Raw genomic sequence first — 72,089 nt, 5'->3', positions numbered from 1 at the left:
AAAGCTTATCCGGGATAGGCTTTCCAAGGTCAATGAAGGTGTTTCCACTCAACGTGGCTCTAGAGTTGATGTTCTTCGCAATCTCTTCAACCGCTTCAAGAGGCTTGACAATAAAAATGTTCCTCAAAACTTTGACCACCTCACCAATATCCAATGGGCTTCAGGCTCTCGGTGCTGCTGACATCACTGACCACAAGGTCGTGAAGAAATTGTTGAGGACCCTTGACAGTTCCTTTGACACCTTGGCCCTGATGATGCAAGAGCTGTCACGCACAATATGTGATCCTATCCTCGAGGAACTTGGAGGTATCTCCAAGGATAGCAGAGCATATTGAAGACAGTTTTCAAGGTGGATATCATTACATCTTATGATGTACAACGCAAATGGGGATACATACAAAGGCAAACAATCGCCACATGAAGATTAGAATCCGACTATGGATGAAATCAAACGAAAACACAAATGACATGCACCCTGCTAGCCCAGGCTGCTGTCCGGGAACCTATCCCTTGATCAAAAAAGAAGAAGTAGAAGAAAAACTCCAAAAATAAGAAAGCATTGCTCTCACATCGGATCATCACATTACCTATACCTGCAACTATTGTTGTAGTAATCTGTGAGCCACGAGGACTCAACAATCCCATTATCATGGGTACCAGGACTAGCAAAGCTTAATGGTTGGAATGGTTAAGTGGTGAGGTTTGCAGCAAGCACTAAGCATTTTTATGGTGGCTAACTTACGATTACAAGAATAAGAAGAGTAAACTACGCATAACGGTCGCAAACTAGTAATGATCAAGAAGTCACCGAGAACTACTTATGAGTCAAATATAACCCCATCGTCTTTTGTACCCGAACTCCATCGAAAAGAGATGGTCAAAGTTACGCACATGGTTGGTGTATTTTATGTGAAGTTTAGTGTCAAGTTCTCCAAAGCCGGGTATTATAAATTTCCAATAGTGTCCACATAACCGCAGGCATAGCTTCCAAAAGGATTTAACCTTGCAGGGGTGCTCCAAGTAGTCCATTATAAATTACCACACACATTCGATGGAACATCCTCACACCGTGATAACATGATGCTTACGATAAGGTATCCCGGTGGAAAAGCCACTAGTCAAAGGTAAAACTAAACCCGCAAGACCGCCTAGTGTGTCGAGGAGCCTGATAGGGACCACACGTATCTCATTCTCAAGACACGACCAGACATGTCAGCCTATGAGTGAAACCAATCCTCGAGTGGCCCCATAGTCTGCACATTTTGGACTAACACCATTGGCACTAGCCCACCTACTTATGTGGGATTAAGAATCCTCGGGTAGCGTTGGCTCCCTATGCATTAATTTAATTAATCAGGATTATTCTGTTGGCAAATTTTAAAATCAAAGTTGGGCCTTGCTAGAAGTGTTTTATCCCAAGCGAATGGTCAGGAGGTCCCCATAAAATCCCATACATGTTAGGAGCGCTCACTAAGGAATGTAACATCGATCGGACGGAAACTAGGGTGACAAGATTGGAAAAAACACCAGGGAAAAGGCCAAGCCTTCCACCCTTTATCAAGTATATAGATGCATCAATTAAATAAGAGATATTGTGATATCCCATGATATCCATGTCCCAACATGGAACAACCCGCAATGCACCTGCAACTAGCAAGGCTATAAGAGGGGCTGAGCAAAGCGGTAGCAAAGCCATACAATAGTTTCCTAGGATGGTGGAGGGTTACAGGTTGTTTCAGGGAAATTTTGGAGGCTGACAAACAAGTGGTAGATAGTGATACATAGCGATACCATCAAGACAACTAGCAAAGGAAAGAGAGTAATGATATCCAAGGTAATGGTCAACTTCCCTAAAATCCCGCTAGGAAGAAGATTGAGTCCATGAAGTGGACGAACCAACATAGTCGAACAGATCCTCACAATCATAATATAACCGGAACTATAAAGAAGAAGCACAACCGGAAAGAAGCAAAGAACATGGAAACAAACAAGCATAAACATGACATGATGCACAATAAAGTATGATGCATGCCCATTTTAATGAGGCATGGCATGGCAAAACGCAACGAAAAATACTACAATTTAAGTGGAGTCAAATATGCAATGATTTGTATATTGACGAAACACCACATTCAATTATTTAGTTCACTCTTGTTTATGCTACTTATCAATATTAAGTGTTGGTTACCATGGCAAGAGTTGAAGCATACATGAACTGCCTAGCTAGGCAAGTTTAAATGATCCCGAAAACAACGAACAAAAACTCCAGAAAATCCTCATATGCCATTTTCGAATTTGCTACCGTTTTGATTAAACACAATGTTACATTTGATAAACAGCATGTTAAAGTGCAACATGACGACCTACACATTTTTCTAGTTAGGTTACATATGTAGAACATTTAATCCGGAGCTACGGTCTAGGAGATATAAGCTAAACAAATTTAACATGGAATAGATGCAAAAGGCATGGAAACATCGACCACAAAGACTCAAACACATGGATTCAAGATGACAATATGAAAGTACACACAATTCTAAGCAAGTTTCATATAGGACATAATCAAAATGGGGCAACGGTTCAACAATTACAATCAACACAAATTATGATGACAATCTGCCCAAAATAGTATGATGCCTCCTTGGGAGCAACAAAACATGATGCTACATGAACAATAGGACACAAACTTGATATGCGCTTGAAGTAGAGATAACATACTTTAATTTCTGTTTAAGATTCAAGTTCATAAGCATCATGGTTAATTGACTATAATCCATGCGAAATGCAATGTTCTATTACAGATTTGGACTTGGAGAAGAACTGAGCATATATGACATCGGGGTTAAAATGATGGCATGTTGGAGGCATGAAAAAAGATGTTACATTACTAGAACATGGCGTCAAATGGCATGGCATGCTAGTCCCTATCATGAGCTTGTCGGTGTCAAAACCGGCGGATCTCGGGTAGGGGGTCCCGAACTGTGCGTCTAAGGCGGATGGTAACAGGAGGCAGGGGACACGATGTTTTACCCAGGTTCGGGCCCTCTTGATGGAGGTAAAACCCTACGTCCTGCTTGATTTATTCTTGATGATATGGGTATTACAAGAGTTGATCTACCACGAGATCGGAGAGGCTAAACCCTAGAAGCTAGCCTATGGTATGATTGTATGTTGTCCTACGGACTAAAACCCTCTAGTTTATATAGACACCGGAAAGGGCTAGGGTTACACAAGGTCGGTTACAAAGGAGGAGATATACATATCTGTATTGCCTAGCTTGCCTTCCACGCCAAGTAGAGTCCCATCCGGACACGACATGAAGTCTTCAATCTTGTATCTTCATAGTCCAATAGTCCAGCCAAAGGATATAGTCCCGGTTGTCCGGAGACCCCCTAATCCAGGGCTCCCTCAGTAGCCCCTGATCCAGGCTTCAATGACGATGAGTCCGGTGCACAGTATTGTCTTCGGCATTGCAAGGCGGCTTCCTCCTCCGAATACACCACGGAAGAATTTGAATACAAGGATAGTGTCCGACCCTGCAAAATAAGTTCCACATACCACCGTAGAGAGAATAATATTTCCACAGATCTAATTTGCTGACTTGTTTTGGCAACACGATAGTATGCCATGGGCCGGTGATTATTCGAACCGTTTCCTTTAACTAGCCCCGCACATAACGCGAGGCAGTTTTTTGACACGTCTTGTCAAAGCAGAGATCGTGTCCCCCTTATTACGGGATTCTCATCAATACGGGCGTGGGTAACCCAACCGCGCCATCGATTACAGCGCTTGGGGGATAAGCGAGTTTTACCAGGCTAGTGGGGGCGCATAGTTTTGGCCGCCCTTATAAAGGGACAAGGTTTAACCTTTTTCTACCCACGCCTTCTTCCTCCTTGCTCATCCACTCTTGCGCACTCGAGATCCAACGCCCAAGTCCACATCCTTCCCCTCAACCTTCTCCAATCATATCCGGAGCGGGAGGCAAATGGATGGCTTCCTCCGTTACGGAGGGACATATCAAGAAGCTGCGCGGAGCCGGATACTTGGCCGCGAATGTCGCGCATCGGCTGCCCGCTGCGGGGCAGATCGTCCCTACCCTGGAACCTCACGAGAGGGTAGTTTTCCTCCACCACTTCCTCCGCGGACTGGGGTTTCCCCTCCATCCATTCGTCTGTGGTCTCATGTTCTACTACGGGCTGGACTTCCATGATCTGGACCCGAACTTCGTCCTCAACATTTCAGCGTTCATCGTTGTGTGTGAGGCTTTCCTGCGCATCCGGCCCCACTTCAGCCTGTGGTTAAAGACCTTCAATATCAACCCGAAGGTGGTGGGCGGCAAACAAGTAGAATGCGGCAGAGCCATGGTGGGAAAGATGCCCAACGCTATATGGCTTGAACGCTCATTCGTGGAGACCATAAAGGGGTGGCAATCGGCGTGGTTCTACATCACCGAGTCGCGCGACGCCAAATGGGTGGCCGCCCCTAAGTTTCGATCCGGAGTCCCCACGCGGCTCACTTCCTGGAAAGAGAAGGGCCTGTCCTGGGGCCCATCGGTGGAGCTAAACAGACTCCAGAAATGTATCTGGAATATGGCAGGCAATAACCTTAAGCTTGTCAACATAGTCCAGGTCATGCTCATCCGCCAGATCCTCCCGTGCCAACAATGGGACTTCAACTTGTGGGAGTTCGGCCTGGCCCAGCACCAGAATCTAAGGGAGCTCTTCGACATGATGCACAAGGACGACTGGAAGGTGCTGTTCAAGGGCGCCGAGGTCCCTCCCTCCCTCACCGAGGACCGCGGGCTAAGCGCGAAGCGCCGAGCGCATTCGGTGAGTTCTATACATCCGGTAGGATATTTTATTTCCCCTAGCTTAATCATGTGCGGGGTCTAATCACCATGCCTTTGACAGGAGTGGGTGGAGACGTCGGGGCAGAGTAACTATCCGGCCCCTCTGCCCGAAGATACTACAGACGCTCTCCTTACGGAGATGCTGACTCCGGCCCCTTATAAGGTGCCGGAGAAGACCAAGAAGACCAAGGGAACCCGAAAGAGTTCCTGACGCCAGGTGTTATCAGACTCATTATTGGTGTCAAAATCGGAGGATCTCGGGTAGGGGGTCCCAAACTGTGCGTCTAGGCGGATGGTAACAGGAGACAAGGGACACGATGTTTTTACCCAGGTTCGGGCCCTCTCGATGGAGGTAAAACCCTACTCCTGCTTGATTAATATTGATGATATGGGTAGTACAAGAGTAGATCTACCACGAGATCAAGGAGGCTAAACCCTAGAAGCTAGCCTATGGTATGATTGTTGTATGATGGAGTTGTCCTACGGACTAGAACCCTCCGGTTTATATAGACACCGGATAGGGTTAGGGTTACACAGAGTTGGTTACAATGGTAGGAGATCTTGAATATCCGCATCGCCAAGCTTGCTTTCCACGCCAAGGAAAGTCCCATCCGGACACAGGACGAAGTCTTCAATCTTGTATCTTCATAGTCCCGGAGTCCGGCTGAAGGTATAGTCCGGCTATCCGAACACCCCCTAATCCAGGACTCCCTCAGTAGCCCCTAAACCAGGCTTCAATGACGACGAGTCCGGCACGCAGATTGTCTTCGGCATTGCTAGGCGGGTTCCTCCTCCAAGTCCTTCAAGAAGATTTTAAACAAGGATAGTGTCCGGCTCTGCAAAATAAGTTTCCACATATTGCCATAGAGAGAATAATATTAACACAAATCTAATCTGCTGATGTATTCCGCAGCGTGACATCACACTACGGCCAAGTCCTTTACTTGAATCGCTTTTACTTTTCCACCTCAACACGTTTTGCGAGGCGGTGTCCTTGGCACGTCTTGTCAAAGCAGAGATCGTGTCCCCCCTTTTATGGGATTCTCATCAATACGGACGTGGGTAACCCAATCGTGCCCGTTAGCACATTTCCTCGATTAAAGGCGAGTCCCAAACGGTTACGGGAGGGGCTCTTGGTATTCAACCTCTTATAAAGAGATCAAGGCCTTACTCCTTTTTCCAATCTCAAACGAGTTCGCCCGTCACCTCGAGTTCCAACACCCTAGGCTCCAGATTCCAAGCGCTTCGGACCTTCGACAATGTCCGGCTCTGACCCTCAAGGCCGATGGACGCCCTCCTCCGTCACGGAGGAGGACGTGCTAAAGTTGAGAGAGGCTAAGTTCCTGACTGGTGAAATTTCGCATAGGTTGCCTGCTCAAGGGCAGGCCATTCCCAGTCCCCAGCCCGGTGAGAGCGTGGTGTTCATGTCTCACTTCCTTCGGGGGTTAGGCTTCCCAATGGATCCCTTTGTGAGGGGGCTGCTGTTTTATTACGGGCTGGAATTCCATGACTTAGCTCCGGAGTCCATCCTCCATATTTCCTCATTCATCGTCGTGTGTGAGGCATTCCTCCATGTTACCCCTCACTTCGGATTATGGCTCAAGACTTTTAAAGTGGAGCCAAAAATGATCGAGGGACGGCACGCAGAGTGCGGAGGCGCTGTTATAAGCAAGAATGATGATGCTCCATGGCCCGAGGGCTCTTTTCACGAGGAGCTTGGCTTGTGGCAACGAGAGTGGTTCTATATCACCGCTCCGAGGGGCACCAAGTGGGTGGCGCTTCCTGCCTTTCGCTCGGGTCCCCCACCACGGCTAACGTCATGGGTCAGCAAAGGGTTAGATTGGGGGTTACCCAAAGACGTGCCCTTGTTGCAAGGCCGCATTAGGGATCTCTTAGAAGGAGACCTCAGCCTGGTCAAGGTGACGCAGGTCATGTTGATTCACCGGATACTGCCCGGCAAACGTCGCTCCCTTCGCCTGTGGGAGTTTAATCCGGAGGGACCGCGCGCTCTCCAGAATTTCATGGGCGCAACGCCCATGGAGATGTATAAACTGTTCTTCGGATCACAAATGATGTGTCCGGATTTGACCGAGGACGCAGGCCTAATCTGCAATCGCTCGGATACCCAAGTAAGTAACCTTGTGCCCGGACCTACTATCCATATAATCGTCATAAACTTGCCCCTAAAAGAGTTATCCTTTTAAACAGGAGTGGATAGCGAAGGCAAAGCTGATCAGGTGTCCGGCTCCCTTTCTCGAAACTAAGCCGGATCCTGGTCTTGTCAGGATGTTGAAGATAATGCCTTTGGAGGGAAGTAAGTGGAAGGACAAGGGAACTATGGCCTCCTCGAAGGAGGCTGCTCCGAAGGGAGGAACCGACAATTCCTCTCGTAAGGGGAAGAAGAGGGCCGCCACTGACGACCCGGAGACCATGGCCTCGAAGCGGGGGAGAAAATCCACGTCAAACGGTCCGACGCCGGGGAGTTCCTCGGCCGAACTACGCCCTCAAAGGGATCAGCCCTCCAGCGAGCCATAAGTAGAAAGAGGTTTTCCTTTTGAGGGATGACAGAAATCCTTGATTTATATCTGAGAAGATTAACCGAAATTTTACCTTGTAGCTCGGACCTCAGCCCTTCTCAGCAGAGCTCGTCTTCGGGGGATCTTCTTCCGAAGATGATGGAGAGCGGGACGCCTCCCCCTGCCGTACCGCCTAGCGAGGCGGGCGACCCTGAGGTGTCGTCGCAGAGGGTTTCTCTGAATCCGGCAGGGGCAGAAGATAGCTTTGTGGCCCCCCAAGGTTCTCCGCGTCCGGCCTTCGAAAGAGGCCTTAGGACAAGTCCGGCACCGTCTAGTGCTCGGCCGGAGGAGCTAAAGATTCTGCTGGGGCGAGCTTCTATCTCGGAGGAGTACTATGCATTGATGGGCATGGTGATTGAAAGGATTTCATCCGCAGAAAGCGGATTGCATGAGGCCGTCAAAAGTTTACTGACGGGTTTTGAGGTACGTTAGATAATGTACACTTTTGTCAGTTGCGCATAAGTAAGATGCGCCCTGTGTAGATAGTAGCCCCTGAGACTCTGCGCGTTGTCAAGAAATGATGGCACGCAGAGGATCATGATCCCAGGTCTAAGATGTCGCCTTTGAATGTAGGTGGCGAGGTGTCCGGAATCAAGCCGAACTAAAGCGGCAACTGGACATGGCAGATGCCGACATCGCGCTTGTCAACAAGCGGCTTGATGAGGCTCAAGGTATGTAATTCCTCAAGCGGCATCAGGTAAGAGGAGCTTCATGCTAGTGTCTTACAATGTGTGTGCTTGACGCAGACACCGTGGAGGATCTTAGGGCAGAACTTGCCCGAGCTAAGGAGCAAGCCAGAAAAAGCGATGCGGCTGCCGAGAAGGCCCTTGAAGAGCTGAGAGCCGAATAGGCTGCTCACTACCGAAGCAAAGAAGAGATGGCCGAGATGGCTGAGAAGTTAAAGAGCGCTGCAGACCGTTTCAAACTTCTTGAGAAAGAAGACCGGGCGAGACAGACGGACTTAGAGAAGGCCCTTGCCGATGCCAAGGACGCTCGCTCTGCAATGAGAGCTGCGAAGGAGGAGCTGCGTCAGGCCGAACAGATTGCAGCTGGAAAGCCCTTTATGCTGTGGAGGAAGTTTTGTGATCCGAAGTTTGCTCCGTTGAACCGGATGTGGAGTGTGGAGGACACCTATCTGGATTTGGCAGCAAGTGCTGCTGATGCGACCGAACACTTTCGAGATCTAAAAGATCGCGAAGTGGAAAAGCTTTTCTGGTCACAGTTCCACAATCCAGAGCGTCCACTGGCAGTGGATGATCGCCTGGCTCAATGGGCCGAACTGAATAGATTGTCCGGACTCGCCATGAAGTACGTCATGGGTCATCTGTGGCCTAGGAGATCGGAGCCGAAGATTTATTTCAGCTTGGTGCAGCAATTCCTTGACGTGGTGCCGCGTATCAATGCGATGAAGAGGTCAGCATGCATAGAGGGCGCACGGATGGCTCTTGCCCGTGTCAAGACATACTGGGCAGAGATGGAGACCACCGTTGTTGCATCCCGAGATTCGGACAAAAGCCGAGTACCCTCCGAGCACTATTTTCAGGAAGTCCTTGAAGGCGCTCGTGTAATAGAGATGCAGTGCTCGAAGGATGCTATGTTATGATAGAGTATGTAATTATAAAGCAATATTTTGATAAATTGTAGTGGACTTTTATACTTGTGCCTTCAAGTATTGGGAACACCTCCTGTGCGACCGTTTTAAGATATATATATATATATAATCTGAAAGATGGCAGTCGTTGGCTTCAGCCCCCACGCACATAGTGCGGGGGTGCTCGCAGAAGATGCATTTTCACGCTTAACCCAATGTCTTGGTCCTACAAAGGAGGTGATAGCGCAGTGGGCCAGGCAACCGGACTATAATGCTTTAACACTTTCACTTAGCCATAGGAGCTTGACAGTGGGACTATTTAGGTAGCCCCTTGGTGGCGACTGTGCTCGCCCGAGTTCGGGGCGCGTATGTGCCTGGCCGGGAAACGGCCCTTCGTTAAAACGAAGGAATCCTATAGATTCCGATAGGTCATCGGGTGGCTGACCAGTCTCACGCTACATCATGACAGTCAGTTTTCGGCTTTCTCTACTAAGGCGCTCGCCTGGCCTAACCGGGGCACAATCGCAATAGTTCTCCTGGTGCTACCTTAGCCGATAGAGCGGAACGTAAGGTAGCCGAACTCAGGAGCCAGGCAACCCAACATTTGACCAAAGACATGATTCGGAGCTGATGCATATAATGCCAAAACCCGCGACGCCGAACACTCCCTAAGGTGTTCGGTCTTTATGAGTGCGGGCAAAACAACACTCTTTATTAAAATGCCCCTAGTGTCCAGGTATGCACAAAAATTCTGACGTGGCCACATGCCAAGACGCCAGCCTCCTCCTTGGTTATATCAGAGAAAACCAGGGGATATGTAGCAACAAGAGACAGTAAAAAAGGTTTACGCAGGGTCTTAATCTAAAAAGAATCCATAGGACGGGTCCCTACTGCACGTCTGCGCCTGTGTCTCTGTTGTGCCGTATCCTGGATGGGCGCCGCACGACGTTCATCTGCGAAAGAGAGGAACTGAGCTGAAAATGGGTCGTGCCGAACAAAAGTTTAAAATAAGCAAAGTATAAAGTAAAATATATAGAACTGAGCTTTATTGTCTCTTATTGTATATGTATGGAGCCCCTAGTGCGGGGGTATATGGCTACTAAGCCTGCATCAATGATGATTTTGTACCGAACTCGTCTATCCACGTTCGTGGTCTTTAATGACCTATTCCGAAATTTTTGGCCGGTGAAGCCATTTTACTGTGGGGCTGTCAAAGTGGCCGCACAGTCCTCCGCTTGGGGAAGGGGCACATCAATGCTTCCCCTTCAAAGAGATGATGCCTCGTGGACCGGGCATCTTAAGCGTTAGAGATGCATAATGCGGTATTGCGTTAAAGCGGGCGAAAGCTTCGCGTCCCAGTAGTGCTTGATAGCGACTTGAGAATGGGACGATGTGGAAGGTCATCTTTTCGCGGCAGAAGTTATCGGTAGAGCCGAATATAACTTCGAGCCGGAGAAAGCCCATGCAATGGGTGTCCGGACCAGGCGTGACCCCTTGAAAGGAGGTTTTGCTACGGCAGATTCTTGCTAGGTCTATCCCCATGTGGCGGATTGTGTCCTGATATATTAGGTTTAGTCCACTGCCGCCGTCCATCAGGACATTTGAAAACTGGAGTCCACCAATTATTGGATCGAGTACCAAGGCAGTCAAGCCTGCGTTCCTGATACTTCTAGAATAATATAGCTGACCGAAGATGATTGGTTTTGACAACCAATGGCGGAACCCCTTTGGGATAGGTCGTGTGGTGCGTACCTTTATGGGCGCCGCACGTTTTGTTATGTGAAGTAAGTTTACTATTTTTACTTCTTGTGGGAAGTTCTTTTGTTTCCTGGTGCTCTACTTTTGGGGTTCGTCCTCGTCTTCGCTTGGTGTGTCGAGCCCCTTGTGTTCGGCGTTGAGTCTGCCGGATTGCTTGAAAACCCAACAATCTCTGTGGGTATGGTTAGCAGGCTTACCAGGAGTACTGTGTATTTGACATATCCTGTCCAGGATTTTGTTTAAGTTGGATGGATCATCCCTGTTATCCTGGAGGGGTGGCTTTGTCTGATTCTGTCATGAGCTTTTGAATCCGGCGTTGACTGCCGTGCTCTTCGGACTTTTTTCCTTAGTCCGGCGACGGTCCTTGTTGCATCACGGTTTTCCATTTCCATCCCTAGTTTCGGATGTACTTGGGTCGCTGGGGCTGCATCTTGCCAACCAGCTGTCGTCTCCTGCACAAAAGTGGGTCATGAGGCTTGTTAGTGCGGCCATTGTTCTTGGCTTTTCTTGGCCGAGGTGTCTGGCGAGCCGTTCATCTCGGACGTTATGCCTGAAAGCTGCTAAGGCTTCGGCGTCCGGACAGTCGACTATCTGATTCTTTTTAGTGAGGAATCTATTCCAGAATTGCCGAGCTGATTCTCCGGGCTATTGAGTTATGTGACTAAGATCGTCTACATCCGGAGGGCGGACATAGGTCCCATGAAAATTTGCTCGGAAAGCATTCTCGAGTTCTTCCGAACTTCCGATAGGGTTTTCAGGAAGGCTTTTAAGCCAATGCCGGGCTGGCCCTTTAAGCTTAAGGGGTAAGTATTTTATGGCGTGGAGGTCATCTCCTCTAGCCATATGTATGTGGAGGATATAATCCTCGATCCAGACTCCAGGGTCTTTTGTTCCATCATATGCCTCTATGTTTACGGGTTTGAATCCCTCTGGAAATTCATAGTCCAGGACCTCATCGGTGAAACATAGGGGGTGTGCGGCGCCCCTGTATTTTGGTGTGCCGGATTCTGATGATGGCTTTATTGCATTGCTTACGAGAGCTTGCTTTCTTGGCCCGTAAATGGACCTGACTGGGCCCTGATGCGAATCCTTAAGTGGGTCGCATGCCGATTTAAGTGCGGCGCCGCTTGCCGCTTTATGCTGGCGATGGGGTCATCTATCCGACCGTGTGGCTTTCTTATTTTTTGAATGCGAGGGCTCTAGGGCCTCTTCATCGAATTCGGGCAGTAGCTTTCTCTTCGGAAAGCTTTTAGTGCGGCGAATGTCGCTCTATTTATCTACGGTATTGATTACTTTGCTCCATCGGATCCTGAGTGCAACTTCCGCCGTTTTTAGCTTCTGCTTTTGCTTTTTCAGGCTGCGTGCTGTTGCAACGAGCCTCTTGTGGAGTTTCTTCTACTTCGTGGGTTTATCCGGCATAAGGTCGTTCGGAGTGCCGTTTTCGCCGGGGGAGGGATGTTCGGTTTCTCTATCCGTGTTGCCCTGTTCGGATGGTTGCTCTAAGGCCTGCTCGTCGTCTACCGGCTCATCCTGCTCTATGGTTGGGTCTTTATCGAGGCTGGGCTTGGGTCGGCGTTTACGCCGACGCTTTGATTGCTTTTCGAGGGATCGGTCCCCCGTTCCATCCCCTTTTTCCTCGTTGTCGTTTCCTTTAGGGGTATCCACCATGTACACATCGTGAGATGGGGTGGTTGTCCAATGCCCTATGGGCGTTGGCTCATCTGTATATCCTGCATCGTCGTCCATGCTGTCGATGTCTGCGGAGTCGAAGTTGAGCACGTCGTTTAAATTGTCGACAGTGGCTACCAAGTGGGTGGTGGGTGGGCTTTGAATTTCTTCATCGTCCGTATACCATCCTCGCTGACCGTAGTCCGGCCAAGGCTCTCCTGATAAAGAGAGGGACTTTAGAGAATTCAGGATGTTGCCAAAAGGCGAGTGCTGAAAGATGTCTGCGGCGGTGAACTCCATTATCAGCGTCCAATTGGATTCGATCGGCAGGGGCGCGGGGGGTTCGGAGTTCGGAGAGGAATGCGGCTCCTTGGAGTCACGGGCCGTGCGAAACGCGGGGCTGACGTTCGGCTCGATCGCCTTTCAGATCGTAGCCCCCGATGTGACGTCCAACCGCTCATCCTCGATTGGCGCAATAGGCTCCGAATAAAGGGTCGGAACCGGTGCTTGTGCGGCCTCCAGGGCACTGTTCGGCGGCAGAGCTAGATCATGCCTCTCGACACAGTGCGGCGCGCTCAGCTGTGGCTTGAATCCGTCGAAGATCGAATCCCCGTGGGTGTCTGCCATGTAGCTTAAGCTTCCAAACCTGACCTGATGGCCAGGGGTGTAGCTTTCGATCTGCTCCAGGTGGCCAAGTGAATTGGCCCGCAGTGCGAAGCCGCCGAAGACGAAGATCTATCCGGGGAGAAAAGTCTCACCCTGGAACGCATCGTCGTTGATGATCAAAGGAGCCATCGAGCCAAAAGTGACGACACAGAGGAACTCTCAATGAAAGCACCAATGATGGTGTCAAAACCGGTGGATCTCGGGTAGGGGGTCCCGAACTGTGCGTCTAGGCGGATGGTAACAGGAGACAAGGGACACGATGTTTTTACCCAGGTTCGGGCCCTCTCGATGGAGGTAAAACCCTACTCCTACTTGATTAATATTCATGATATGGGTAGTACAAGAGTAGATCTACCACGAGATCAAGGAGGCTAATCCCTAGAAGCTAGCCTATGTATGATTGTTGTATGATGGAGTTGTCCAACGGACTAGAACCCTCCAGTTTATATAGACACCGGATAGGGTTAGGGTTACACAGAGTCGGTTACAATGGTAGGAGATCTTGAATATCCGCATCGCCAAGCTTGCCTTCCACGCCAAGGAAAGTCCCATCCGGACACGGGATGAAGTCTTCAATCTTGTATCTTCATAGTCCTGGAGTCCGGCTGAAGGTATAGTCCGGCTACCCGAACACCCCCTAATCCAGGACTCCCTCACTCATCGTCCGATAACTCTGCGATACACTCCTCCCCTGAAGACGAGGAGGAAGAAGAAGATGCTCCCCCTTCAGTTGGGGGAGACAAGAAAAGGAAGGCCGCCCCAACCAGGGGGGGGAAGGGTCCAAGAAGGGAAGGACCCTCCTTCCGGACTACTCCACTACCGTCGCCGAAGGCGAAGACGAGTGGCTGCTCAGGGCCAAGCCCCTGGCGAAGTCGTAAGTATCCGGATGCCAGAGTAGTTCATAGCATACCTTTGTCGCACCGCTTCTCCTAATGCCGAATTATGATTATGCAGACCGCCACGAGCCCGTATCGACGTATCATCGGACGGCTCCCTGGGTTCGTCGGATATGGATAGCGATCCACTTCCGACCGCCACCTCCCCTTGCCCTACGGACAATGCCGAGGTATTGTCTCAAGAGGCACCGGGTCGAGGGGAGACAGTCCCGGAGGCGCCTCAAGGCGACCTTCCGGACTCCGAGAGCAGAGGGAACAAGGCCCCCCAGGGCTCCGAGTTGGGACCTCAGCCGAACACCGTGCCGGAACGTCCAGTGGTTCCGGACTCGGGAAGGCGGCCTCCTTCCAAGAGGGGCAAGACGCCTGTGCCGGTGACCTCTATCCATCCAGAGGCACTGGACAATCTGCTAGGAGCGCTTCGCAGCGCTTCCATCGACGAGGACCACCGCACTATTATGAGTGCGGTGGTCCATAAGGTTCAGTCCGCCAAGAGCGGACTGACTGAAGCCTGTGCCAGCCTTCTAACAGGCTTTGAGGTAAGTTTTTGAAATATGGGAAAAATATTACCGCATAGACAGTAGCCCCTGATGCTTTGTTCGGTGTTCACAAAGAAAAGCCGAATAGAGGATCAAACAATATCGCAGGATTCTAATATAAGTATGTCAATATGCGTATGCAGGCTTCGCTGCTGGCATCTGCCGCGCTGACTGCGGAGGTCGCCGCACTGAAGCAGGACCGTAAAGGGTCCAAGGACGAGCTCGGCCTTGCCAAGAGGCAGCTCGAGGAGAACAAAGGTAAGTAGTACCTAGTGTATGGATATGTATAAAAATAATGCGATTGCAAAATGACAGGATCATCGTAAATTTGCCAGGGGCCACGACCGAGGTGGCGACCCTGAAGCAAGCGCTATCCGAGGCCGAAAACAAAGCGGCCAAGGAGCGCACCGAGCGGAAAAAGCATGAGGCACGGGTGGGCGAGGTGCAGCATGAGCTCCATACTCTCGTGACGAAGCTCGAGGCGTTGGAGCTTGACTTGAAGACGCGAGAGTCTGAACTCGCCGCAACCCTTGAGAGCGCAAAGAGTGCCAAGGCCAAAGCCCACAAGGCCCTCTAGGAGATTGGCGCGATGAAGAAAATAGCGGCGGGTAAGGCTCAATACTCATGTGTATGGTCCCAGCTATGGACGACCCCACTCTCTGAAGGCAAAAGCGAGAGCAAAAGCAAGGCAATTTCTTCATCTAAAGAATAAGAATGTGACTGCAGTTCTGATGGTGCTTAGGAAATTGGCTGAGAGATAGCTGTGCTTGTGAGGAATTTCTAGAAGTTTTCCAAGAGGAATGTCTTTGGATAGTCTTCAAAGTATGACTCGAAGAACACTGGAGAAGCTTTTGCTCGAGAATAAAATAAGAGAACTTGCTACAAATACAAGAAACAAGGCCACTACATTGATGGCTGCCCTCTCAGGCAAAAGGGCTCAAAGAAGAAGAAATCTAGCAGAGATGATGACTCTGATGACAAAAGGAAGAAATCCTCAAAGTCCTCATCAAAATCTTCATCACGCAGGAAAGGCAGTTCTAGTAGAGCTCGTGCTTTCATTGGGAAGGAAATGGATTCTGAGGAAGAATATGATCAAGAGGAAGAATATGATCCAACACTAGTGTGGCGAGCTTAGCCCTCGCTGTTGAGTTCATCAGCAAGTCCATATTCAACCATGAATACAATGGTGACTCCACCAACTCTGAGGACTGCGCTGATGATGTCAGATCTTGGGCTCCACAGACCCTTGAGAGGTTCGAACACTGGGGTGCATACGAAGAACTCCCTCTTCCCAACCTGCTGGCCCAACGATTTCATAGCCTAGCTCGACGAACCCAAGGGACAAGAGACACAGCAGTTTATCCTAGTTCGGGCCACCTTGCGGTGTAATACCCTACTCCAGCTTTTTGGTGGATTCCCTCGAGTGGTTGAGGATCAACTAGTACAGTGATTGAACAGCCTCAATAGGTGAGGTGTTCTTGAGCTCGACGAGCTAGTGGGTATGAGGATGGTCTGAATGATCCGATACGATCTCTCGGGTGGTGGCTAAGTCCTATTTATAGTGGCCTTGATCCTCATCCCAAATGTACGCGGGAAGGGATCCCACAACGGCCAAATTCCAAGGGAGACAACTAGTACAAGTTATCCTAACAAAGTAGTCTTCGCCCGCAAAGGCTTTGGTGGTGATGCTATAGTGGGCTCCGTGATGACCTTCTTCCTGTCGTCCTAGCGGTCTTGGTCTCGTTGGACCAATATGGAAACATTTGCCTGATTCCTTGGGACTCCGCACCTGCGCTTGCCTCCTTGGCACCAAAGGTGAAACTGGTACATTGCGGCCGCTGGCGCATGCCTGGCCTTGGTCGTCATGGCTCATGTCATGTGAACCTCGCGAGGAACACCTTGCATTGATATCTCCACTCCTCGGGAGCCAGCCTAGTGAGGACGCCAACCAAGGGAGGTCTTGGTGTCGTCCGCCTCGCGAGGCTTGGTCCCTCACGAGGGTCTTGCGTCGTTGCTGCTGAAACTGGGCCATACCGGGCCGCTGATGGAGCCATGATGTGGGCCGCAGGCAGGCAAGTCTGGGTACCCCATTCTCAGGATGCTGACAGTAGCCCCTAGGCCCAAGGCGCGCTCGAGCTTGGCTTCGAGGTGAAGCCAAAGGGCAAGTGCGGAGCGCCATGGGCCCCAACCACCCGCGTCCTTGGTCGATGGGTGGCGATAGATGGGATGTGGGCTCCTCCGTTTCCCCATGCCACCTCGACAACCGTCCCTGGCTGTCAAAAAGGCTGGCGCCTGCTGTAGAGCTTTCATTTCCTTCCTTTCATCCTGCTCCAGATCCCCTTTCTCCTCCTTGCCTAGAGAGCTCTAGATCCACCGAAACTCTTCCCCAAGCCCACAGCTGATGGCTGCCGACAAGGGGAATGACGCGCGTTCGCCCTTGTGGTTTGAGCCTGCCCTAAGCGCGTCCACGGTCTTAGAGAAGAACCTCACCGCACGCTCCTGGTGACTGCGGGCAGCAGCAATGAGGGGGGAGAGACTGCGCTCCGGGCGGGCTCCGCCAAGCCCGAAGCATTGGGCGGTACCTTCTATCCCTTCCTCTTGCACAGTGTTTTTGTGGGGCTGGTCCACCCCTTCTCCGGCTTCTTCTATGCCGTCCTTCGTAACTACAATCTTCACGCACACCATCTTCATCCCAACTCCGTCCTCCTCCTGTCGATCTTTGCCTTCTACTATGAGTTGTTCGTGGGGGTGATGCCGTCCGTGGCGCTGCTTCGCCATTTCTTCTGCCTCCGGCTCAAGGAGGGCCCGTTCTTGGGGTGTGCCAACTTTATTGTGGCCAATGGTAGCAACGCGATCTCGCGAGCCGGGAAGAAGGTGGACGACCTCAGGAACAAGTGGATCCTAATGGAGGCCAAGCGCTACAATCCTCGGCTGGAGCTGCTGACTAGGATGCCAGTGCCTCACGAGGGATGGAACCACGCGAAGCTCACCGATCCACGAGCGGAGAAGATGATGGAGAATATGGTAGCTGACCTGAAGCCCAACGACCCAAGGGAGGAGAAGCTGATGGGGGCCATGATTCTGAAGGAGTTCCTGACGCAGCGACTGGCTCCGCTCTAGGCACGCTCGCGCCCCCTATGTAAGCTCATCGACGAGGGAAGGGACCTCCGCCTGCGCCTGGACGCCTTGTCCAACGAGCGACTGGACAAGGACCTGTGCCTCCTGGCCGGGAAAGACCAGGGCCGCCCGCCAGGTACTCATCTTCCGCTGTACCATTGCCCTGATGGGGCGAAGATTGTCGCTTCCATTCTTGTCTTCAATGAGCGTGGGATCGTACCGCCGGCACCCACCGGGCCCTCGATCTCCCCGGCGGTGGCGGCTTCTAGTGAATCTGACGGGGAGGGGGTCGGACTCGGAGGAGACTGTGGAAGGTACAAGGGAGACCTCCCCCCTGCGCCAACCCGGCCCACTCCTCATCCTTCTGCTAATGATGGTGATGCCGGCGAGCACCCTGCTCAGGAGCCCCTGCACGGCGCCGGGGTCACCACAAGATCCGGGGGCACCCCTCCGAAGAAGCCGGCGCCGGGGGTCCCGAAGAAGAGCCGGTCGGCGTGGATTCCCCAATGTGGTGCCAATGATCATGTATATGGGCATCACGTCGGAGACAAGTAGACCGATTCCTCCTTGCATCTACTACTATTACTCCACAAATAGACCGCTATCCAGCATGAATCTGGAGTGTTAAGTTCAAGAGAACAGAGTGACGCTTTAAGCAAGATGACATGATGTAGAGGGATAAACTCATGCAATATGATATAAACCCCATCTTGTTATCCTCGATGGCAACAATACAATACGTGCCTTCCTGCCCCTACTGTCACTTGGAAAAGACATCGCAAGATTGAACCCAAAGCTAAGCACTTCTCCCATTGCAAGAAAGATCAATCTAGTAGGCCAAACCAAATTGATAATTTGAAGAGACTTGCAGAGATAACCAATCATACATAAAAGAATTCAGAGAAGATTCAAATATTGTTCATAGATAAACTTGATCATAAACCCACAATTCATCGGTCTCAACAAACACACCGCAAAAGAAGATTACATCGAATAGATCTCCACAAGAGAGAGGGAGAACTTTGTATTGAGATCCAAAAAGAGACAAGAAGCCATCTAGCTATTAACTATGGACCCGTAGGTCAGAAGTAAACTACTCACACTTCATCGGAGAGGCTATGGTGTTGATGTAGAAGCCCTCTGTGATCGATACCCCCTCGGAGCTCCGGAAAAGGTCCCAAGATGGGATCTCGTGGATACAGAAAGTTACGGCGGTGGAATTAGGGTTTTGGCTCCGTATTTGGTAGTTTGGGGGTACGTAGGTATATATAGGAGGAAGGAGTACGTCGGTGGAGCAACGTGGGCCCCACGAGGGTGGAGGGCGTGCCTGGGGGGTAGGCCCGCCCCCCCACCTCGTGCCTTCCTGGTTGATTGCCTGACGTAGGGTCCAAGTCCTCTAGATCAGGTTCGTTCCGAAAATCACGTTCCCGAAGGTTTCATTCCATTTGGACTTCGTTTGATATTCTTTTTTTCCAGGAAACTCTGAAATAGGCAAAAACAACAATTATGGGCTGGGCCTCCGATTAATAGGTTAGACCCAAAAATAATATAAAAGTGTATAATAAAGCCCAATAATGTCCAAAATAGGATATAATATATCATGGAACAATCAAAAATTATAGATACATTGGAGACGTATCAAGCATCCCCCAGCTTAATTCCTGCTCGTCCTCGAGTAGGTAAATGATAAAAACAGATTTTTTGATGTGGAATGCTACTTGGCATAATTTCAATGTAATTCTCTTAATTGTGGTTGTTGGGTTTCGTAGTAATTTCAAAAAATTTCCTACGCACACGCAAGATCATGGTGATGCACAGCAACGAGAGGGGAGAGTGTGATCTACGTACCCTTTTAGATCAACAATGGAAGCGTTAGCACGACGTGGTTGATGTAGTCGTACGTCTTCACGGCCCGACTGATCCAAGCACCGTTACTCCGGCACCTCCGAGTTCTTGGCACACGTTCAGCTCGATGACGATCCCCGGGCTCCGATCCAGCAAAGCTTCGGGGATGAGTTCCGTCAGCACGAGGGCGTGGTGACGATCTTGATGTTCAACCGTCGCAGGGCTTCGCCTAAGCACCGCTACAATATGACCGAGGTGTAATATCATGGAGGGGGGCACGGCACACGGTTAAGGAACGATCACGAAGATCAACTTGTGTGTCATGGGGTGCCCCCCTGCCCCCGTATATAAAGGAGCAAGGGGGAGGGGGCGGCCGGCCTAGGAGGGGCGCGCCAAGGGGAGTCCGACTCCCATCGGGAGTAGGACTCCCTGCTTCCTTGTTGGAGTAGGAGAAGGGGAAAGAGGGGGAGAGAAAGAAGGAAAAGGGGGCTGCGCCCCTTTTCCAATTCGGACCAGAGGGCGGGCGCATGCCTCCTTCCTTTTGGCCTCTCTCCTCTATTACCGTATGTCCCAATAAGGCCCATATACTCCCCGGCGAATTCCCGTAACTCTCCGGTACTCCGAAAAATACCCGAATCACTCGGAACCTTTCCGATGTCCGAATATAGTCGTCCAATATATCAATCTTTACGTCTCGACCATTTCGAGACTCCTCGTCATGTCCCCGATCCCATCCGGGACTCCGAACTCCTTCGGTACACCAAAACTCATAAACTCATAATATAATTGTCATCGAAACCTTAGGCGTGCGGACCCTACGGTTCGAGAACAATGTAGACATGACTGAGACACGTCTCTGGTCAATAACCAATAGCGGGTCCTGGATGCCCATATTGGCTCCTACATATTCTACGAAGATCTTTATCGGTCAGACCGCATAACAACATACGTTTGTTCCCTTTGTCATCGGTATGTTACTTGCCCGAGATTCGATCGTCGGTATCCAATACCTAGTTCAATCTCGTTACCGGCATGTCTCTTTACTCGTTCCGTAATACATCATCTCGCAACTAACTCATTAGTTGTAATGCTTGCAAGGCTTATGTCATGTGCATTACCGAGAGGGCCCAGAGATACCTCTCCGACAATTGGAGTGACAAATCCTAATCTCGAAATACGCCAACCCAACATGTACCTTTGGAGACACCTGTAGAGCACCTTTATAATCACCCAGTTACGTTGTGACGTTTGGTCGCACACAAAGTGTTCCTCCGGCAAATGGGAGTTGCATAATCTCATAGTCATAGGAACATGTATAAGTCATGAAGAAAGCAATAGCAACATACTAAACGATCGGGTGCTAAGCTAACGGAATTGGTCATGTCAATCAGATCATTCATCTAATGATTTGATCCCGTTAATCAAATAACAACTCTTTGTTCATGGTTAGGAAACATAACCATCTTTGATTAACGAGCTAGTCAAGTAGAGGCATACTAGTGACACTCTGTTTGTCTATGTATTCACACATGTATTATGTTTCCTGGTTAATACAATTCTAGCATGAATAATAAACATTTATCATGATATAAGGAAATAAATACTAACTTTATTATTGCCTCTAGGGAATATTTCCTTCAGTGGTATGAATATTTAGATCCGAAAGATTCAAGACAAAAGTTCAGTATTGACATAGAAATTATAATACTTCAAGCATACTAACTAAGCAATTCTGTCTCTTCAAAATAACCTGGCCAAAGAAAATTATCCCTACAAAATCGTATAGTCTGGCTATGATCCATCTTCACCACACAAAGTATTCAAATCATGCACAACCCCGATGACAAGACAAGCAATTGTTTCATACTTTTGGTGTTCTCAAACTTTTTTAATCTTCACGCAATACATGAGCGTGAGCCATGGACATAGCACTATGTGGAATAGAATGGTGGTTGTGGAGAAGGCAAAAAGGTAGAAGATAGTCTCACATCAACTAGGCGTATCAACAAGCTATGGAGATTCCCATTAATAGATATCAATGTGAGTGAGTAGGGATTGCCATGCAACGGATGCACTAGAGCTATAAATGTATGAAAGCTCAACAAAAGAAACTAAGTGGGTGTGCATCCAACTTGCTTGCTCACGAAGACCTAGGGCATTTGAGGAAGCCATCGTTGGAATATACAAGCCAAGTTCTATAATTAAAAATTCCTAATAGTATATCGAAGTGATAGCATAGGAGACTCTCTATCATGAAGATCATGGTGATACTTTGAACCACAAGTGTGGAAAAAGGATAGTAGTATTGCCCCTTTTTATTTATTTACTCCTTTTTTGCCTTCTCTTTTTGGCCTTCTCTTTTTTATTGGGACAATACTCTATGATCGATGATCATCACACTTCTATTTGTTTACAACTCAATGATTACAACTCGATACTAGAACAAAGTATGACTCTACATGAATGCCTCCGGCGGTATACCGGGATAGCAATGATGCATGAGTGACTTATATGAAAGAATTATGAACGGTGGCTTTGCCACAACTAAAATGTCAAGTACACTTCTATTTGTTTACAACTCAATGATTACAACTCGATACTAGAACAAAGTATGACTCTACATGAATGCCTCCGGCGGTATACCGGGATAGCAATGATGCATGAGTGACTTATATGAAAGAATTATGAACGGTGGCTTTGCCACAACTAATGTCAACTACATGTTCATGTGAAGCAATATGAAAATGATGGAGCGTGTCATAGTAAACGGAAAGGTGGAAAGTTGCATGGCAATATCTCTTGGAATGGCTATGGAAATGCCATGATAGGTAGGTATGGTGGCTGTTTTGAGGAAGGTATATGGTGGGTGTATGATACCGACAAAAGGTGCGCGGTATTAGAGAGGCTAGCAATGGTGGAAGGGTGAGAGTGCGTATAATCCATGGACTCAACATTAGTCATAAAGAAATCACATACTTATTGCAAAAATCTATTATTTATCGAAGCAAAGTTCTACGCGCATGCTCCTAGGGGGATAGATTGGTAGGAAAAGACCATCGCTCGTCCCCGACCGCCACTCATAAGGAGGACAATCAATAAATACATCATGCTCCGACTTCTTAACATAACGGTTCACCATACGTGGATGCTATAGGAATCACAAACTTCAACACAAGCATTTCTCAAATTCACAACTACTCAAATAGCACGACTCTAATATCACCATCTCCATATCTCAAAACAATTATCAAGTTTCAAACTTCTCATAGTATTCAACACACTCGTAAGAAAATTCTATTATTAATCTTGAATGCCTAACATAATTAAAGCAAATTACCATGCTGTTTTGTAGGACTCTCAAAATAATCTAAGTGAAGCATGAGAGAACAATGGTTTCTATACAACAAATCTACCAACGTGCTCTAAAAGATATAAGTGAAGCACTAGAGCAAAAACTATATAACTCAAAAGATATAAGTGAAGCACATAGAGTATTCTAACAATTTCCGAATCATGAGTGTCTGTCTCAAAAACGTGTGTGCAGCAATGATGATTGTGGAAAACTAACAAATAAAGACTCAAATAATATAAGACGCTCCAAGCAAAACACATATCATGTGGTAAATAAAAATATAGCTCCAAGTAAAGTTACCGATAGAAGTAGACGAAACAGGGGATGACTTCCGGGGCATCCCCAAGCTTTAGTGTTTTGGTGTACTTAGATTATCTTGGGGTGCCATGATCATGCCCAAGCCTAGTCTCTTTCCACTCCTTGTTCCATAATCCATCAAATCTTTTACCCAAAACTTGAAAACTTCACAACACAAAACTTAAAGTAGAAAATCTCGTGAGCTCCGTTAGCGAAAGAAAACAAAACACCACTTCAAGTTACTGTAATAAACTCATTCTTTATTTATATTGGTGTTAAACCTACTGTATTAAAACTTCTCTATGGTTTATAAACTATTTTGCTAGCCATAGATTCATCAAAATAAGGAAACAACACACGAAAAACAGAATCTGTCAAAAAGAGAACAGTCTGTAGTAATCTGTAGCTAACGCAAGATCTGGAACCCCAAAAATTCTAAAATAAATTGAAGGACTTGAGAAATTTACCTATTAACCATCTGAAAAACGAATTAACTAAATATCACTTTCCAAATAAAAATTGCAGGAGTTCTCGTGAGTGCTAAAGTTTCTGTTTTTTACAGCAAGATTAAAAAGACTTTCCCCAAGTCTTCCCAACAGTTCTACTTGGCACAAACACTAATTAAACACAAAAATCACAATCAAAACAGAAACTAGATAAATTATTTATTACTAAACAGGAGAAAAAAAATCAAGGAATAAAAATAAAATTGGGTTGCCTCCCAGCAAGCACTATCATTTAACGCCCTTATCTAGGCATAAAAGCAAGGATAGATCTAGGTATTGCCATCTTTGGAATGCAATCCATAAGTGGCTCTCATAATAGATTCATAAGGTAATTTAGTTTTCTTTCTAGGGAAGTGTTCCATGCCTTTCCTTAACAGAAATTGGAATCTAATATTCCCTTCCTTCATATCAATAATTGCACCAATCGTTCTAAGGAAAGGTGTACCAAGAATAATAGGACATGAAGGATTGCAATTTATGTCAAGAACAATAAAATCCAGGGGCACATAATTTCTATTTGCAACAATAAGAACATCATTAATTCTTCCCATAGGTTTCTTAATAGTGGAATCCGCAAGGTGCAAGTTTAAAGAGCAATCATCAAAATCACGGAAACCTAGCAAATCACACAAAGTCTTTGGAATCGTGGAAACACTAGCACCCAAATCACACAAATCATAGCAATCATGATCTTTAATCTTTATTTTAATAGTAGGTTCCCACTCATCATAAAGTTGTCTAGGGATAGAAACTTCCAACTCAAGTTTTTCTTCATAAGATTGCATCAAAGCATCAACGATATGTTTGCTAAAGGCTTTGTTTTGACTATAAGCATGAGGAGAATTTAGCACGGATTGCAACAAGGAAATACAATCAATCGAAGAGAAATTATCATAATTAAATTCTATGAAATCCAAAATAGTGGGTTCATTAATATTCAAAGTTTTAACTTCTTCAATCCCACTTTTAACAATTTTAGCATCAAGATCTAAAGACTCCGAATTTTTGGAACACCTTCTAGGTAAAGGTGGATCATATTCAGTCCCATCATTATCAAGATTCATATTACAAAAGAAAGATTTAATAGGGGACACATCAATAACTTTTAGATCTTCATCTTTATTATCATGGAAACTAGAAGAACACGCTTTTATAAAGCAATCTTTCTTAGCATGCATCCTAGCGGTTCTTTCTTTGCACTCATCAATGGAAATTCTCATGGATTTGAGAGACTCATTGATATCATGCTTAGGAGGAATAGATCTAAGTTTCAAAGAATCAACATCAAGAGAAATTATATCAACATTCCTAGCCAACTCATCAATCTTAAGCAATTTTCTTTCAATCAAAGCATTGAAATTCTTTTGCGAGGTAATAAATTCTTTAATATTAGATTCAAAATCAGAGGGTATATTATTAAAATTTCCATAAGAATTGTTGAAGGAATTACCATAATTATTAGATGAATTACTAGGGTACGGCCTAGGATTAAAGTTTCCTCTATACGCGTTGTTACCAAAATTATTCCTACCAAAAAAATTCACATCCAAAGATTCATTATTATTCTCAATCAAAGTAGACAAAGGCATATCATTAGGATCAGAAGAAACACTTTTATTAGCAAATAATTTCATAAGTTCATCCATCTTACCACTCAAAACATTAATTTCTTCTATCGCATGCACTTTCTTATTAGTAGATCTTTCAGTGTGCCATTGAGAATAATTAACCATAATATTATCTAGGAGTTTAGTAGCTTCTCCTAAAGTGATTTCCATAAAAGTGCCTCCCTCGGCCGAATCTAAAAGATTTCTAGAAGCAAAATTCAATCCGGCATAAACATTTTGTATAATCATCCACAAATTTAAACCATGTGTATGGCAATTACGTATCATGAATTTCAACCTCTCCCAAGCTTTTGCAACATGTTCATGATCAAGTTGCTTAAAATTCATAATATCGTTTCTAAGAGAGATGATCTTAGCGGGAGGAAAATACTTAGAGATAAAAGCATATTTGCACTTATTCCATGAATCAATACTAATTTTAGGCAAAGACGAAAACCAAGCGTTAGCACGATCTCTAAGCGAAAAAGGAAATAGCTTCAATTTAACAATATCATTGTCCACATCTTTCTTCTTTTGCATATCACACAAATCAATGAAGTTGTTTAGATGGGTAGCGGCATCTTCACTAGGAAGGCCGGAAAACGGATCTTTCATGACAAGATTCAACAAAGAACTATTAATTTCACAAGATTCAGCATCGGTAGGAGGAGCAATCGGAGTGCTAATAAAATCATTGTTGTTGGTATTGGTAAAGTGACACAATTTGGTATTATCTTGAGCCATCATTACAAACAAGCAATCCAACACACAAGCAAACAAGAGACAAGCAAAAAGAGGCGAATAGAGAAAGAGAGGGAGGATGGAGAGAGAGAGAGAGGGCGAATAAAACGGCAAAGGTGAAGTGGGGGAGAGGAAAACGAGAGGCAAATGGCAAATAATGTAATGCGGGAGATAAGGGTTTGTGATGGGTACTTGGTATGTTGACTTTTCTGTAGACTCCCCGGCAACGGCACTAGAAATCCTTCTTGCTAGCTCTTGAGCACTGCGTTGGTTTTCCCTTGAAGAGGAAAGGGTGATGCAGTAGAGCAGCATAAGTATTTCCCCCAATTTTTGAGAACCAAGGTATCAATCCAGTAGGTGGCCACGCACAAGTCCGTCGCACCTACACAAACAAATAAACTCCTCGCAACCAACACGATAAAGGGGTTGTCAATCCCTTCACGGTCACCTACGAGAGTGAGATCTGATAGATATGCTAAGATAATATTTTTGGTATTTTTATGATAAAGAGAAATAAAGGTGCAAGTAAAATAAGTGGCAAATGAAATAACTAAGTATTGGAAGATTAATATGATGGAAAATAGACCCGGGGGCCAAAGGTTTCACTAGAGGCTTCTCTCGAGAGCATAAGTATTACGGTGGGTGAACAAATTACTGTTGAGCAATTGATAGAACTAAGCATAGTTATGAGAATATCTAGGTATGATCATGTATATAGGCATCTCATCCGAGACAAGTAGTCCGATTCCAGCCTGCATCTAGTAGTATTACTCCACACATTGACTGCTATCCATCATGCATCTAGAGTATTAAATTCAAGAGAACAGAGTAACGCTTTAAGTAAGATGACATGATGTACAGGGATAAACTCATGCAATATGATATAAACCCCATCTTGTTATCATCGATGGCAACAATACAATACGTGCCTTGCTGCCCCTACTATCACTGGGAAAAGACACCGTAAGATTGAACCCAAATATAAGCACTTCTCCCATTGCAAGAAAGATCAATCTAGTAGGACAAACCAAACTAATAATTCGAAGAGACTTGCAAAGATAACCAATGAAACATAAAAGAATTCAGAGAAGACTCAAATATTGTTCATAGATGAACTTGATCATAAAACCACAATTCATCGGTCTCAACAAACACACCGCAAAAGAAGATTACATCGAATAGCTAGATCTCCACAAGAGAGGGAGAGAACTTTGTATTGAGATCCAAAAAGAGGGAAGAATCCATCTAGCTAATAACTATGGACCCGTAGGTCTGAAGTAAACTACTCACACTTCAACGGAGAGGCTATGGTGTTGATGTAGAAGCCCTCCGTGATCGATAACCCCTCCGGCGGAGCTCCGGAAAAGGCCCCAAGATGGGATCTCGTGGATACAAAAAGTTACGGCGGTGGAATTAGGGTCTTGTCTCCGTATCTGGTAGTTTGGGGGTACATAGGTATATATATGAAGAAGGAGTACGTCACTGGAGCAACATGGGCCCCACGAGGGTGGAGGGCGCGCCTGGGGGGGGGGGTAGGCGCGCCCCCTACCTCGTGCCTTCCTGGTTGATTGCTTGACGTAGGGTCCAAGTCCTCTGGATCTTGTTCGTTCCAAAAATCACGTTCCCGACGGTTTCATTCCGTTTGGACTTCATTTGATATTCTTTTTCTGCAAAACTTCCAAATAGGCAAAAAACAACAATTCTGGGCTGGGCCACCGGTTAATAGGTTAGTCCCAAAAATAATATAAAAGTGTATGATAAAGCCTAATAATGTCCAAAACAGTATATAATATAGCATGGAACAATCAAAAATTATAGATACGTTGGAGACGTATCAGCGCCGACCGTCGCCTGGCGGAAGGTCGCTTGGAGTTGATCTCGGGGTGGCTGCGATCCGACGTGGCCGTCAGGGCGGCATGCAGCCATGCCTTAGCGGCCTCTGAGGAAGGTAAGCAGGTTCCCGGCCTGGCCGTGGCCGCCCGCGACATGGCGTTGAAGGATGCTAAGGCTGCGCGAGGCATGGGAGGAGGAGCTGAAGGCTCGGAAAGATGCGGTCGCTGGCCATGACACCGAGCTGGAGTAGTCAACGCGGGAGCAGGCCCCAAAGCACGATTGCCTAGAGAAGCTGAAGAAGGGGGTGGAGGAGGTGAAGGTCCGGCTAGAGGCTAAGGTGAAAATCCTTGCCAACAATCATGTCGCCTTCGATTGTCTTGAGGAGAGGTCCCGCAAGGCGCTGCGAGATCTCTACGGGAGGGGTTTGAAGAAGCCAATGGTGACTGCTGAGGAAGGCCCTGTCGAGCTGCTCCCCCAGCTTGTCGAGGCGCTGAAGGGCGTTGCTCACGGAGTCGGCCCCATGGTGGAGGGGGAAGCCCGCGCGCTCTCCGCTTCAGCTATGACACGGTTCTTAAGCCACCTCCATCTTTGTGACCCCCGCACCGACTTCGGAGCGCTGCTTGAGCCTGTGGATGAGGTGCAATGCACCGCTGCCGCCGAAGCCGTGAAGGACCAAGTGGAGGCTATGTTGTGGAAGTTCATGGCCATCGACCCTGCGCCCCCGACTGACGGCACCGCCAAACCTACAGCCACAACCGATGGTATAGGTGACGGTGATGTTGTTGACAATGGGGGTATTCCTCGCGGGCGGTGGCAGCGCTTCCCTCCACTTTCATTTCCTGCAACATGCATCGTGCTTCGTGGAATCATTAAAACTTTATGTGTCCATCCTTTTAAGAGACAATGTTTTTTTAATAATTTTCTAGGATTTTGCGATTTCCTTTCCGCTTGCCTGATGTACTGCGTCGGCAGGGCCCGCCCCGCATATACCTCAGCCGCCGTTGAGTCCTCTGAATCACCGGGATGAGACCAAGGGGTGAGGGGCTACGTGCCTAGCTAGGCTCCGGAGTCATGATGCTCAGGAGTCCCCCTTGACGTACAAACAGCCTGCGGAAAGGAGAGGCGAGAGTAGGCCTTAGCGTTCTGCATTGGTAGGGCACGGCCCCGCGTGTACCTCAGCTGCCGTTGGGTCGTTCGGATCACCAAGACGAGACCAAGGGGTGATGGGCTACATGACAAGTTAGGCTCCTGAGTCGCGATGCTCGGGAGTCCCCATTCACGTACAAACAGACCTCCATACCTTTTCTCACCGAGGTCTCGCTTGGGAGGGGCGCGCGACGACCAGGTGCGAGGGACCTAGCAGGGTGGCATACGGTAGGCGTGACCTGAGCATACCCCCCGTGCAAAGCCCCCTCGCGCGGCTCTCCCGAGGGGAAAGTGTTGCGATGAGGCTAGACACTGTGCCTGGTGGAACCCTGAGGTCGATGCGACCATGGGGCCGCCCTAAGTTTTTTATCCCCAGTGTGGAGCATGGCGCTTCTGCACTTGCACGGGCATAGCCGCTCGTCGATCGTATCGACTGCCATCGCGGAGCATGGTGCTTCCGCTGGTGCATTGGGGAGGGCTTCATCTCAGTGGAGCCCCCGGGGCGTGTGCAGCCCCGCCCTGACACGTGGCTTGCACGGCAGGGCTAGACGAGGTGTGTCTGGGCACTCGTGAGCCAGCGCGGGACTCACGAGGCCCTACCTCAAGGCGGGTTGTGCATGAATTTGATTCTTGATAGTTGTGATGCCCCTATGAGATGGTTAGGCAACCTACAGAGAATGAATCTCCTAAGGTGATCACATGAGAAGGCGGTCGGGGTGGGTTTGCAAGGGCGTACGACATTCTTGGTATCGAAGTACTGGACAGGCATGTAATAATCTTAAAGTAACTCATGGAAGGAGGTAAGTTTAGTTAAGATAGATGCAAGAATGATACATGCCGCAGGGACGGACCCTGCGCGGTGTGCGTATGATGCAGCTCGAGGAGCGCCCCCGATAAGGTAAATCAAAGATACAAAAGGATATGTGTCGGTGGGACATGCCCATGCGACCTGGGGATAATGTAGCCCGAGGGGCGCCCCAAACTGAATAAACTAGAAAATGTCCCCTGGTGCCATTGTTGAAGAGACGTTGAAGTAGCTGAAGATGCACGCTGAAAAGGTTACTCCTCACGAGCTGCCTGGGTCCTGAAGCTCGGGGGGCTCTGGAGGCTCGGGAGGCTCGCGAAGAAGCATTGCCACCTCTGCCAGGACCGCGTGGTGCCTGGCCTCCTGAGCAGCCACGATGCTTTGCAGGCAATGCTGGAAGGCACCTGCCGCGTTCGGCAACCCAAAAGGCATGTGAACATACCCGTGAGGTGGGCCCTCACACCGACCAGCGTGCAAAGGCTAGAAGAGCTCCTAAGATGCGGCTCTGTTGAGCCCTGGGATGTTGATGCAGACGCGCATCTCGTTGTCCTCAACAGGACAAGGGGCTGCGCCAGGTGGTAGGCGATGGTCGGCACGCATGGCTCTCGCCCCTTGAAGCTCCTCGATCGTGCTGGTGATGAATTCCTGAGCACCTGGCATCCTGTGCCTTGTGGCCTCGTGAGGGAAGCGTGCGAGAAAGCATGCCTCCATGTGGTGCCCGAGCGCCACCCTCATGACCTTGGCTAAGTCAGAGGCCCTCCAGAAGAGAGCCCCCGAGCTGAGCCTGAGGAGGGTGCCAGGCACACCTTCCTATGAACAAGAGGGTGACACCCCATCCGTGGGCGCAGATCCTGAGGTGGTGCCGCTGGAGACACCGCTCTCCTAAGGCTCTTGGCGGGGTTGCTACTTCTTCTTATTGGGGACAACCATAGGAGGGTAGATGGCACCTGTGTTGTCTGGTTCTTCAATCGCCACCGCTTGATAGGCGCGCTCGAAGGAGCACATTGCGTCCTTCTCCTCGCAGGCGATAATGATGATGTCGCGGTTCCCTCACATCTCGAGGACGTTGTAGCCATGGTGGGTCACTACCATGAACTTGGCCAGGGTCGGATACCCAAGGATGGCGTTGTACGGGAGGCTGATGTGAGCAACGTCGAAGTCGATGAGCTCGGTGTGGTAGTTGCCGCGCTGGTCGAAGTTGACAGGGAGGCAGATCGGCCCTATCAGGGTGGTGGAGCCGTCGGTCATTCCTGAGAAGGGCTTGGTGGGCTGCAGCTGATCATACGACACTTGGAAGTCGTCGAACGTCTCAATAGAAAGAACATTGAGACGCGCACCACCATCGATGACGGTCTTGGTGACATGGACATTGTTGATGATGGGCGAGCAAAGCATCAGGAGGGCGCCGGTAGTTGCCGCGCACTTTAGCTTCTCAGATGAGCTGAAGGTGATGGTGCACTTGGACCACCTGAGCGGACGTGTGGCCTCGAGCCTGGGGAGGGCCGCATTCACCTCATGAGTGAACTACTTGAAGATGCGGTGGGAGGCTGGGGCATGCGCACCACCCAAGATGCAGGCGATGGCGCTAGGCTCCTGGAAGCCCCCACCCCCCTCGTCCTGGTGCTGGTTGTCGTCCCTTCTTAGTGGTGGTGGCAGCGGAGGGAGGCCAGCATTGCCCTGAGGACGGTTCTCACGAGGCTGGTCTCTCCAGGCGCCCCGCGAGGCAGGACTTGCCAGCGATCCTCACGAGGCTAGTCGCTCCACTCCTGGCGGGGGCCGCGATCGTCCCAATGTCCTCCACTACTGCCTCGTCCGTGGTCGTAGCCTTGATCGTTGCGCTCGAGGCGTCGACCGAGGTGCCCATCGCGGATGGCACTTTAGCTTGGTGTTGTGGCTATGCACGTTGTGGAAGATGCAAAATGGATGACTGCCCTTGGACGACTCTGGGTGGTCGTAGTCGTGCTTCATTGCTAGCTCAGCCGCAAGAACGACAGCCCCCTTGTGCTTCACGTCCTTGGCCTTGGCCTTATTGTCTTTTGGGTCGGCCGCCAAGAGCTAGAGGAGGGAGAGGCGCCCTTCCTCAGCTCTTGCGCACCTGGTAGCCATGTTGAACATCTCTAGAGCCATGCACAGGTCCTCATGGATGGCAAGCTCCTCCTTCATCTTGACATCACATACGCCATCGGAGAACGCCGAGATGATGGCTTAGTCAGAATCCTTGGGGATCTTGAGGAAAACGTTGTTTAAGTGCTGGATATACTTCTGTAGGGTCTCCCCTGGCTGCTTCTTGATGCGCCACAGGTCACCCGCGAGTGCCCTGGAAGTTGGCGACAAAATGCTCGCGCATCTCGCCCCAGGAGGAGATCGCTCTCGCGGGCAGATTCAGGAGCCACGAGCGCGCGCCATCCTTGAGGGCCATGGGGAACCAGTTTGCCATGACCTTTTCATCGGCACTGGCCGCCTCAATGCTCAGCTCGTAGAGCTGCAGGAACTCCGTAGGGTCGGTGGTGTCGTTGTAACATGGAGGCAAGTCAGGCTTGAACTTGCCTGGCCAAGCGACGCTGCGTAGCTTAGGGGTGAAGGTGCGGCAGCTCGCGGTGCTCACCGGAGCTCGTCGTGGAGGTGGAGCCTGATCTTGGTGCTCGTGCGCCACCTGGCAGTGGAGGGAGCGCTGGAGCATCTTCTTGCGGCCGCTGGACTTCCTGGCAGCTTCCCTCTTCGCGTGTGGGTGCCCAACATGGTGGGTCACGCCGCGGGGCCGCGCGTCTTGGACCGAGGGCGACGTCCTGATGGGTTGGTGGTTGAGGCGCTCCATGGGCTACGACTCCCGCAGCAGGCGGCGGACGAGGTAATGAGAGGGACTGTCTAGGCGAGCCCCCAGCCGCGTTGACTAGCTCGGTGATGAGGTCCAACCAGACTAGGGCAAGCGTGGGAAGACGAGCCGGTCGGAGTCAGCGATGGTGTGGCAGTGTGTTCGTCCCGCCACACGGAGGGGTGTTGTGATGAAGCTTGCTGCTCGTGTCCCGTCGGGCCGGTGACGGCATTGGCGGTAGGTGATGGAGAACGACGGGGAGGCCTGCCAACAGGCGCCATCTAGGCGACGCGCGCGGCGAGAGCGACTCGATGCTCAACACGGGGTCAGGGAGCATCATCCATGGGGACGGTTGAGCAGTAGCGATTAGATTGTCGGGAGAGAAGCTTCGATGCACCCCTACCTAGAGCGCCAAATATCGGATCCTGGGCTCCGCAGACCCTTGAGAGATTCAAACACTGGGGTGCGTACAAAGAACTCCCTCTTCCCAATCTGTCGGCCCAACGATTCCATAGCCTAGCTCAACAAACCCAAGGGACAAGAGACACAACAGTTTATCCTAGTTCGGGCCACCTTGCTGTGTAATATCCTACTCCAGCTTTGTGGTGGATTGCCTCAAGGGGCTGAGGATGAACTAGTACAGTGGTTGAACAGCCTCAAGAGGTGAGGTGTTCTTGAGCTCGATGAGCTAGTGGGTGTGAGGATGGTCTGAATGATCTGATCCAATTCGATCTCTCAGGAGGTGGCTAAGTCCTATTTATAGTGGCCTTAGTCCTCTTCCCAAATGTAGGCGGGAATGGATCCCACAACGGCCAAATTCCAAGGGAGACAACTAGTACAAGTTATCCTGACAAAAGTAGTCTTCTCCTGCAAAGGCTCTGGTGGTGACGCTGTAATGGGCTCCGCGATAACCTCCATCCTATCATCCTGGCGGTCTTGGTCTCATTGCACCAATATGGAAACCTTTGCCTGATTCCTCGGGACTCCACTCCTGCGCTTTCCTCCTTGGCACCAAAGGAGAAACTGGTACACTACGCCCGCTGGCGCCCGCCTGGCTTTGGTTGTCATGGCTCACGTCGTGTGAACCTCGCGAGGTACACCTTGCATTGATATCTCCACTCGTCGGGAGCTAGCCTAGTGAGTCTGCCCCCCAGGGAAGTCTTGGTGTCGTCCGACTCGCAAGGCTTGGTCCCTCGCGAGGGTCTTGCGTCATTGCTGCTTAAATTGGGTCGTACTGAGCTGCTGATGGAGCCACGCCGTGGACCACAGGTAGGCAAGTCTGGGTACCCCCGTTCCCAGGACACCGAAAAATGACTACATACCCACCTATTGCTTCATGGAAAGAGGTGCCAAGGCCACCGCATGAGAAGCTAACTTTAATACTTCAAGTGATGATGACTCTGAGTGTGAAGAAAAACCTAGCTATAAGAAACTGGCTAAAATTGCAACTGAACAACAAACTGCCATGGAAAAGATGCAAAAACTACTAGGCAAAAGTGATGATCTATTAGATGAGGAAATGGATCGAGGTCAAGCTTTGTCAAAAGACCTTAGATGTCTCAAGTCAAACCATGATGAACTTGAAAGTCCTCATGTGGCCCTCCCAGATGAACATGAGAAGTTGTCCAATGAATTTCTTGAAAGGAAGCAAGATCTTGAGAAACTGAGAGCGTCCCATTATGATCTTCAGAAAGAGAACAATTCATTACTAGCATAAAAGACCAGCACCGGTCAGGAAGAATTTGTTGCTCCATGCTTAAAATGCCTTGAACACGAAAATGCTAATTCTTAAGCTGAATGTTCAAATGCTTTAGCTACTGCTATATCTTTAAATGTTTCTATGATTTCAATGTCCTCATCTGAGGAAACCACAAGTGTTACTAACGAACATGCAGGAGTAAAGGAATTGTATGTCACACGCATGTACAAAAGCCTCAAATGGCACCAAACTCTTTGTGATGTGTTCAAGAAGCAGATTTTGAATATGAACCCTAGGAGAGAGGGTATTGCTATTGAGAGAAAGGTCAATGCTGATGAATCATATTTGAGACTTGAGTAGTACCCCAAAACCACCACTACAAAAAAATACACTTTAGTGATGATACGTGTTTGTCACAGTAGGTCATGTTTTCTGTCATGCATGTACATCCATGACGATTTTATGATAGAATCAAGATAGTCATACGTGTGTTGTGTAGAAGTGTTCCATGACAATATCAAAATTAGCATCATGGAAGTGTCCAATTTCATGACGATAGGTGGCGCATCATAGAAGTGGTTTCGTCAAGGGTAACCGACACGTGGCATCCACCGTAATGGGTCGTTGTTCAACAATCGGGTTCCGGTTTGGATCCGATAACCCATTAATAGCCTCGACTAATGGGTATTTTCCACGTGTAAAATTCTCATTCGCCGAAGGATCCACGTGTCGGCTCAGCATTGGGACAGATGTCATCCACTCATGATACGTCGGCATGTGGCAAGGCCCAACAGTGGCTCATTCCGATGAAAAAGGCCGGCCCTGTAAAAATTAGTAGGTCGGCCCATATAAGGCCTACTTGTGTCAGGTCCATTTAAGCCCATGGCACATACGAGATGTGCCAATTCGGCACGTCTACGACCCGTTAACGATTTGACACCACTGCAACCCATCGTCAGATCAAGCCCATTAACAGCCTGTTATATATTTGGGCTCAATATTGGCCCGATGTGGTTTCGGCCTGTTAACAGCCCATTCAAGGGATGGGCCAATTTCCAAGATGTACATCTTTCGGCCTTTTAGCAACCCATTTAAGTTTTGGGCCAATTTCTGGACCAGTGTGTCTTTCATTGTGTTAACGGCCCATTAATGCGTTGGGCCATTTGCAGTCAGACCTGAGTTTTAGCCTTTTAATGGCCCATGCTTTTCATGGTCCAATACCAGCCCGGTTTCTCTTCCAGCCTGTTAAAGGCCTACAACCCAGTTGGGCCATATAAGGTATGACTTGACTTTCGGTCTCTTAGCGGCCCATGCTCTTCATGGTCTAGTACGAGCCTGTTGTCTCTTTCGGCCTGCTAAAGTCTCACAGTATCGTTGGGCCTTATGTAGCTCGATCTTAGTATCGGCCTGTTAACGGCCCATGAAATCAAAGAGCTTTCGGCCTAGTTACGGCCCATTAACTTAATGGGCCCAGTAAAGTTCGAACATGTGTGTAGGCCTAGTTAGATAATTTGAGCCCATTATGACGAGCAATTATGCACAGGACCAAAACCGATCAATCAAAGGCCTATGAGAATTTTTGCCCTTGTGAGCCCATTAGGGAAGCCCATTAAGGGCAGTGGGCTGCTTCCTTCATATAGGGCCCCTGACTGTTCGTGCTAACTAATAATTTCATTTCTTTTTTAGCTTCCTAGCGACCAGGTAGCTGGAATGCGAGGCATGGTAAGAAAAGGTATTACATACAAGGAAAAATGTTGCACATGCAGCATATATTACAGGAAATTACATACACCGCCCAATCAAAGATTGATGCCAGTGCAAATAAATGAACAGAACCTAACGATATACAACATCACAATCTGCAACCTCAGCGCGGATGACACCCATGAGAATGTGAGCAAGTTCTTCCTTCTTTGCTACACTATCTCTAAAAACATTGACCAGTCGTTGTTGCAGAAGAATGTGCACCTCTGATACCTCCATGATTTCCATCATTGTTTCAGCCAGTAATTGGTTCAAAAACATACATTTTTTCCATTGCATTCGAGATAGAGGAAATTGAACAGATTTAGATGGCGTTTTTGGGAGGCTTGTATTATTGATAGTGGAGAGTGTCTCGACCACTGCATCATAACATAAATTAGGTGGGGACCGAACAGATTAATCAAGAGTTAGTGCCATATTACCAGGCCTAGATTTATTGGAAAGTAACAATGGGGTTGCCTTGCTATTTTTAGAGTTTGTCTTCATATCTTCTGTAGCCTGGACCAAATTAACAAACAAGCATTTCTGTCATTTGCCAGGTCAGATAATAGGAAAGCAACGTTGACACAACGAATGTTTGGGAAACCAGACCACACCAGCCTACACCAAATTAACACAATATGGCACAGCTATCATCAGCCGGGTAAGGTAATATGAAAGGAACATTGACACAATGAATGAACGGGCAACCAAAACAGAACTACAATTCAATAATGTGCATGATATGAGATAGTACACTCATGCAGCACGGTATGTGAAACTACCAGGCAGTTTTCCTTACAAAAACCAACATTGTCGCCTTTAGTTATACATTTTGCTACAACTAAACTTAGATCAAATAAAGGTTGGATTCACGCCGATTAACAAAATACATGTTGATGTAAAAATATAGTGATATACAACAGGTACTTACATCAACATTAGAGCACAGAGAATTCCAGCAAGATACTTTCCTCGAATACGATCCCACTGCAGAAAGTCTTCTATCCTTTAAGCTTATTTTCTAAAAGAGAGATGGGTAAGAAACATGTAGAAAATATGATCAGAATGCTATAAATTTTCATGATGCGAGGATACGCACACGCTTCTTAGAATGGAGTTGACATATTTTTGTTGGACTGGAGTGGACTAGTTCTTTGGCCATTGGAATCTGCTTATTATCAGTAGGAGTTGGGTTTCTCTGTATTGGAGCAGTGTCTATGAACACTGGAGTTGGTTTACTATCTTCTGGCATTTGGATCTTTTGCAAAGACCTTGTTTGTAACCCTTCAGATTCTAACATAGCCTTCTTCCCATTGCATGCATTATATAGAAGAATGATGCTTCAATTATAAAACATGCTACAGTAGAGAGATGCAGTAGGTACTGAAGAATAGAAAGGCATGACATATTGACATGTATTCCCTCCATCCAGAAATAAATGGATGGGTCTAGGTGTATTTCTGTTCTAGATACATCCATTTTTATCCATTTCTGCGACATGTAATCTGGACGGATGGAGTATGATGTAAGAGCTAGGGATACGGTAGGACAAAAGAGTAAAAAAACACTAGTTGAATGTAAAACTATATGCTAGCAAAATACATACAGAAAAACACTAAGGCAACATATGTGTGTATGATTGGGAAACTAAGATGGCATTGCAACAGACCACTAGAATAGCACTTCAATGTAAAAAACATGGTATGGTAGTGATATGAAGTACATACTGATGAATAACAATGCATAAGATATTCAGAAGCATCATGTCCAAACTAAGTAGATGGCATTGCGATAGAGTAGAATGACAGTACTTGAGTTTGAAAACATGTTATCATGAATGGAATAGGTACTAAAAACATGAAGGCATGACATATTTACATGCATGATCAGCAGGCTAAGCACATGGCATTGCCACAGAGTAGTTGCACTCCAGGACATTATAGGCATGGTGTACCCATATCACGGGCCAAGTTAGAGCAAGGACCTTTTGGGGTGAATCGGATTCATCATCTTTCTGCAAGTCTTTTGAAGAACTGCCTTTACATGTTCCATCATATTGGGTATCATTGACGGCAAGTTTGTTGCCCGTTACATTGCTCCATGAGGTTCTTATGGATATATCAGTGTGTGCAATTATATCTGACATGCATGGAAGACAACTAGTAGTTAGATATATGTAATGAGTGCCTGTAGGAGATGACATAAATAGTAGGAATTTGGTTAACTAGCAGCAACATGTCTCAAAAACTAAAGGGAGAAAACAGATGAAAACTACAGAATATGTATCATTTGTACTCGAGATTAACTAGATGGCGCACAGAAGTATTAAAGAACAGCATAGGTAATACTAGAAGTAGTATAATAATATAATCACTAGCCTGTGGGATAGCATTGGTTGATGGATGATAACTATGGAATAGTGTTACCTAAAGAACAAGTCTCTTAGCTGAACTATGGAACAACGTTAACTCCTGAACAAGACCTGTAAGAGATCAGCATGAATATACAGTGAAATATGATAATCTATTTTCCATGCTTAGATGAATAACAAAGCCATAAATGTTGCACACAAGTAAGATGAGGGTACAACCTATCTGGCCGCCATCCATAGGAGTGAGCATCATGTGCTGACTTGTTGATGGCCCTGTAGTTGTTGTGGCTGTCCATGTCGGGCTCACACATTTGATGCAGGGAACTGTTGAGTGGGGACTATAGCTCCCTTCTGGTGTATGCTTACCTTGTTTGAGCAGCTGAAGTGAGAAGGAAGACGGTATGGCTGAAGATGCGGAAAACACACAATATTAAGAACGACACCTATCTATGATTTGGAGAAATGCCCTAAGAGATCAACAGTAAGGTACGAGAGTGGTCACACGTCTGTCGACTGAAGACTAAATTGGGGTCACACGATTTTATTTTATTTTGGTACTGTCCGATCTACGCCAGATGGCTTGATGGCCATCTTGTGCCTCCCCGCTAACATTGTTCAGAATCTTCTCGAAGAGCCAACGACCATCGGCAGAGCAGCCTGCCTCTGCGAGAGCTCCGACCAAAACCCCGCTCCCCGCCACACCACACTATTGTGGTTGTAAAGCCCCCGGTTAATCCACAAAGACTCGTCGTCATCCAGTTCCAGCGGCGACAGTACCTTCAACCCACGCACCTCTAAGATAACCATCTAAGCGCTGCTTCCGCGGAAATCTTGCACCCCCGCACCCTTACATTAGACACAAGCCAACCGACAGCCTAGGAGCTCAATTGCCTCGAGGGGTGCTGCTTCCCATTGGGAATTGATTGGCCTAGAATAAAAATTCAGACAACTGAAGCCTAAATAAAGTGATTTGAGATGAGTGTACGACCTATCTTGCGGCCTGGTGAAGTAGGCAGCTCCATCTGCCGAGTCGGTGAGGCGCACGGTTGCAGTGGTTACCGGTGGCAGGAAAGCAGAGATGTTGCGACAGTCGACGGCTACGGGGAAGAAGCGCCAGGGCCCTGGACGCTTCCGAAGTTGTAGCCGCTTTGGTGTCATGCACAACGACGGGAGTGAGTCGGCTCCGGTACGGTTCACACGGCCATCGACGAGGCAGCTATGGCATCACAGAGTGAGAGGCACACGGCCCAGTGCACGACGTCAAACGGACAGTGTCTCCGACATTGGGGAGGAGGGTGGCGGTGAATTTGGTGTGGTGGGGGCGCCATGGAGGAGGGGTTGAGGTTTCACGATAGGGGAGACGGGAGCTTCCACGGAGAATGTGATTTGGCGCCCACAAGATATGAATGGGGAATTGGGAGGGGGAACCATGTCTTACAGACGCATTTGTCTGAAATGTGGGGGGAGTTATAGTTCTACCCCTCCCTTTAGGCTTCTGAGCTAGGGTCTGTGTACTAAGGGTCAGGGGTAGTAGAGTAACTTTGCTTCTCCCAAATAGTCGGCGCGAGCGATTTTGGGCGAGGAGGGCGTGTTTTGAAATAGTGGGCATATGCGATTTCGGGCGAGGAGGGCATGTTTTGAAATAGTCGGCGCGAGCGATTTAGGGCGAGGAGAGGGTGCTTTGCCGCCCATGGTTTATGAATTATTAGGCACATGTCATTTAGGCCGACGAGAAGGCACGCTTAGATGAAGTTACGAACCTACCCTCGATGTACAATGGGCCAATTGATGAGTGTCCCACATAGGCCGCTAATTTTGCGTATCCCATTTATTTGCTTGGGCGAATTCCACCGACCAGAGGGTGTTTAGCGGTTCCTTCAAATTTTGGGAGAACTAGCTTCCACGTCTACCTTAACAAGTCGATTCGAATGAAATTTTGAAATATTAGGTTGCTAGTTCTTTTTAGATGGAAAGATGATGCTCGGGACTAATGCGTTTTTACATGCTCGTTATTAACAATTTACTATATGACAAATAGTTGACCCCCTCAAAAACGGGAATCATACCCAAAATGAAATATCTCGATTCAATGAAATAGCTCGTTCACCAGTTCAAAATAGTGAACTAAATCCAAAATTGAACACCTCAGTCGAGTAGCATGTTGTACAATATTTTATTACTCCATGAACATTTTCGAAGTCAAATTAATGAACTTATTTGATGCGCATATCTCCGTTCGTGTGTGGATTGCAGATCATATGTTCTCCAATTCAAATATTTGAAAGCAAGTTTATATCTAAACATGGTTTATATCAGTCTTTGATGCATAAAATGCTACCTCCCCCTCTCGCAGACTCCTGCACTCTCTCTCGCCGACAATCTTCAATTCTATCTCACGCATCCAAACACAAACCTTGTTGGTCCCTCTCCCTCTCTCTTTATCTCTCTCTCTATCTCTCTCTCTCTCTATGTGTGGGGGGTCTTTCTAGTTCGCATGCACACTCCATGTATAGGTCTCTCTCGCACACTACGTATGATTCTCGAGTCCAACATAAATATCTTGGGTGCACTCATCATACGCACATAAATTCCCCGGCGCGTTGCCCGTAACTCTCTCATGCACCACTCTGTCGTCTCGGAGGTCTTCCCTCTCTCTCAAACTCTCCATCTCCCTGGGTCACACATACACATGCATATCTCACTCGCACTCGATAGACCCATCTAAAAATCTCTATCTCTCCATCTCACACGTACACAAACACAATCTCACACCTAGCCAAGTATGATGGTCTCTCACTCAATTGTTGGCACACGCAGTCCCCCCTATATGTATATGAGTAGCTAATTCTTAGACTCCATCACAAACATGTGCTTGGTCTATGTCGGTTTCTCTTGGGGCATCTTGCTATCACACACGCACCTCGTCCCTTGATCTCCCACCCATATAGTCCCCTCACGATCTCGAGGGGTTCTCTCTATCACAAATACACCCTCTCTCCCTCCCCATGCGTCCATCTTCCCCATGCGTCCCTCTCGAGCTTTATCCCTTGTTGGCCAGACCTATATTGGACGTGTGCTATAGTGGTGTCTCTCTCCGTTGCAAACAATCACGCACTAGCTATCTTTGTGTATCTCCTCACCTCGCTTTTCTATCTCGGTGATGCATGTGTGAATTGTTTGCATAAGAAACGAAGACACACTCTCTATCTAATTTATCATTTGTTGTCCCTTTCTCTTTCACACACACACTCTTTTTGCACACTCACTCATTATCCTTCACATGCACTAGATCTCTCTCGAATTAGGCACTCTCATCAGTCCATAGCATATAGATTTAATGAAAAGTCAAACATCACAAAGTTTGACCATGTACGTGGCGAAAAATATTTACATCTAGAATGGCAAACATATATCATTAGATTCATCATGAGATGTAGTTTCGTATGATGCCTCTTTGGTATTGTAGTTATAAATAATATTTGCATAAACCTTGTCAAAGTTTCCAAAGTTCGACTTCTAAATTCTTTTATGCACTGCATTATTGAGTGGATGGAATATCTCTTTCCCCCTCTCAGATATCTGATGCACCACTCAGCCGTATCGGGGCTCCTCTATCTCTCTCAGAGTTTATATCTCCCTGGTTCACACATACGCATATCTCGCTCGCGCTACAAAGACCCATCTAATACTCTCCGCCCTTGTTCTCTCTCTCTATGTGACACGCACCACTCCTAAGTACCATAATTCCTCACTCAATCATAGGCGCACGCACTCCCCCCTAAGTATGACCATCTCTCACTAGCCATGAGGAACACACATATTGTCTCATTCCATCCATACGTCTATCTCGATATCTCTCGGGGTATCTTCTATCACGCACACACCTTGCCACTCGATCTCCCACCCATGTAGTTCCATCACGATCTCCGGGGGATCTCTCTGTCACAAACATACACTCTCTGCTTTTAGTGTCTGCATTTTCTCCAAACGTCTCTCTCGACCTCTCTCCCTTGTTTGTCAGACCTCTTTTGGCCACGTGCTAGGAATTTTTCTCTCTCGGTTGCAAACAACCACACCCTATCTCCTCACCTCGCTTCCTCTATTGAAGATGCATGTGTCATATGTTTGCATAAGACACAGACGCTTTTTCTCTACTTTATCATGTGTTGTCCATGTCTCTTGCACACACACACACACACACTTTTTTCACTCTGTCTGTCTATTTCACACACACACTCTCTCTCTAGTTAGGTACTCTCTCACGTCCATAAGCATATGGATGTTTTGAAAATTCAAACCTCAGAAAAGTTTGACCAGGTATATGTGGAGAAATTATTTACATCTGGAACAATAATTAGATTCATCACAACATGTACTTACTTCATACGATCATTTATCTTTGGTATTGTAGATATAAGTAATTTCTTTATAAACTTGGTCAAAGTTTCAAAAGTTTGACTTTAAAAATAATATAGGCACTACGTTATCGAACGGAGGGAATAGCTCTTTCTCTCTCTCTACTATCTCTCATGGGCCTCCCCTCTCACTTGAACTCTCTATACCAAGGGATTATATGGTCAATGTGTCAGCGTATAGCTCCTTATATTGTTTAGTTGACCGATCAACCAGTCCACATGCTTCCTTGTCGGCCGTGTTCTCTATCTTTGTGTGCTGGCCCATGTTGCACTAGGTGAAAATAAGTAAACTAGACGCCCATCTGACACACAGTGAAGTAAACAATGTTGAAACCACTCGGGGTAACACCCTGCAGGCTAGTAAATTGAGGGCGCACTTCTTCCTTGTGAAGCACGCACTCGCGCACACTTCACCACTCTGCGGCGGCATGCACACAAGGACGCACTCGCGCACACCCAACACACAATACACACCAGCACACATGTACACCGGTGCCGCCGCCGGCTGAGATGGATGGCGGGGCAGCCAACAAGTAGAGGCAGCTCGAGCCAAAACCGCATCCGACGAGCATGGACTTCATCAGTAGCCTCCCCGATGACATGCTGCTCATCATAATCGGCCTCCTCCCCACCAAATCTGTCGTGCGGACCACCCTGCTCTCCCGGCAATGGCGCCCCCTCTGGCGCCGTGTCCCCCTCAATCTCACCGTCGACTACTGCCTCTGCGAGGGGGATTGAAAACACATGGCCGTAGTGTCCAAGATCCTTTCATCACACAATGGGCCAACCAGACGCCTTGACATCCGCATGTTCAGTACCAACTGCAATGTCCAAGCCAAGTTTGACGAGTGGTTCTTATCCCCCACCCCATATCAACTCGAGGAGCTGCGGTTTAAAGCTGGATGATGTCGCTCTCTACTGCCGTCTGCGCTCCGCCTCACACCAATCCTGCGCCGCGCCAGGTTTAGCTCTTGCTATTTCCCCAGATTAATGCCGTGCCCGCCCTTCTTCTCCCTCAACTCAAGCAACTCGGCCTCTTTGACATTGGCATCTCGAAGAAGGCTATGGAGCACCTCCTCCATAGATGTACAACACTCGAGTAACTTCGTCTACGGTAGATCCATGGGTTCATTAGCCTCCACATCGCCTCGACGAAACTATGATGGATTTATGTGTCTTGCTGGCCCCGCAACAAGATATCAATTGGGAAGAGATCACTCCAGCTATTCCATGTTATGGTCATTGAGCATGGGCCATTCCTTGAGAGATTGCTTGTATCTGATCTAGAAGGTCCAACAAAAATCAGGGTCATTGATGCGCTGAAATTGACAGCATTGTTATACTCGTCTGCCAAATTCTCCAAACTCTATTGGATCCGTAATGGCTTAGGTACAACACTCATCTTCTTATCTATATTCTTGAAATTCACATTTTTAAATTTCTTCTTGATGTATTTACGACTATCATCCAGAAAATGATTTCCACAAGCTTGACCCAGTTTGTGCGCACAGTGAAGATCTTGGCAATAAAATCTATCGGCCCCAATCTGGATCAAGTTGTTGGATTCCTTACATGCTTTCCATGCACGGAGAAGCTACTCATCAAGGTGAAACTTCTTTCCTATTAGTAAACGATAATCACAACGTAGCTCAATTTTTTGCAATTTTCCCAAATTAAGATGACAAGTGTAGTGTTAAAACTGCATCTACGCACTGCACCGAAGGAAATGATTTTAGTATTTGTTCTCACGTGATCACGTTCATCGTTGTTTTGTTGTACTACTAGTAGCCTACGCTAGTCATAGTGGAAAGTAACTTAGTCTAGTAATTCTATGGCACCCTAAGAGCAAGTACTACCTCCGTCCTGGTTTACTCTTCCTATTTTGTAGTATCAAAATTTGACCATAGATTTAACTGACAAAATGTTAATGTATGCCACTAAAAATTATATCATTGGGTTCGTATTTGAACATAATTGCAAAGTGGTATAATTTTTTGTGACATGCATTGGCATTTTCTTAGGTAAATCTATGGTCAAAGTTTTACACTAAATACGTGGTAGTACAAAAGTGGGCTATAATGGCCCTCCACTATGTAGGCCAAAACACGTGCCAAATTCACGTGTGATGCATTTAGCATCGATGCCCCTCCATTGCTCACCTGGTGCCCCAATCTAGATCACCTACTTTGCTCCGGTGCCAAATTAACTCATGGAATGAAAAAACACTTGAATGGCGGAGGAAGAGGACTGAGGCAATAAAAACACTTGTTTGGGAGAGTCAGACGCTGGTGTAGTTGGTTTGATTGATTTGTTTATACATGTGGATCTGTGGGCACATCGGTGCCAACTCTCTCACATCGCTAGAGCGGTGCCAAAATCTTTTGATTTGACATCGATTCGTATTATGTGGCATACATTTGAAAAATATGGCATCGGCCACATAGTGGAAGGCAACAAATTCCCAAGCTCTTCACGTGCTCTAGGTAAATGAGAGGAAAGAGAAAGAGAGAGAGAGAGAGTGAACAAAATATCACTAGCCTTAGAGCTAACCCTATAGTATGAGCGAATGATATTGGTACCTCTTGATGACACGGCAATCTTATAAAGCCAATTGCTCTAATATGTTCTCTTCTTTTGCAGTTAAAAAAGACCGGAAAGTGAAAAATGTGATGCACTATAAAAATATCATCGAATCTCTTGATCTCCATCTTACATAAGTTGATTTGATCGACTACCGCGGCAGCACATCTGAGATTAAATTATTTAGGTTCTTTGTTCTGGAGGCAAGTGTGCTCAAGGTAATGAGGTTTGACGTTCTCCGGTGCAACAATGAATGGCGTGCTGATCACCTCAAGCGTCTAAGCCTAAATGAGAAAGTCTCCGCAGAAGCTGAATTTGTTTTTGAAACATCATGTTTCCAGAGAATCAAAACATTATTTGCCCATTAGTGACTTGTCAGGGCGGTGGATTGTAGTTTGTACGATAATGCTGCATCCACCAAAAGTAACGAAAGTTCTTACATAAACTTCCTAATGATTCCATCTTCGTAGGTGCAACATTACTCCTAACATTTGTAATATCAGTTTGAAACTTGTAATATTGCCGTGTCCTATTCCCGCGTTTTCAAAATCCTGTGAATCAAAGAGGCCCTGAGTTGGTGATGATGGGGTGCCTGCCATCTTTCCCCAATAGCCGTAGGATCTAGATCTAACACATACAAAGCAAACTTCTACAATTTTGCAAAAAGATGCCCGCACTTGTTCCCTATTTACAAACAACTCCTTGTTTCTCAAAATCATCCTTTTCTCCTCCCCACCACATCTAGAAGGCCATGGAACAATCTGGTGCAATGGCCGCTGCCGGCGCCGTCCACCCCCAATCTTGGTGTTTCGTGCAGTGCACGGGCATCTTACTCGTATAAGAAAAGAGTAGAGATACTCATGGAAATTCATGGGAAATTATGTCGAACACGACTACTTGTAAGCAGGCTAGCTCTACAGCCATGATGATAGTGACTGCACACTGTGAGGCTAACTTTGGTATGCCGAACATGGCGCCTACACTCAGGTGTCATCTCTGGTGCAGGGTCTTGTCACTTCACTGTGAGGAGTAATTTGACCAATGGATGGTATAGTACTAGTACTACATTGGTAGTACTACTACTAGTCTAGCACCACCGTCTGGGTTTAGTAGTACTACCACGTCCATCTGGATTAAGTATTTGACTTGTAAACTATTAATGAATGTCACAAAAAATATACTACTCCGTCTATAAATAAATACATGGAGTATTGTTTTATTCTGTTTTGAACGTAGTTGCCCATGATATTATACACTCTCCCTTCTGGTAGATGGCTCAAATCTGAAGTCTCATCAATCAGACTACTATTGTACTCACGAAGCGCTCAGCTTGGTAATCTACCAGCAAAAATTGCAATCAATGACTACTATTGTACTCCGTCCATACTGGTGCATTAGTCACGTTACGAAATCCCAAAACTTTTAGGCACGGTGCATTAGCTACCCACCTCGTTCCCTGTTTTTTGTCACGAAAAAAGAAATAACCCAATAGGAGACGTGGGGTGCGTCTGCATTCAATGACTTGAGACTGCATAGCACAACCTTTCTGGTTACATGCACAAACATTTTATTAGTTAAATCAAAGGTCAAAACTTGGCGCAAAATGCAAAGGGGACAATAAACCAGTAAACATCAAAATTCTCTCATTTTGCCCCAACTTGGTCTTGGTGAGATGACTATACTGCACCGGCATGGAGGGAGGGCCGAGGAGTAGATGGGAAACACACACGTGAATGCAACGCGGTATGCACTTCTCATATAAAGTCTCCCCGCCAGTCCAATCTATGAAATCCTACATACCTACGCACCCAAACCGAGGTCAAGAGTGATTACTCCAATCGCAAGATCAGTTGACTAGAAGCTAGACCCATGGAGGCGATGAGCGCGAGCATCAGTCGGCTGTGCCAGATGGTCCACGACGCTGGCCTACGGCCCGGCATAGAGGAACGTCTCCAGGTCATGCTTGAGGCGGCCAGGGCAAGATGCCTCTTGGACGACTGCTTCGTCTCCTTGTTTGACGAGGTCCTTCCTCGACAAGTTCACCATCATCAAGAAGCTCATGGACGACCTTGACTGACGCCTCCAGCCCATGCGCCCAGGCTCTGCGATGCCCGCCACCCTCAATGGCCTCTATGGTGACAACCTCTTCAACGGACTGGTGTCCCTGCGACTGCCCGCCGTCACGCCGTAGAATGTCCACCTCGAGGTCGCGCTCGCTGCGCAGCGCCTGGCACAGCAAGACATCATCGACATAATCACCCAGGTGTACGTGCAAATTTTCCACAGGGACTACTGCGTGCAAGAGGAGGACGATAGGGCGATTGTCTTCTTGGAACGCGGGGCAACCTTGGACGACATTGTTCAGAAGCACGTTGAGCTCACCACCAAAGCCGCTGCTCCTCACACGTCGGTTGGTGACCTCGCGCACTAGGGCGTGAGGATGTCGTTGATGGCTCTGTATGTATCTTTATCTTTCCATCAAATCCATGTAGTAGTATATTGTAATAGTAATTATCTTACCTTTTGCATCAACTTCATAATTTTCGTAGTTACTCCATGCATGAACCGCGCCAGAACCAAACTTCTCATTACTCTAGGCAAAATCATTATTTCTATCTATCGGTCGCGCCATGGAGCAGAACCAAATTATACAAGTTCCAAGTTCAAAAGGAAAGGGCTGCCGTGTTCCCGTCGCACCCCCACACGGTTGGTCCGGCACACCACTCAAGTGGAAATGCGTGCTATGTTGCATTTTCACTTACAAGTGGGACCGCAATTGAGCAAACCGACTATCGGCAAACCCCACCCCACCCACCGCGCGATGGCTGAGAAAACAGGAGGGAGAATAGATGGTTGTAGCACGGAATCCAAGAAAATTGGTGTCAGATGGGACTCATGTGGGTGGCTTGTGTTGTAGTACTAGATGTGAACACTGGTACAACGACATGCTATACAAACAATTTTTAACCCCTTTCCAAGACGGCATTTGGAACCGTCGCCAAGTGAGTGTGGGCGATAGGGGTGTCCTTCCCACACGACTCAGAAATCGTCGGGGATAGGCCCTCCTAGGACACAAGCTTGGGCCGTGTGTGATCGGGCGAGGCATCAAAACCGAATCACTTCCGTAGGTATGTACATCCCACACGATAATCCAAGAAAAACATTTCTGTAGGTATGTACATCCCACACGGTGAATCCCAGAAAAAACATTTCCGTTCGTATGTATATCACACACAGTACTTTGTGTGGAAACGTTTGTGCAAGGTGGCCTAACAAAAACAGTTCGCTGCCGAAAGCCATGTGTGACTGTTAGTTGATTGAACACACCTACTTTCTAGAAACCATGAGGGTTGTTTGAGTTCATCACCCACGGTGTTGTCTGAGTAACCGTCTACAAGAGAAAACCCCAATAAGCAGGGTAATTATCCTATTATTGATAATCCATGTATTAATCAAATTGATATTTCTTATGAAACACACCAGATATTTTATCTCCGTATAACAGCAACCAAGATTTCATAATCGAATTATATCAGATAGCTTCGGCACTCAGTTACGCCATTACACAACAGCACCAAGTTTCACATGCAACATCAAAAACCTTTGGAAAGTAGCATCATACACGGTAAATAGACAGATGAATCTCATCTCGGAAACTGCAGAACTGGAAGGCAAATATCTAGCTTTAGTGATGTTGAATGTCCTTGCAACTTTAGCCCCGTGGCTATGGACAATTGCCCACCCAACCTTTGTCCTCGTCAGCAAGACTTCAATATTGTACTGTGGGTGTTGAATGAATACCTTCCTCGCCTCTTGACCTTGCAGGTGGTTTGAGAGGTAAGCATCGGTGAACTGCTTTGAAAAGTACTGAAAACAAAGCTATGCATAAATCATTGTTATAAATTTTGAAATGGTGCAAGGGGTAAAAACAAGGTAAAAGATTTAGTACCATCCTATAGTTGACTGATGTCTTCTTCATTGTGCAAACAAAGATCTTGCTGTTATTCGTCTTATGTTTCTTCATCCTAACAATCTTTCTGAGTTTCTTGACTTGACTGATATTCATGGACATCTCATTTCCTCATATGCAAAATGGGTCGAATAGTGGGTCTCAGCCTCTGACAGTAGGACCTACATGTGCAAGACCAAGTTGTAAGAAACCTAAATATTAGAATGATTCCTGCAACTACACAATAATGTGCTATTAGCCAAAGTACCCTGCTTGAACAAACCTCGATGGTAAACCGCAGTGTCTCCCATTGTTTCCCTGCAAAATACATAAGGAAGATCTTGATCAGGTTAACTGAGAGTTGCCATACTATCCGTAGAATATGTATTGAGTACAGCCAAATTCGATTGGTGTCACATGCATAACAATACAAAATTGTACCCACAACAAATGAAAATGAAATTGCAGAACTAAACCAAACAGTTAAATGGACAGCAGACCCAATGAACCAAAATAGTTAACTGAGCTAGACATTGCAGAATGGAAACATGTACTAGAAGATAAGACAATTAACAAAACAAAGAATGCTTGAGAACAGTACTACGAAATGTAGCAATTGTTGGCCCAAAGTGTTAACTGAACATTACATTTCAAAGGACCATACTGTTAACTGAACATCAGATTGCATATTAACATTACAGAGGACAAATCACTAGAAGGCATTGGCGGTGGCCGCGAGAAAACAGTACGAACTATATTTTAAAGTAGACAACCGCGTGGCATTGTCGACGGTGGCCTCGAAGACGAGGTGCTCCTCCAAGAACTGGTGGTCGACACGCATGGCAGCCATAGTGACCTCGTGCGCACGTGCGGCCGAATGCTACTGAGATACACGTTATACTGCACGCAAAATGGTTGTGGGCGTTGCTTAATTGGAGGAGGGGGCAGTGATTTCGGTGGAAGGTGTCACGCCATCGGTCGGGGCATCTGGGATCGGAAAGGAGGAGGATGATGCGGGTGGGGTGTGGATTACCTGACCATATCGACGAGGCCGCGCAGAAAGAAGAAGGGTGGGCAGCGAGGAGGCCGCGCAGCAAGAAGAAGGGTCGTCGGAGAGGAGGCGGCGTTGCACGAAGAAGGGTCGTCGGTGAGGAGGCGGTGGTGCAAGAAGAAGGGTAGCTGGCGAGGAGGTGGCGCTGCAAGAAGAAGGGTCACCGGCGAGGAGGCTAAGATGCCACTAAGCAACAGTGAAGGTTCGAACTTGGAAAGCAAGGAGGAACAACGGAAATGTGGCTTTTGGTGGCAGGGAGGGGGCGGGGAGATAAATATTTCCGAGGTGGCAAAAAATTTCGCTCGGTGCCGCGAGAAACTGACACGCAAGTGTGATTCAAGCGGGGCGGTGGACTCTAGACGATGAAGCTTCCTCCATAAGTCAGACAAGATAGTGCGCCAAGATATTTTATATCGCATCATGCATGATTCTTTCTAGTAAATTGTTTGTGGTATAGCTGATTTTTTTCATTATGTTTTGAAAGATAAAATGGTTTTACGGAGGGAAAGGATGGTGTTTGAATTGCTAGAACATTTACGTACAATGAACATGCAACTAGAACATGAGTGTCGTGTTTAAATTTGGAATTATTCCGGATTGGTTTGGAATTTTTAAGCCTTGATTGAGTTTCTGGGCATTTAATGTGCATAATTCAAATTTTAACTAGAAGCACATGCTCCAATGCCCCAAAGTTTGTTGAAAAATCACATGTGTATCTTTGGGTGAATTTATAAGTCCCTTGCAAGAAATGGGAATGAAATTCACACATCTGGGTGTCGTGGCTCGGCCGGAAAGATTGAGAAACTTTGTTTTTTATTTCTGTAAGTCCAAAATACGCCTAAAAATCATGAAACTTGGCATGGTGTCAAGACATGGCACCAACATGTTGTAGTAAATTTTTGGCCAAATTGGGAGAAGCTTTGGTGTAAGCTTCTTGCAAACAGGAGCTTCCCTCAAGAAGGCTCGTGGTTCCGAGAGGGAACGTGTCACCTCCGTGTGCGAAACGACATACGTAAACTGCCTTCTCCCGCCTTAATTTTTTTACATAGGCAGATTAGACCAAATAGAAGTATCATCCTAAATTTTGGAATTATTACGGGTTTGGTTGGCCTTTTTTATACATTAATTGAGTTTCTGCGCACTTAATGTGAATAATTCAAATTTGAACTACAAGCACATGCTCCAGTGCACCAAAGTTGGTTGAGAAATCAGATGTGTGTCCTTGGGTGAATTTCTAGGTCCCATGCATGTCGGTGTACAAAAAGAGGGGTACACTTTTTGTACCCCTATTACTATGCACGGGCAGCCTGAGCCACGGGCACCACCACACCAAGCAAGGCAAGGGAGGTGAGGCAGGGTAAGACCGAAGCTCAAGAGAACTACGGCGCCAAGGCCAAGACCACGAAGAGCAAAGGGGATGAAGCAGACTCCCCCGGCAAGATCCTTGGCGGGAGATAGTTCTAGCAGCCCCGGCAAGACCCTTGCCACGGCGACTCGTCCCGCGCCTACGGAGCAAATCGCCCTTGAGTCCACCGCCCCAAAGGGCAAGGATTCGGGAGACATCCCCATGGCGGCATGCAGATCTTCGTGAAGACATTCAAGATCAGATACGCACTAAGGAGACGACAACCCTTGGCGGGATCCCAGCCGAGGAAGACCACAAGGCCCCCGGCAAGCGCCTTGCCGGGGATGACAGCAGGCACCTCGGCAACACCCTTGCCGGGGCCCCGGCAAGGCCCTTACCGAGGACACCTGCAGGGCCACCATCAGGCCCACGCCGACTAAACCTCCACCACCGCATGCACGCAGCTGCCGACCCAACCAGCTGGGCAGGCACCTGCGTGGCGGCATGCAGATCTTCGTGAAGACCCACCACTGCGCCACCTCAGCTGCCTGCCTACCTACGTGGCATAGCAGGCGTCGCTGGCCAGGGTGCGTGTCTACATAAGAAGGAGCGGCGACGGACGAGACAGGTTTCTCCCCCGTCCCCGATAAAGCAAGGACACCTAAGCAAGACGCATTAAATGCGCCTTGTGATGTAATGTGAGGGATAACCTCGGATCACTGTACCCTTTTCCAACTCCGGTGTGCCACTGTGGCAACCCCTTTTTCTATAAAAGGAGTCCCGAGGCGACCAGGAGAAGGCTTCGGCTTTTTGGAGCTCCTCACGCCCCATAGCTAGCTCAAGAACACATATATACAATCCACCAAAGAAGGAGTAGGGTTTTACGCATCCTCGCGGCCCAAACCTGGATAAACGAACCATGTGCTACCTGTTAGATCCGCTCTTCTCACGACCCCGCGCCCCGCTAACAATAGTAGGGATTCTTGTGATCCCATAGGTGTTGTTCCCACAGACATCTCTGGCGTGCCAGGTCGGGGGCGCAGTTGTGAGAATCGGCTCTAGCAATCAGCCCAGCACTCCTTCGTCTTCGTGGCTCTTGGAGAGGGAAGGAGGCCGGAAGATCAGCGCTCGAGCGACTACAAACAGAAGCTAAGTTGTACTGAACCCTTATTTGTTCTATCCTTCTTATATGAGGTTATTCCCCCCCCCCCCCCGGAGATGTCACGCCTTTGTATGAGAAACCTGCACGCCAGGGGGCTCTCCCACGATCGGCAAGGCCCTTGCCCTGTTTCGAGTCCGCTCAACAGCTCAAGCGGTTGCGTTGAGAATGGCAGAGTAGCCTTCCGCGACCAACAACGCTCTCGATTCTGACTCGAGTCAAGCTCGACAGTTCAAGCGGCCGCGTTCAGAACGGAAAGGTGGCTCGTCCGGCAGCACGCGTACCTGGCAGGCCCATGGGGATCCGTCCCCAAAATGCCACTAGGGGCTTCCGCGCCGGCGAGCCTACCCAATCGACGTAGGCCGCGCATACAAAGAGGAATTGAACGGGGAAATAACAAGCATGAAATTAAGAGTACTGCAAAGTTATATTACATCACATCATTGCTGCGGTTCTAACTAAAGATGAAATTTGTCTTGGTCGTGAACCTGCAGCGGCGGTGAAGAACGGGATGCCTAATCCCGGCGCTGGCCTTCCACCCTCTTGATTTCATCGATGCTGCTGATGACGGGCTTGATGCGCTCCTTGAGCACCGTGAGGTCAATACCATCCGGCAAGCTATCCATCGCGGCATCGAAGTCGAGGTCGGGATTCCAGTACGCCATCTTGGTGAGGACCTTGGTCATGACCCCCCCGGCAAAGTCGCCGGGCTTCCCCGGCCAACGTGGCCGCTCGGTTCGAGTGAAGATAAGCCAAGGCTCCAAGGACGCCCTCGAAGAACAGGGTCAGCTTGGTGTTGACGGGCCCGCTACGCTCTGGGGCGTACCTCACGTTTGGCATCCCCATGGTGGCCAACTGCGAGGTGACCCTGCCGGCGACGTCCTCCAGACGGTTGATCCATCTGTTCTCGCCCGCCACATAATCCTGGTGGGAGGTGGCCTCGTTCGCCCGCAGCTCCTTCTCCTCCTCCAGACTCCTGGTCAAGGTCTCCTCCCGAGCCCTGCTCTCCGACAACATCTTCTTGAGATCCTCCAGCTTCAGCTAGAGATCTCTGACAGAGTTTTGCGCTCCGGAGAGCTCCCCAGCCCTGCTGATGACCGCTCCTTGCGCCTCCACCAAGGCACTGTTGAGCGTGCTCTTCTCGTTGGACAGCTTGAGGGCCTGCTCCTTCATCTCGTCCTGCGCCACCTCCAACTCCCGTACTTTGCCGGCATGGGCTAGAGCCTGGGCATCGAGTGCCTCCTTGTGCCTCTGCTCCAGCTCGCGAGTCCGCCGCGCGACAAGGGCCTCGAGCTCCTCATCCTTGCCACGGAGCGCTGCGGCAAGCTTCGCCTCACGCACGGTGAGGTCCTCTTCCTGGGAATCCAGTGTGGCTTGATGCTGGTTCCGGACGGCCTCAGCCGCGGCCGCCAAGTTCACCGCCTTTTCCTGGGCCTTCTCGATGTCAGCCATCTTCATGGTGAGCTCGACATTGCGCTTGGCCAATTCCTCCTGAAAGGCCCTCTGCTCCTCGCGAGTCTGGTGGAACCAGGTCTGCGTCTGAGCAACGTTGCCGTCCTGGACTTAACCTTGTCCAGACGGACACGGTAGAGCACCTGGAGTTTTCAGAAGTTGGCCCCATAGCGCGGAAAAGCTGATCTTCTAGAGAACCATCACCGCCAACGCCCGGCTCATCGATAACCTCGAGCCCGGTGGCGGCAAGCACCTCGCCGTCAAAGACTTCCCCTTCGGCGGGCGCCCGGGAACTTGACGCCGCTGGGAGATCGACGAAAAGATCATCGCCCACCTTCAGATATCTGCCGGGGCCTGAGGTTGAGGAGGAGGGAGGCTGATCATCAACCACCTCTTCCTCGGCAGTGGCTTGCTGGCTTCCCCGGCAGGCCCACCGTTGGCGCCCTCGGCAGAAGCCTTGCCGGTCGCCTTGGCGGCTCCCGCAGCGGTGTCCTCGGCAGCATCCTTGGCGGCCTCATCAGCAGCGACCTCGTCAGCATCCCTGGCGGCCTCCTCAGCAATGTTCCCAACAACAGTATCCATGTCCTCCATACCTATTAAAGGAGGGCATGGGTAGTAATGGGAGCATTGAAGCCAAGAAAAAGAATAAGGGAAAAACAGAGACGGAGGACAGGCGACTCACCAGTGCCAGGCTGTGAAGCAGAAGTCCCCTCCCCGCCAGCATCCGGCGCCGTGCCAGAGTCACCGGCGCCCAAGTTCCCCACTTCCTCCATGGGTGTGGGCTCCGTGCTTGATGCCCTTGCCGGGGACGCCCCTCGCGGTGGCATAGTCGATGGGGTGGTGTGTTGGGGGTAGCCCTCTGCGGCTCCTCCTGCTGCCGCTCCCCTCCTGCCAACCCGACAAGGTCAACACCATAGCATCGAACGCCTACCACATGTCGAATAAGAGGAGGGTGACGAACTTACGCTGGGGGCTGTGCCGGGGGCTGCTGTCCGGGCTGCTCAACACCACCAGTGGCATCTTTGAAGCCCCAGCTGGGTGCTGACTGCTCGCCGAGGCCTTCACCCTCTTCACCCTCTGGGCCAACGTGTCTGCATCCCTGCAAAAGCAAAAACAGATCAAGATGAGTGACTTAATTTAAAGGAATGGAAATGGTAGTAAGGAACGGAGTACTTACTCGTCATCCACCTCCTCCTCTTCCACCACTTTCCTTTTCCTCTTCGGGCTGAGAGGCCCGAGATCAAAAGTGACCTCCGCGTCAACACCCGAGTCGACATCTGCCGGAGGAGGCAAAGACGGCGGGGTTTGTGCGCGCCCAGATGAAGAAGGTGCTGTTGTCTTCTTCTTCTCAGCGGCCTTCATCAGCCTCTTGGCTGCCGTGGCCCTCGTGTGACGCCCAGACCCCTCCAGGGTCAATTGAGGCCGCGTAGCCCTGCCGGGCCGGACCGGCTCGCCGGAGCCAACCCGCCGCAGGATTCACCCTCTTCCCCTGGTTGGCGTCGAGCCCGCCGCCACGTCCTCCTTCGACGATGACTCGTCGGCCGCGTCTTCGATGAGCGGAGCTCCAGTGTCGGTGCTGCTGACCTCCCCGGAGGCCGCCGCCCACCGGGTGAGCTCCTCTTCCTCCGCAGCCGTTGCGGCCTTGTCCTCCACACCCCCGGCGCTGCCGGCCTCCATGGCAAGCTGTGCCTCCCTCGCCCTAGTGGCGATGTAGTCTAGCTCTGCCTGGGTGGTGTCCATGACAAACCACCGCTCGGCGTCAGCATTGACATATACCTCAATCAGGGTGTCAAAGAATTGCTGCACATCAGCATCCTCCGGCTCCTTCCAGCTCGGGACAGGGTCGTGCGCGTTACAGTCCGGGATCATAGCGATGATCTCGGACCGACGTGAATTGTTGCACAACGAGACCACCCCCGCTGGCAGCTTGAAAAACGACACCTTGAGGGCCTTGCCAACCTTTGCGGCAGCCCTCGCGGCCTTGTCGGTCCGTTCGACCTCGCCATCGCGACCCACATCAAGCTGGAAAAGCCGCTGGCAGAAGTGGGCATGTGCCAGCACTGTGAAGTTGTGAACGAGGCCGCGGTGGAGTCGCGTAATGTCAGCCGGATTCGTAAAGAGCCAAGCTGGCCTCCCCTTGTTGTGCAACGGGGCGATCTGGTGACGAATGAAGTCCGCCCCGATCATCTCAAGGGTGAGTCCGGCCCGGGTGAGCCGAAGAATCCTAGTAGTGGCAACAGTGAGCCTCCCGTCAGCGGTGTCGACATCGCTTCAATCGCTGCCACGGACCGGCGGCACTCGACGTACCTTGCAGAATTCCGGCGGGTTTTCATCCTCAATCCAGCACCACCGGCCACGACATTCCTCCCACCTCTCCTTCACGGCACCGTCTGGGTACGCCCCCTTGGATCTTGGGATCCAGGTGACGCAACTAGAGACGGCACCTCCCGGCTGGATCCGAGGGAAGAAGTACTGGCGGAAGAGCGCCGTGTTGGGCTACACCCCGGGAAAGCCTTTGCAAAGATGCGCGAAGAAAGCCATGCACGCCACCGCATTCAGAGTAAAATCCAAAAAGCGAAAGCCGAAGGTGTGCATAATGTCGCAGAAGAAATCGGAGAAAGGGGGGCATAACCCGCAAGAAAGATAATCGACGAAAAAGGGATACTGATTTGGAGCGGGATCGGCGCAAGCAGCAGGAATGACGCGCGTCGCCTGGTGTCCCGAATTCTCTCCCCCGTCTTCGCTCCCCATAGGGGCCTGAAGGAGGCCCGGAGCTCTTGAACATCAACCGTCGAGGGGAAGAAAAAGGCGGACTTCGTCTGGTCCCCCGACAGTGCGCTCTCCGGCGACTCCACAGTCCCAGCGCCCTTCGCCACCCCCTTGCCCTTGACGGGTTTGGGCGCCATGGCGACCAAAAAGTTTAGATGGCTGAGGAAGGCGGATGGCGAAGCAACGACAGCGGGCGACGGCGGAAGCTTAGGAATGAAGGAAGAGAGGAAACGACGGCTCTGAGATTGGAAAAGGCACGAGGAAAGAGGAGAACGTGAACAGCGCGCCTGCGGTTATTCCTTTCTTATGGGGGAAAACACGGGCCGCCTCCTTTCACATTAACTGTGGTGTGACGCATGCCCGCGGGAACCAACCCCACGCATGCTGCCCATGTCACACGCGCCTCCCCACACCACACCACGCGCGGGAGTCGTGGGAAGCGCAGCGCGCGAAGAATCTTACTACGGTAAAAACCACCCCGCCTGCCTGCGCACCATTTTTGGGCCTAGCCCAACAACGCGTTGCGCTTATGTGTGGCCCAGGCCCGGGGGCTCCTGTCGGTGTACAAAAAGAGGGCTACACTTTTTGTACCCCTATAACTGTGCACGGGCAGTCTGAGCCACGGGCACCACCACACCAAGCAAGGCAAGGGAGGTGAGCTAGGGTAAGACCGAAGCTCAAGAGAACTACGACGCCAAGGCCAAGACCACGAAGAGCAAAGGGGACGAAGTGGACTCCCCCGGCAAGATCCTTGCCGAGAGACAATTCTAGCAGCCTCGGCAAGACCCTTGCTGCGGCGACTCGTCCAGCGCCTACGGAGAAAATTGCCCTTGAGTCCACCGCCCCAAAGGGCAAGGATTCGGGAGACATCCCCGTGGCGGCATGCAGATCTTCCTGAAGTCATTCAAGATCAGATACGCACTAAGGAGACGACAACCCTTGGCGGGATCCCAGCCGAGGAAGACCACAAGGCCCCCGGCAAGCGCCTTGCCAGGGATGACAGCAGGCGCCTCGGCAAGACCCTTGCCGGGGCCCCAGCAAGGCCCTTACCGAGGACATCTACAGGGCCACCATCAGGCCCACACCAACTAAACCTCCACCACCGCATGCACGCAACTGCTGACCCAACCAGCTGGGCAGGTACCTGCGTGGCGGCATGCGGATCTTCGTGAAGACCCACCACTGTGCCACCTCAGCTGCCTGCCTACCTACATGGCATCGCAGGCGTCGCTGGCCAGGGCGCGTGTCGACACAAGAAGGAGCGGCGACGGACGAGACAAGTTTCTCCACCGTCCCCAATAAAGCAAGGACACCTAAGCAAGACGCATTAAATGCGCCTTGTCATGTAATGCGAGGGATAACCTCGCAACACTGTACCCTTTCCACCTCCTGTGTGCCACTGTGGCAACCCCTTTTTTCTATAAAAGGAGGCCCGAGGCGACCAGGAGAAGGATTCGGCTTTTTGGAGCTCCTCACGCCCCATAGTAGCTCCAGAACACAGATATACGATCCACCAAAGCAGGAGTAGGGTTTTACGCATCCTCGTGGCCCGAACCTGGATAAACGAACCGTGTGCTACCTGTTAGATCCGCTCTTCTCACGACCCCGCGCCCCGCTAAGCATAGTAGGGATTCTTGTGATCCCATAGGTGTCGGTGGGATGTCGTTCCCACCGACAATGCAAGAAATGCGAATTAAATTCAAACATCTTGGCATCGTGGCTCGGCCGGAAAGATTGAGAAACTTGCTTTTTAATTCCTGTAAATCCAAAGCATGCCTGAAAATCATGAAACTTGGCATGGTGTCATGACATGGCACCAACATGTTGGGGTATTTTTTTGGCCAAATTGGCACAATCTTTGGAGTAAGCTTCTTGCAAACCGGAGCCTCGCTCAAGAAGGCTCGTGGTTCCGAGAGGGAACATGTCACCTCCGTGTGCGAAACAACATACGTATACTGCCTTCTCATGCCTTAATTTTTTTACACAGGCAGATTAGACCAAATATAAGTATGGTGCTAAATTTCGGAATAACTCTAGGTTCGTTTTGCCTTTTTACACATTAATTGAGTTTCTACGCATTTAATGTGAATAATTCAAATTTGAACTACAAGCACATGCTCCAGTGCACCAAAGTTGGTTGAAAAATCACATGTGTGTCCTTGCGGGAATTTCTAGGTCCCATGCAAGAAATGGGAATGAAATTCAAACATCTGGGCGTCGTGGCTCGGCCTGAAAGATTAAGAAACATGGTTTTTTAATTCCTGTAAATCCGAACCACGATGGAAATCATGAAACTGGGCATGGTGTCATGACATTGCACCAACATGCTGTGGTAATTTTTTTGGCCAAACTGGCACAATCTTTGGAGTAAGCTTCTTGCAAACCGGAGCTTCCCTCAAGAAGGCTCGTGGTTTCGAGAGGGAACGTGTCACCTCCGTGTGCTAAACGACATATGTTCAATGCCTTCTCTTGCCTTAATATTTTTTACACAGGCAGATTAGACCAAATAAAAGTATCATGCTAAATTTTGGAATTATTCCAGGTTCGTTTCGCCTTTTTACACATTAATTGAGTTTCTGCGCATTGAAAGTGAATAATTAAAATTTGAACTACAAGCACATGCTCTAGTGCACCAAAGTTGGTTGAAAAATCACATGTGGGTCCTTGGGTGAATTTCTAGGTCCCATCTAAGAAATGCGAATGAAATTCAAACATCTTGGCGTCGTGGTTTGGCCAGAAAGATTGAGAAACTTGGTTTTTTAATTCCTGTAAATCCAAAACACGCCTGCAATTCATGATACTTGGCATGGTGTCATGACATGGCAGAAACATGTTGCGGTAATTTTTTTGGCCGAATTGGGACAAGCTTTGGTGTAAGCTTCGTGCAAACCGGAGCTTCCCTCAAGAAGGCTCGTGGTTCCTGGAGGGAACGTGTCACCTCCGTGTCTGAAACACATACGTACACTGTCTTCTCCCGCCTTAACTTTTTTGCACACGTAAATTAGACCAAATAGAAGTATCATGCTAAATTTTAGAATTATTCCGGGTTTGTTTGGCCTTCTTTATACATTAATTGATTTTCTACGCATTTAATGTGAATAATTCAAATTTGAACTACAAGCACATGTGTATCCTTGGGTAAATTTCTAGGTCCCATGTAAGAAATGGGAATGAAATTCAAACATGTGGGCATCGTGGCTCGGCCGGAAAGTTTGAGAATCTTGGTTTTTAATTCCTGTAAATCAAAAACACGCCTGAAAATCATGAAACTTGGCATGGTGTCATGACACGTCAGCAACATGCTGTGGTAAATTTGTTGTTCGAATTGGGACAAGCTTTCGTGTAAGCTTCTTGAAAACCGAAGCTTCCCTCAAGAAGGCTCTTGGTTCCGAGAGGGAACGTGTCACCTGCGTGTGCGAAACGACATACGTACACTGCCTTCTCCCGCCCTAAAATTTTCACATAGGCAGATTAGACCAAATAGAAGTATGGTGCTAAATTTTGGAATTATTCCGGGTTTGTTTGGGCTTTTTTATACATTAATTGAGTTTCTGCGCATTTAATGTGAATAATTCAAATTCGAACTACAAGCACATGCTCCAGTGCACCAGAGTTGATTGAAAAAAATATATGTGGGTCCTTGGGTGAATGTCTAGGTCCCATGCAAGAAATGGGAATGAAATTCAAACATGCGGGCGTCGTGGCTCGGCCAGAAAGATTGAGAAACTTGGTTTTTTAATTCCTGTAAATCCAAAACATTCCTAAAAATCATGAAACTTTGCACGGTGTCATGACATGGCACCAACATGTTGTGGTAAATTTTTTGGCCGAATTGGGACAAGCTTTGGTATAAGCTTCTTGCAAACTGGAGCTTCCCTCAAGAAGGCTCATGGTTCCGAGAGGGAACGTGTCACCTCCGTGTTAGAAACGACATACGTACACTGCCTTCTCCAGCCTTAATTTTTTTACACGGGCAGATTAGACCAAATAGAAGTATCATGCTAAATTTTGTAATTATTCCGGGTTTGTTTGTCCTTTTTTATACATTAATTGAATTTCTACGCATTTAATGTGAATAATTAAAATTTGAACTACAAGCACATGCTCCAGTGCACCAAAGTTGGTTGAAAATCACATGTGGGGCCTTGGGTGAATGTCTAGGTCCCATGCAAGAAATGTGAATGAAATTCAAACATGCGGGTGTTGTGGCTCAGCCGGAAAGATTGAGAACCTTGGTTTTTTAATTCCTGTAAATCCAAAACACGCCTGAAAATCCTGAAACTTGGCATGGTGTCATGACATGGCACCAACATGTTGCGGTAAAATTTTTGGCAGAATTGGGACAAGCTTTGGTGTAAGCTTCTTGCAAACTAGAGCTTCCCTCAAGAAGGCTCGTGGTTCTGAGAGGCAACGTGTCACCTCCCTGTGCGAAACAACATACGTACACTTCCTTCTCCCGCCTTAATTTTTTTACATAGGCTGATTAGACCAAATAGAAGTATCGTGCTAAATTTTGTAATTATTCCGGGTTCATTTGGCCTTTTTTATACATTAATTTAGTTTCTGCACATTTAATGTGAATAATTCAAATCTGAACTACAAGCACATGCTCTAGTGCACCAAAGTTGGTTGAAAAATCACATGTGTGTCCTTGGGTGAATTTCTAGGTCCCATCCAAGAAATGGGAATGAAATTCAAACATCTGGGCATCGTGGTTCGGCCAGAAAGATTGAGAAACTTGATTTTTTAATTCCTTTAAATCCAAAACACGCCTGAAAATCATGAAATTTGGCATGGTGTCATGACATGGCACCAACATGCTGCGGCATATTTTTTGGCCGAATTGGCACAAGCTTTGGTGTAACACTACTAGAAAAAAGGCTATTAGTGGCGCACCAGTTTTTGCTATTAATGGCACACTACATGGCTGAAAATCATGAAACTTGGCATGGTGTCATGACATGGCACCAACATGTTGCAGTATATTTTTTGGCCGAATTGGCACAAGCTTTGGTGTAACACTACTAGAAAAAGGTTGTTAGTGGCGCACCAGTTTTTGCTATTAATGGTGCACTATAGGTGCGCCACTGTTAACACGCCACTAGTAACAAATAGTAATGGCGCACATTTGGTGCACCATTACTATCAAAGATAGTAATGGCGCACCTATAGTGCACGATTACTATGCCTAGAAGTGCGCCATTAGTATCTGACTTAGTCATGGCACACCACATATTAGTGAGCCATTACTAACAATTTTTTTCAATTTTTTCAGAATTTATTTTCGTTTTTTTCTTAATCTCGGGTCACTATGGCTTAATCTCGGGTCAATATGCTTAATCTCAAGTCAAATCGCACTCCATGGTCAAACTTACTGGAAGGTCAACCATCCTCACACTTCTCCAGCCCCAACATGCTTAACTTGTCAGTTCTATCCAACCCCAGCACCAGCTCACTTAACACGCACTTGTTGATATATCTATCATATCAATCCTATTAAACCTTGTTGATGTCTAGGACTTTGTTCATGTTCATGAGTGATGAAATTTAGAAAAAATATTTCAAACTTCCTGGTCATATTACGTACCATATTTTGTACATTTTTTCGAAAAAAAAATTGAAACCATTTTTTTTTGTTACTAGTGGCGCACCTAGCAAATGGTGCGCCATTACTAAGTTTGAATTTTTTCCATTTCCCCCTCTAGATCTTAAAAGCCCTGTATCTTTTATTCTGTTAGGTTTTTGGGGATTCTAAAAATCTTCAACGGGGTTCCCCCCGTTGAATTCAGATGTAACTTTTTGAGTAGATGATTTTTCATATAAAAAACCTTTTATGTGCATTTAGTAATGGCGCACCTTCACAAAGTGCGCCATTACTATGTGTATGATTTGGTCAAAGTTAGTAATGGCGCACTTTGTATAGGTCCTGTAACATCCCAAAATTCTAAATTTTGGAATGTTATAATAAATAGATAGATTTGATTGACTGTTTAATTGATTATGTGAAATTGAGTGAAATTCGAAACCCTTTTGAAAGTTAAATGAGAGGGAATAAAAGGACTCTCCCAAACTTTCATATTTGCTTTCTGATCTCCATGAATTTAAATGCTTTTCATCACAAAACCCTAGAGAGAAGATGACATGACTTCTTCCATTTATTTAAATGACAAGGGGTGTTGAAAATATTTGAATTTCATTTGGAAATTATTTCTAATTCTGGAACTTTAAGCAACTCAATGATTTTCATGAGAGATAAAATGACTTCTTTAAATTATATGAAATATGAGTTGGGAGTTTCAAAGAATTAAATTCAAAGTTCTTTTGAATTTATTTTCAATTGGGAGTTATTCGAGTTTTATTCAAATTATTTTTCTCCAAAAATAAAATATGTGAAAAATAGGGTAACATGATTCCCTACATCAGAAAATTGGAGAGAAATAATTTTGAAATAATTTTGGTATTTCTAAAATGATTTTTGTTGGATTTTAATAGACCAGTAGCACTCTTTGATTTATCTGATTTTGTGTGTATTTTATTTAATGCTAGAAAAATGTTCACCGTGTAGAAAATCTTTTTCAGAAATTTTGATATATTATATGCCTATATAATATTTTAGTTATTTCGTTTTTATTATTTTTATTTGTCTGGAAATGTTTAAAAAAAATTCCCGACTGGGCCGGCCCAGCCGAAGCCAGGCCAAGGCCCAGCTCCGTGCCGCCTTCCCCGTCCTCCCCGACCGGGACTCTCCCCGGAGTCCGGCGCCACCCCGCCTCCATTGCCCTTCGCCCAAGCCGCCCTCGCCTCCCCTCCTATAAAGCCGCCGCCCGGGACCCCCTCGCTCCTCTCCTCCTCGCCGCATCGCCGCCCTTCCCGCAGATCGCCGCCGCTGCCTGCTCCAACCGCCGCTGCCGTAAGCAAGCCGCCCTGCCGCCTAGTCCGCCACCCCGCCTCGCTGCCGCTGCCATCGCCCTCTGCCGCATCCGCGCCGCGCCGCTCGCTCGCCGGAGCCGCTTCACATCTCCGCCGCCCGTCTCGCCGGAGTCCGCCGCACCGCCAGACCTGCTGCTGCCGTCAACCGCCGCCGCCGGTTTATTTCGACCGAACCGTAAACTACCCGGTCCGGTTATTTCTTTTAGGGTTTAGGTTTTTCTCAGTTTTATTTTAAAAACCCCAGTTTAGTTTTTTTAGTTAGATCTATTCTAAGAACGTTCTCTGCTTAGGACTAGTTAGCGAACGTTCATTATTTAGTCTTTTCTTTTTCTGTTAATATTAGCCAGGGACCCATATGTAATTAGTTTCTTCACAATTTAGTCCCTGATCTTCAATCTCTCAACGAAACCCGTTTATCCAAATCCAACGAAACCAACGCTCACGTCTTCGTTATGATATCCTCTATCCAGTAATCCAACTCAAACATGTTCTTGAAAAGTTTAAAATTTGAATTAGATCAGATTTGAATTTGAACTTTGTTTGATCATAACTCGAGTTTCGTAACTCCGATTTAGTTGATTCTTTTCCAAATCGAAGCTCTTGACCTAATTTTCTGATAAGGCCAAATTCACATAATTTTGGTACCATTAGAAATTGTTTTATGTTGCAAGAGTCATTTGCTCGATTTTGATGTTTTCAGAATCGTCTTCTTCGTTCTTTCTGATGTTTTGAGTGATTACTTATGTGTGGTTACTATTGCTTGATTACGATAGATTGACCGGAGTGTGACGAGTAGAACTATCAAGAGTTTTGAGTGCGAGTCATCTTCATCAACATTGCAGGCAAGTTCACACTTTGATCATACCTTTTTCATACCCAGTTTTTATGCATTAGTTCTAATCCTCAAACATTGCATGATTAGGAGGTCATTAACATGTGGGTATTGGGAGGTAGTTGATGAGGTAGGAACCTATTACCTGTTTATTATCAAACCTTTGGGAGTTACTTCTACGTTTGCTTATTATGCCATGTTATGCTAGTAGACGTGGATTGGGTGACTGATATCCATTGACAGATGTGAGTTTGTTAATTAATGGTTTATCTAAGGTGGCAACTTAAACACACATCTGGGTGGATTGAGGCACCTGGGTATTCCAGGACTTTCCTGTTTTCTTTTGGACCGCCTCCCAGGCTCAAAGGGATCATGAGACTATTCATACTAGAAACTTCCGTGTGCAACCACAAGCTATTACGGGCTCTAGCATAGTTAACTAATTCGTGCGAACTGTTATAGTGGTAGACTAGCAGATGTAGGGGATATAGGTGGTACAGTCTACCCGATCGTAAGGTGCTAGCGCTTCAGAAAGACTATGTCTCGGTCATCCGTTTCTCAAACACCATGTAGTGCGAGAAACCAAACGGAGGCGATCGAGACTTGTGGGGAAAAGTGCGCAAACCTCTGAAGAGTGTATAAACTAATCATGATTAGCCGTGTCCTCGGTTATGGACATCTTGAGTATCTAGTTCTTGGATTATCATGTGAATCTCATCATGTTATTTTAAATTAAGTTTGTTGGGTTTAATGATGTTATTTAATTGAGATTGAGAATGCTGTCAACCATTCTCAATGTTCAACAACCACCATGGTAGTTAAATAAAATTTTATTCCTTTGCAGTAGGGAAAAATTGGCTTTTCGCAAAAATCTTATAACCATAGAGCTTTTCCACCAGCCATATATGCATGTAGTGATAGCCATTGTTCATCATTTCTCTCTATGGTGTGAATTTTCCAGTACATTCAATGTACTGACGCTCTGTGGCTGCAACGTCTCATGTTGCAGGATTATCTTACGACGAGTAAGTGATACGTTAGGGTTATGATTTCTACACCTAACTTTGCCATTGGTGTTGATGGGAATCCACGACCTTGTTACTTCCGCTATTTGGATGAGGTAATAGTATTTACATTACTTTATACATGTGACTTACCTCTGGTATAAATCCTCGAGTATTGTGTGTGTCAGCATACCGATCCAGGGATGACACTTAAGCATAGAGACTTGATCCATTCGGGTCAGGTCGCTACAAGATGGTATCAGAGCACATGTTGACTTTAGGACGTGACCCTAGAAACTGGCAAGCCCATAGCAAAGATTTTCTCTACAACTTTCCCTTTCAAAAAGATCTTTTACCTCTCTTCTCTTCTGAGCTTATTCAAAAATTCCCTTTAGTGAGACCATACCCCTTTCCCCTTTTGACCACTCGAATATTTGACTGATGAGACCACTCCAAGAAGTACAAGATATCGGACAACTGAGACCATTCGGAATGAAGAGGATTTTACCATACATTATAATAACGAAAACTACAACGGTTGAAGACTCCGAAGACTAGGAGAATTTGAAGGCCCTGTAGAATTTTCCAGATTTGTATGACCTAGGAAGGCACCCCTTATGGAACTTGGCAGACTAAGGAATCTGTCAATACCCAAGATCAAGGTGTAGGAGAAGTCCAGAACATGAAGAAGTAGAACTCAAAGTTTTTTCAATAAAACTCCAAGTCAGGAGATATCTATTATGGAATGAAAGCTCATGTCAGTAACATGGGCATAGACACGGCTAACCATGGAGTTATCTCCGCTTACGCTATTATCACCGTGCTGGGTTAAGCATATATATGCATGGAAGGATTGGATGGTAGAAGGCTGATGGAGCACCTATTAGCAAAAGATGAAGTTTTAACCTTAGCCGGTGTATCACCAGGATCTGGAGTAATACATCAAGAAGTTTAAGATGGACTTGTAGGAAGTCGTATTAGACAAGGAAGTATTTCATGAGGAACTCAGGACCCTGAAGATGAGAGTAGCCAAGCAGGAGGAGCAAAACCTCGAGATACCGGAGATTCGTTATGAACTGAAGGACAGCAGGATAATGGTTCATGTCAAGGATGTTGAAACCCGGAAGTTTGGAATGCAACTCCAGAAATATTAAAGGACGTCACGAGAAACTTTGCTACAACAGATATGAGCTGGCAAAAGAACTTGAGAAAGACAAGCATGATCGGAAGAAGCCATTGGAGACATGAACAAGGCTTGAAGAGATTGGAGGCGTTGAAGATTTGTTGACCTTTAGAATACCAAACCCCTGTTATATACCTACGTTAGATGTGATGTTTGTGAGCTGTCATTTGTTTGATGTTTTTCCTGACAACCACAAATAAAATCTGTCTTTTCAAAACATTTGTTTGTATTGTGTGTATCCCTCTTTATCTCTCTTACCTCACCCCAAACCCATGGACCTAATAAAGGATGAATGAAGATGAGCTTATATTTTCTGGACCGATGAGTCAATTGGAGACAGACCAATGGATTCAGAACATGGAGGATCACATGGAAAATAACCCTATAGTTGGAAAGGATATGACCCAGCATGCTCTTCAGTGCTTTGAAAGAGGTGCTGCTACTTGGTGGAGAATGTACCAAACCATCAATGGATGGCAAGGAGTAACCACTTGGAAAGAATTTAAGTTGACTTTGCCAAAGTCTCAGTTTGTGTCCCAGAAGTTGAAGCCTTATGGAAAGGATATGAAGAAACCTTATGCATGCACGATTTGTGGAGAAATAGGACACACCCATAAAGAACACAAGGATGAATGCCCTAATTGTGAAGGAATTCACCCAGTTGAAGAAATTAGGCAGATTACTTGTTTCTTGTGTGAAGGGACTACCCACTATCCTGCTCAGTGTCACATTTACCCCATGGTACAATGAACCATCCAGCAGAAGAAGAAGTAATGGAAGGATCCCTCATGGAAATTTTAGAAGAACCCATGATGAAGGAAGAGGTGGAGGACACGTCCAAAGAAGAACCAATTAAACCCTGCACCAAGTCATGCTATTCATGTGGAGAAGAAGGACACATCTCCCAGAATTGTATGAATGGGGATCTAGTAGAATTCCCGATGGAGGAAGTAGAGTATGACCCACAAGAAATAGAAGCCATGATTGGCATGGAAAGGTCCAGGAAGAGAAGCAGATTGGATTCCAGGAAGGACCTGAGTCATATCACCTGTTACAGGTGCAAGGAGTCAGGGCACTACCTCAACGATTGCCCAAAAAGGAAACCTCGATACTTGTCAGAAGTAATATGTTTTATTTGTAATGGAGCAGGGCACTTTGCCAGAGAATGCCCCAAGGAGAAGGAAACTTGTGCTACATAGTTGAGTTTGTAACAAAAGAAATGGAGTAGTAGAAGTGAGAACATTTTCTTTTATATTGAGGTGTTGATTTGAGACATGTAATGGAAAAGCGAGAGATTGTAATCACCTGAGAATGAATAAAGTTAGCATTGTTGGTACTGATATGGATTTTATGAGTTGTTACTCTATGAAGAAGAATTTTGGCCATTCTAAGGATATGAGAAATATGGTCTATGGAAGGTTTGTGCATTTTAAGGGTGGTAGTACCCTGTAAGAACCGTTGACCCCTGGAAAAGATAAGGATACTCCACTGAGTGGATTTCAAACAAAATGAATACGAGTTTTGTCTCGATATGAGTGATACCCCAAGAGTATGTGGGATGAAGTTGGAGACCGCCAGTTGTTTGGACCAAATGTGATCAAAGGAGTTAAAAGAGAATGTTAAGTTGATTCGAGATAGACTGAAGGTAGCTCAGTCCAGGAACAAGAGTTATAAAGAAAAAAACGCAAGGAGGTAGTCTATGAAATTGAATATAGAGCATGTCTTCGTGCGCCCCCTCTGTGAGGAGTTAAACGATTTGGAGTTAAGGGACAGTTGGCCCCGAGATTTGTAGGACCATACCGAGTTTTGGAGCATATGGGAGAAGTGGCCAACAAGTTGGAGTCACCCGAAGGACTGTCAGGAGTTCATGATGTGTTTCACGTTTCCCAGTTGAAGAGGTGCCATGCAGAGATGGCCAATATTCCCCTAAAAGGAAGCTTGACCTTGGAAAGGATAATGATGTTCCACGAAGTGGAATATGGACTTCATAGGTATAAGTTTATCTCGGTATATGGTATAACCCACGAGGATGAAGAGATGAATTACTATTGGATATAAAGGAGGTATGATGTCAGAAATATGGATCAATGGAAACTCCATGATGAGCCTGAGTAATCATGTCCTAGTTTGGTGCCAATACAAGGAAGGAAGACAATACAATTGGATGGATTTAAGAATACTAGGAAGTTGGAAGTTGGAACACTAATCAGTTGCCCGATGATAAGTTCAAGGACTACAAGTGATGAGATGGGCCATAACCCACAGGCCCCAGGACCTGCCAAGAAGCAAGCACATTCTTGCTGAAGGAAGAACCCTGGAAGAGGATATACCTTTGTCAACAGACGATTTTATAGGAGTACCGCAAAACCTGAGAGTTGTGAAGGAACGATAGATGTTTGTTTGGCTTGCAGAATCAATGGATTTATCCGAACATGGTTCATCGACAAGAGAAATTCTGCAATGCTTGTGGGGATGACCGAGTGTCAGAATGCGAGATTCGCTAAACCGTATACAAGGTAATGATTTGGGTGCGGGATGGATTGATCACCATACCGACTTACTCTTATTATTCGCCTTGCTATATGGGATGGTAAATCTAAGTGACTTACCTATAGTAGAGAGACGACGATCAAAACCATGTATAAGCCTTAGAATGGTATAAGAAATTTTTCCTTGTACAAGGCAGCTTTTGCCAACCGTAGGTTATACGGTGAGGATCAACCCAGACCCATTTCCTGCAGGAGGAACCATAAATTGTTGACCGCCATGAGATATCGATAGTTGTTTAGTTTTGGCGCCAGACCCGTCAGCTAAGAAGACCCGATCACGGAATAACCTTACCAAGAGGAAAGGACAGAAGAATTGAGGAAAAGGTTATGCCACTACCGAAAGAGCCCAGAGAAGGAATTTTCCTTACGATCTGAGAGGACCGGCCCTGTCAAGAATAAGGATGGAGTATATGAGTATTGATGGGACCATAGCGATGTTCCTAAGGGTGGTAGCACCCCAGACCCCGGTGATGATTGATGGATTTTGGGGAGACCCCAAACCTAACCTATTTCTTGCTAGCCTCTCTGAATCTCGAGGACGAGATTCCTTTTAAGGGTGGTAGGTTTGTAACATCCCAAAATTCTAAATTTTGGAATGTTATAATAAATAGATAGATTTGATTGACTGTTTTATTGATTGTGTGAAATTGAGTGAAATTCGAAACCTTTTTGAAAGTTAAATGAGAGGGAATAAAAGGACTCTCCCAAACTTTAATATTTGCTTTCTGATCTCCATGAATTCAAATGCTTTTCATCACAAAACCCTGGAGAGAAGATGACATGACTTCTTCCATTTATTCAAATGACAAGGGGTGTTGAAAATATTTGAATTTCATTTGGAAAATATTTCCAATTCTGAAACTTTATGCAACTCAATGATTTTAACGAGAGGAGATAAAATGACTTCTTCAAATTATATGAAATATGAGTTGGGAGTTTCAAAGAATTAAATTCAAAGTTCTTTTGAATTTATTTTCAATTTGGAGTTATTCGAGTTTTATTCAAATTATTTTTCTCCAAAAATAAAATATGTGAAAAATAGGGTAACATGATTCCCTACATCAGAAAATTGGAGAGAAATAATTTTGGTATATTTAAAATGATTTTTGTTGGATTTTAATAGACCAGTAGCACTCTTTGATTTATCTGATTTTGTGTGTATTTTATTTAATGCTAGAAAAATGTTCACCGTGTAGAAAATCTTTTTCTGAAATTTTGATATATTATATGCCTATATAATATTTTAGTTATTTCGTTTTTATTATTTTTATTTGTCTGGAAATGTTTTTTTTTAATTCCCGACTGGGCCGGCCCAGCCGAAGCCAGGCCAAGGCCCAGCTCCCTGCCGCCTTCCGTGTCGTCCCCGACCGGGACTCTCCTCGGAATCCGGCGCCGCCCCGCCTCCATTGCCCCTCGCCCAAGCCGCCCTCGCCTCCCCTCCTATAAAGCCGCCGCCCGGGACCCCCTCGCTCCTCTCCTCCTCGCCGCATCGCCGCCCTTCCCGCGGATCGCCGCCGCCGCCACCTGCTCCAACCACCGCCGCCGCAAGCAAGCCGCCCCGCCGCCTAGTCCGCCACCCCGCCTCGCTGCTCGCCGCCGCTGCCGTCGCCCTCTGCCGCATCCGCGCCGCGCCGCTCGCTCACCAGAGCCGCTTCACATCGCCGCCGCCCGTCTCGCAGGAGTCTGCCGCATCGCCGAAGCTGCTGCTACCGTCAACCGCCGCCACCGGTTTATTTTGACCGAACCGGTAAACCGCCCGGTCCGGTTATTTCTTTTAGGGTTTAGGTTTTTCTCGGTTTTATTTTAAAAACCCCGGTTTAGTTTTTTTAGTTAGATCTATTCTAAGAACGTTCTCTGCTTAGGACTAGTTAGCGAACGTTCATTATTTAGTCTTTTCTTTTTCTGTTAATATTAGCCAGGGACCCATATGTAATTAGTTTCTTCACAATTTAGTCCCTGATCTTCAATCTGTCACAACTTTTTACCCGTTTATCCAAATCCAACGAAACCAACGCTCACGTGTTCGTTATGATATCCTCTATCCAGTAATCCAACTCAAACTTTTTTTTGAAAAGTTTAAAATTTGAATTAGATCAGATTTGAATTTGAACTTTGTTTGATCATAACTTGAGTTTCGTAACTCCAATTTAGTTGATTCTTTTGCAAATCGAAGCTCTTGACCTAATTTTCTGATAAGGCCAAATTCACATAATTTTGGTACCGTTAGAAATTGTTTTATGTTGCAAGAGTCATTTGCTTGATTTTGATGTTTTCCGAATCGTCTTCTTCGTTTTTTCTGATCTTTTGAATGATTGCTTATGTGTGGTTACTATTGCTTGATTACGATAGATTGACCGGAGTGTGACGAGTAGAACTATCAAGAGTTTTGAGTGTGAATCATCTTCATCAACATTGCAGGCAAGTTCACACTTTGATCATACCTTTTTCATACCC

The 72,089-nt window shown here is 47.3% G+C and overlaps 1 protein-coding gene across 1 annotated transcript; it reads right to left on the bottom strand.

Moving 5' to 3' along the window:
- Positions 1-36,136: 36,136 nt before the first annotated feature.
- Positions 36,137-57,274, bottom strand: LOC147984756 (uncharacterized). The gene is made up of 6 exons (XM_087541248.1): positions 57,034-57,274; positions 54,760-54,961; positions 37,146-37,386; positions 36,978-37,067; positions 36,487-36,562; positions 36,137-36,423 (listed from the first exon to the last, which is right to left on the bottom strand). The coding sequence occupies exons 1-6, from the start codon at positions 57,272-57,274 to the stop codon at positions 36,137-36,139; spliced, it is 1,137 nt and encodes a 378-aa protein (XP_087397374.1).
- Between the last annotated feature and the right edge of the window lie 14,815 nt (positions 57,275-72,089).

The sequence above is a fragment of the Triticum urartu genome, chromosome 2A (genome assembly GCF_056163025.1).
Source record: "Triticum urartu cultivar PI428250 chromosome 2A, HENAU_Tu73, whole genome shotgun sequence".
Classification (NCBI taxonomy): Eukaryota; Viridiplantae; Streptophyta; class Magnoliopsida; order Poales; family Poaceae; genus Triticum; species Triticum urartu.
This window is presented reverse-complemented; position numbering and strand designations above follow the sequence as displayed.

Excerpts from the sequence above, each read along its gene's own strand:
- LOC147984756 (XM_087541248.1), bottom strand. The coding sequence starts at position 57,274 with ATGGCGCCCAAACCCGTCAAGGGCAAGGGGGTGGCGAAGGGCGCTGGG. Across the intron at positions 54,962-57,033 it reads GCCGATCCCGCTCCAAATCA|GTATGGAGGACATGGATACT; the intron begins GTATCCCTTTTT and ends CTCCTTTAATAG. Across the intron at positions 37,068-37,145 it reads AACTCCATTCTAAGAAGCGT|AAAATAAGCTTAAAGGATAG; the intron begins GTGCGTATCCTC and ends TCTCTCTTTTAG.